General features: G+C 35.0%; 3 protein-coding genes across 4 annotated transcripts; 1 reads left to right on the plus strand and 2 right to left on the minus strand.

The window, feature by feature from the left end:
- The first annotated feature begins 14,881 nt into the window (after nt 1-14,881).
- On the plus strand, nt 14,882-18,693 carry LOC145012581 (putative methyltransferase PMT11). The gene is made up of 9 exons (XM_078971379.1): nt 14,882-15,865; nt 16,012-16,161; nt 16,264-16,534; nt 16,629-16,739; nt 16,827-16,986; nt 17,071-17,328; nt 17,410-17,532; nt 18,133-18,210; nt 18,293-18,693. The coding sequence occupies exons 1-9, from the start codon at nt 15,167-15,169 to the stop codon at nt 18,492-18,494; spliced, it is 2,052 nt and encodes a 683-aa protein (XP_078827505.1). The 5' UTR covers nt 14,882-15,166; the 3' UTR covers nt 18,495-18,693.
- A 260-nt stretch (nt 18,694-18,953) lies between these two features.
- Nucleotides 18,954-22,813, minus strand: HESO1 (Nucleotidyltransferase family protein). Its single transcript, XM_078971380.1, has 8 exons — nt 22,366-22,813; nt 20,936-21,277; nt 20,614-20,792; nt 20,435-20,530; nt 20,281-20,350; nt 19,952-20,082; nt 19,779-19,889; nt 18,954-19,701 (listed from the first exon to the last, which is right to left on the minus strand). Exons 2-8 carry the CDS (start codon nt 21,237-21,239, stop codon nt 19,153-19,155), a joined length of 1,440 nt encoding a protein of 479 aa, XP_078827506.1. The 5' UTR covers nt 21,240-21,277; nt 22,366-22,813; the 3' UTR covers nt 18,954-19,152.
- Nucleotides 22,814-57,828: 35,015 nt separating this feature from the next.
- LOC145013289 (Tetratricopeptide repeat (TPR)-like superfamily protein) lies at nt 57,829-59,700 on the minus strand. 2 transcript variants are annotated; one of them, XM_078972093.1, is made up of 9 exons: nt 59,540-59,700; nt 59,326-59,454; nt 59,153-59,248; nt 58,877-58,949; nt 58,724-58,785; nt 58,558-58,639; nt 58,407-58,467; nt 58,251-58,322; nt 57,829-58,059 (listed from the first exon to the last, which is right to left on the minus strand). In XM_078972093.1, the coding sequence occupies exons 1-8, from the start codon at nt 59,636-59,638 to the stop codon at nt 58,271-58,273; spliced, it is 654 nt and encodes a 217-aa protein (XP_078828219.1). In that variant the 5' UTR covers nt 59,639-59,700; the 3' UTR covers nt 57,829-58,059; nt 58,251-58,270. The 2 variants fall into 2 exon arrangements, with proteins under 2 accessions (XP_078828219.1, XP_078828218.1); XM_078972092.1 differs by lacking the exon at nt 57,829-58,059 and having other exon boundaries at nt 58,087-58,322.
- Nucleotides 59,701-72,089: the final 12,389 nt, after the last annotated feature.

Here is a 72,089-nt window from a genome sequence, read left to right on the forward strand (position 1 = left end):
TATATATATATATATATATATATATATATATATATATATCATAATTTAGAGTAAATTATATGAATCGCCCCTATGATTTTGGGTAATTTACACGTTTGATCCTTAATTTTTTTTATAACCCAAACCGGCCTTATGGTTTAATTTTATTGCATTGTTGGTCCCTGATGGACTTAACATGACCAATATACCTTTATTTATTATTTTAATTATTTTATTTATTTTTAACTAATTAAAAGAAATTGTTTAATATGTATGGGTCCCACCCAAATCCCTTCGTCCTTATCTTGAATCTATAGGCATATGCATATACCTTATTCTTCGCTCAAATCTTACGTGATAACACCAAACCAGATTCCCTCAACTCCAAAGAAGTCAAAACACCATCACCCTCAACTCCGAAGAAGTCAAACAACTATCACCTACCAAATACCTAACAACATCGTCGTTGCTGTTATGTCGAGTGATTTGATTTGGGGGCGGAGGTGAAAGCGAAAGGTGGTAGAGCAACTGACTCATTATCTAAAATTAGAGCGACTCTCCATCTCCGATCTGATGTCCTCATCTTCGCCTCTCACCTCCGATGTAGCCATCTCAGATATGGAGACAATATAGGAAAACTCGTCGGATATCGGTCCTCCGATCTGGAACATGATGAGTTTTGGTCATAAGATATCCTATGTGCTCATACAAACCCTAGTGCTTGGATCTAGGTTTCTCTATTGTACATGCTTTGAATCCAAGACTATAGACCCTAATTCTAGTATTCAAGTAATCATATTAATATGTAATTAGGTTTAAGATCATACCTTGATTGTTATGTAGCAATAACAATCCCAATTCCTCCTTGAATTGACTTTGGAATGCTTAGAGTCACAAGTGTCACTCCTCTAATAGCTTACAAACACCAAGAGCAAATGAAGAAGGTATAAAGAGAGAGGAGAGAGGTTAGAATTCGTCCTTAGGATTCCTTGGCAAGGGATACACGAATTCATGTGCCAAGGAGTGTTTATATAGGTGTTTAGATAGGGTTTCAGTCATTATCCTTATCTAGTTGCTTATCCACAAAGCAACACATAAGATAAGTCTTAGAAATCCCTTATCCTTTATCCTTTGGACGATTTCAAGGATATCTTATCCCTTGAATTCGTCCAACATATATCTAGGATAACCATTACCATATTTTGTAACTATCACATAATTACAATTTAACCCCTCTAGTTTAATTAATTACACTTGATCACAAAATTAATTCTTAATTAATTATTGACCAATATTAATTAAACAAATATGATTTCTCCTTTAATATATTATTCTTATAAGATATTAATAAATCATAATAACCTCTCTCTCTATATTTATTTCTCCAATCAAGTTGCTTTGGTGAAGGCAACCCAAAAGGACCATGCACCATCAGGTCAAGTACATACCAAAATAGTTATGGACTTAGACACTAATCCAACCGTCTCCCACTTGGATAAGTCTAATAACTATTCTGGGTATGACTTCAGATCCTGATCTGCAATCGTAGCTTTCCAAAGCCGCTGTCAACTCTGATCCTATTAGATACGCGTGTCCTTAGATAAGGGATCATATATTCCTCCATTCTAGATATCATATGAGATATGATTTCTAATCATTCTCTTTGTACTACTTCTCGATTTCTATTTTATGATGGCAGACTAATTGAACAAATCAAATTAGCCCTAGCCTGGCCGAGCATTTACGTTTGTCATCACTAAACCATCGAGGGGCCCAAAGATATCGCTTTTATCCTACTTTGGATAAAAGGAACAGATAAACTTTGATACAATGCTCGTTTGCACTTACTAACCAAATCACACACAACAATATGTTTTATAACACCAAGTTACAAGTGCGTTTACATATTATCAATGTGTAACCGATTAGCAAGATACAACTCACACATATCGGTTTCAAGAATATAAGATGTTATCGTCTCACTAATCACTCGTGATACAATTCATGGAGTGATCCAAGTGAGCGTGGGTTTAATCCAATGCTCAAATCATATTCATAAGCACTCATGAACGTTGCAGCAAACATTTTCTTATGTCTAATACTCTTCTAGACAATCCACACCAATTCACAACAGTCTTCATTCATATCTACTTCCAACATATGAATGACTGTGACCCGTTCGAATAATTCGATTATTCTTAATAAACTCAATTATTCTGGAAGTCAAAACATGCAAATGTGAAACACAAGAATAATACTAATCTCATATGGCCTCAACCCTTTGAGCATAAATAAAACACGTTTTATTTATCACCATATCGATTACTCATTATTTGTCGTTTCGGGTAATCAACTTCTTACTTGAATTATTACACTTGTCCCATGCTCCTAGCATGCACACAATGTTTACCTATGGTTCTTACTTTGTGAAATAGATCACATTGGACACATTTCCAATCATTCTCATTTCACAACTCCGAATCCTTTTTCATAAGTGAAAGAATATCAAAATTCTTGCTACTTATAGAATATGCTAGATTCTAACATTTTATGCAATGATTCTTTCATAATGTCACTGCACCAAAGTCACAAAGACTATTGCCAATGATATTGCAAAACCTTCTATCGAAAATTGTTACAAGACAATTCCTTAGATATGATGTCTCTCACTCAAAGTACATTCCTTTGAACATCCTTTTGCATAAAAGTTTCTAATCTAGTCATAATTTTCAATATTTACTTCCTAATATGAACACGCTTCCATATTTTCCTCATGACAACTCATTTTTAATAGAATATTTTCTATTTGTAATGATGTCGATATGGTCCATCCAATATGGAAACATTTCCATATTTTCCAATACTATACTTCCAACTACTCACAAGCGACCAATCCTCGTCGAACTTTGGATTGTCCTTTGATAGTTGTTTAATTATTTTAGTCAAAACCAATTCTAGTCCCTTTTCCTTCTAAATGCGCTAGACATTTGGAAAATTTTAGAATGGTCAAACATTAAAGCATTTGCAATCGATCCTATACTCGAAGCGTATGGGACACGATGCACAATGTTTTATTTGCTATGTTCTCAAAATTCGAATTGTGAAGAGGAATGCCGTAATCATAATCGAAATTTTAAGAACACACTATGTACCCTTGACTAAGTTTATTAACATTTCTCAACCTAATCCTTTAGATTTGAAATGAAGCATAATATTCTCTCCCTTAATTATAGCAAAACAACTATACAACCCTTACAACTTTGCAAGGTATAACTCTTGTTTTTCTATAATTAATATTGTCAACTTTCAAAACTTTCCATAATAATCATACAATCATAACTTTTATGCTCCCACTATCATGATGATTACTATAAAAACATAACACTTATGCTCCCACTAGCTTCGACATGTATTCAAAACATCTTAACTTCCAGAAAAACAATACCTATTGAATTTCTTAAGTCCATGTTTCTAAGACTTAGTGCTTTGAGAATCTTTTATCAAGGCCTCTTAAGCTTATACACTTTTGCCTTAGATAGTGCATATGTGTGTCTTAACAATTAAGACTAATTGCCAAACCTCACAATTCAAATTATGGAAAGGGATACCGTAACCATGATTGAGTTCGAGAATTCAACTTTACAATCACTATCATCTTAAAATCTTTCTTAGTGAAAGCATTTCCTCACAATCATTTTCATGAAGGAGGAAATCTTATGACACTTAGATTTTAATGGTGTATATGTTCCTATCCATGTGAATTTGTTAAAACCAAAATTTACGACAAATTCAGACTCATATGGACTGAACTTTCTTAATCTTGATTTCTTGCCTTATGGTAGCACAGCTGCCCACCACGTCTTCCAAGTAGTTAAGCATCTCACTTTTTTTCCTATCAATGTACCTTTCATTGATTAATGTGCCTTGCCTTTTATGCGTTCAAAATGAGAACTCATAGGACTCACATGCATAATTAACTCAACTTGAACAGCACAAAATCAAAATATTCTCAACACGATAGGTTGTAAAACTCAACTCATGTGCTAGTGATGATCGATAAGGTTTATTTGATTTGTTCTTGAAACTTTTCAAGACCATTAAGACTCCCATTGACTCCTTGACATATAAGATTCTCTTATCAATAAACATTTGTTGACAACCAAATATTCAAGAGTTAGTGTAGTTTTATCAAAACACTTCATAAATTGGTCCAAGTTGGTCTTTGTCTTATTCAAGACATCACAACTTTCCACATTTTATGAATGTTATAAACGTTTAATACTTTTCACTCATTGCCACAATCTTAACTTTAAGACTTGTTATTGGAATGAAGTATGATAGACTTCTTGATTTAACCATTTCTTCAATCCTTGATTCCTCTTCTTAAACATACAATTGTACTAAGACTTACTTAGAGGATCAATTGAGACATGGTTCTTAATCATTAAGACCCATTATAAAGCATAAAAGCTACTCTCCCTTCTTCTTAGAATGGAGAAACTTTTATCTTTCTGCCTACTTGATTCTTCTTGTTCGTTCTACTATTGATCTAAACCCTTTAATCAATTCAGAATTACACTTAATCTTGTAAGTGTAATCATATTTACTAAGCCTTTAGTAAATCATGACAAATATCTTTGTTACTCTTATGGTGAACTTGATCAACACACAACTTTGTGTACTCGATCTCCTAGTCCTTCACTTGACACTTTGTCAACAAATTTGTCTAATTTCCAAATATGAAATTTCTCATTCACCATGCAAGCAAGTTGCATGATTCCAAGTTTCCGTCCAATTGAAACTTGGGCGATGAGAAACTCTCCCTATTTGGTAAATTCTCGACATTTCCATAAACAACATAACTAAGAATAATATCCATTTGTTGTAGAAATATGCAAACATCAATTTTCATAACGATTTCATTGCAAGGAAGTAAGCAAATAAATAAATAAGGCAAACAAAATTTATTTTATTTATAAAAGCAGCATAAAAATTTGTCCTTAGAATGCAAAATCTATTGAAAACTATGTAAAAAGAAAATTTCTAACAACTCTATCATAACTATCTAAGCTCAAAATCCAATCTTCAAGTCCATGCGATCGAGATCCATCTCTTGTGATTAGATTCATCTTACTCTCTTATCAAGCTTCCTTTCTTTTCACCGATCCTGCAAAACATTCAAATGCAATCTTATCACATCATGTATTTGAATCAATGAATAGGAACTTAACGAAGTTAGATAGTGGATTTTACCTGAAGCGCAGTCATACTCTTTGACTCTCCCATCTTTGGAATTTTCAGGCTCTTGGGGCAGACTTCTATCCAATGCCCTTTCTCTTGGCAGCAAACGCAGGTTGGTTCTCCTAGAACGTCCTCGGAAGCATGGTCGGTTGACTCTCCCAACAAATACGCTCCATTGCTTCGCCAAATCATTTCTAATTCAGCAGCAATGAGCATGTAGATTAGGTCAATCAGGTTGTCGTCATGATCCATCATATAATACTTTCTTTTGAACTCATTATATGATTCAGGAAGTGACTGCAAAACCCAATTTACAGCCAACTCATTCGGGAATGACACACCCAATATAATCAACCTATCGATGTGTGATTTCATTCCTAGAATGTGTGCACACACGGATTTACCATCTTCATGTTTTATTTCCAATAGGGCCTTAGTGATATTGAACCTTTCAATTCTTTGATCTCTTGGGTTAGGGAGAACAACTGGAGGAGGAGGAGGAGGAAGTGAAGCATGATTTCCTGTTCCTCGATCGAATCGTGGAATATCATCTTCATGTGGAATACTTGTTCCACGGGATTTGGGAAGACCATAGTTGTCGAACTTTGACATCTACAAAACGGGAGATAAACAAATTCAAGTTAGTTGATAGATTGAGTCCTTAGTAAATCACCCAAATGAGATACTAAGGCTAGGACCCAACACAATACGCTACAACCTAGAAAAGGGATGTCGTAATCTAGTAGCAGAATATTTGAAGGTAAGTGAATGACGATTCACTAATTTCCACCATGAAAAACGAAAAAGAAATTTAAGTTTTAAATCTATGAAAACTCCTAGATCCTTTGAGATTAATTGAACTTTCAAATGGCATGTTTAAATCTCGATATGCCCCTCTTTTTTGTGATCGGGATGCCGAGGATCACAAAGCGGGTGTGAATAATCATGCAAACTTACATGGTGCCCTCACATATTACAATCACCCATTCGATGTGCCGGTAAACCACACACGCTCCACCGAACTATGACAAACATTAAGTCACCCTTTGCAACCTTTGCTTAGAACCATTTAGTGTGCCGGTAAACCACCCACGCTCCACTAACATCTTCGCAAGGGCACAAAGTGTAATTTCATGGAATTGCATCAATTCACTTTTGCCTAAGTAACTAAGATTGGGAATTAGAAAAACATTTAGTTACTTTGTATTTCATTATACTTATAATGGATGGTTTCGTCCTATCCTACCCGTTCGGCTAACGACCCTCCACTAGTCAAGAGTGCGGTGGGTAAGAGTGGATACCCATTCAATCGCCATTTTATAGGCAATTTCCTTAAACACCCCTTATAGACCAGCTTCGTGAATAAGGCCTACTAACGGTAAGACTGACTTTTACTCATACATATATAATGTTAGACTTTTAATGTTATATATATAGTATAGGGTGCGTTTCATACTTTTAAAATATTAGGTGATCAAATTTAACAATTATACTTTTAATTCAATTAAATTGTAAACCTAAACTTTTATGGATTTATTAAACTTCTTTTAATTATACACCTTAATTGATTAATAAAACCATAAGGGTGTGATTTCAACTTTTCAAAACATTACTTGAGTTTTAGAATTTAACATTCCTAATTAAACTTTTAATCAACTTTTAAATTCCAAAACTTGAGGGCAAGTTTTGAAACATTTCAAAACAATTTAGTTTTAATCTATCTTAAAATTTCGAATTTATAACATTTAAATTAAAAATTTTAAATATTAAAACTCTTGATTTAATAATTATCTTGAATTAGACTATTAATTTAATTATTAAGTCATAAGGGATTATCTAAATAATGAGGATAATTACCATTTAGACATTTAAGTTATTCTAATCCCTTAAATATCTATATAGATTTCGAAAATATGGATGGATAATGCAAGATCTTGAATTACCATATATAACAATTAGAGGATAATTACAAGATATGGGATAATCCAAATCCCTAAAAATTAGGATCTTATCTTGGGGAGGAAGCAAATTTCGAAAATCAAGGGATTATAACAAACCCTAGATTTCGAAATTTAAGGGTTTAAGGAAAGGATTTGAAGATCTTATTCAAACTCTTTCAAATTAAGGTTTGCAAACCCTAATCTCGAAAAACCCTAGCCTCTTAGGGTTTATTGGAAATAAACCCTAATATATCAAGTTCATACAATTGAAACCAAACCAATGGCTCTGATACCACTGATGGGTTTTGGTCATAAGACATCCTATGTGCTCATACAAACCCTAATGCTTGGATCTAGGTTTCTCTACTGTACATGCTTTGAATCCAAGACTATAAACCCTAATTATAGTATTCAAGTAATCATATTAATATGTAATTAGGTTTAAGATCATACCTTGATTGTTATGTAGCAATAACAATCCCAATTCCTCCTTGAATTGACTTTGGAATGCTTAGAGTCACAAGTATCACTCCTCTAATGGCTTACAAACACCAAGAGCAAATGGAGAAGGTATAAAGAGAGAGGAGAGAGGTTAGAATTCGTCCTTAGGACTCCTTGGCAAGGGATACACGAATTCATGTGTCAAGGAGTGTTTATATAGGTGTTTAGATAGGGTTTCAGTCATTATCCTTATCTAGTTGCTTATCCACAAAGCAACACATAAGATAAGTCTTAGAAATCCCTTATCCTTTATCCTTTGGATGATTTCAAGGATATCTTATCCCTTGAATTCGTCCAACCTATATCTAGGATAACCATTACCATATTTTGTAACTATCACATAATTACAATTCAACCCCTCTAGTTTAATTAATTACACTTGATCACAAAATTAATTCTTAATTAATTATTGACCAATATTAATTAAACAAATATGATTTCTCCTTTAATATATTATTCTTATAAGATATTAATAAATCATAATAACCTCTCTCTCTATATTTATTTCTCCAATCAAGTTGCTTTGGTGAAGGCAACCCAAAAGGACCATGCACCATCGGGTCAAGTACATACCAAAATAGTTATGGACTTAGACACTAATCCAACAGAACACTCATCTCCACCTCTAATCACCTTTCACATGAATGATTGGGTTTAGTGAAAAACTTGTTTTTGTTATTGTTGATGATATTGATTGTTAAATGATTTTCGCCGATGATTCTTGAAGAACAACTGATGGAGAACGAGATGATTTTGGTTTGTTGATTATCATGATTTTTTTAAACGAAGTGGTAAAGAAAAGATGAAGAACTGATGAAGATGAGGTCGGTTTTGGGTAATTTGTGTAATATCCAAAAAATTCCAGAAATTTTAAAACTTTTCAAAACAACCCATTTATTTACACAAGCATGATCCCCAAAACATGATTTAAAATCGGAATCCCCTAGGATCTAATCTGTTGTAAAACCAAGGATGTGTACGGTCACGCCTTCGCCTTGCCACGGATCATCTGAAGAACCTGAAACCATAAATGAAATTGTAAGCACAAAGCTTAGTGAGTTCCCCCAAAATACCGATACATAACAAATAACACAAAAACAATAACATCATGCAATGGGTCCACAATTAACATACTAGATTACCCCTGAACCCACAGTATAAGTTTGGCTTGCCTAACGGGCCCACAGCTCGTATATGGCTTTCTCTTGAGCCCACAACATAAGTTTGGCTTGCCCCTGGGGCTCACAACTTATGTCTGGCTTGCTCCCAACCAAGCAGTCATCAGACTGGAATATCATTGTTCTACCCTTAGTACGAGTCTAGCATACCAACCAGTCCCCAACTCGTATCTGAAATGCTATTGAGCCCCCAGTATGAGTCTAGCATGCCATACCCGCCCCCAACTCATATCTAGATTGGTCCAATACCCTCAAGCCCTCAGTACGAGTCTGGCGTACCACCGGGTTCTCTGTTCATATCTGGAATGCTATTGAGCCCTCAATATGATTCTGGCATACCCTACCCGACCCTCAGCTCACATCTGGAATGCTCCAAGGTTTGTTGGCTACAGAAGGAAGTAGTACAACCTCAACCCAACATAATATGCCAATAGATAACAAACATATACTGATAATCATGCATACATAATCCCAGGTAGTCCTACTGATCTACCAGACTAGCATATCAAGGATATCATGCATATAGATTCCATATTCAACATATCAACAATATCAGGTTTTCCAACCAATGGGTCGGCCTTGGTGCCTTAGACCCGTAAGTACAGTGATGAAGGGTCACCTCACACTGCCAAATCATACAGACGATCATTGGCTACTGACTGACAGATTCCCGAACCGCCAACATCAAGACAACACCCCACCAGCAGTTGATCCCACGAATAATCTATGACTGTAGATCCGCAAAATATATGCACTATTAGATACCAAGATAACAACCCATCAACATCTAGACCTGAACTCACAATAGGAGTCCAAATTAGGGTAAAAGACCTTTTTACCCTTCCTCAAGATTAGCCCAAAGCCAAGGCCCAAACTAGATGACCAAAGGCCTAAAATCCAAAAATAAACATCTAAGGCCCAAATTAGGGCCAATTCCTTTCGTGGCCTTCACCCAAGAAAGTCCAACAAGACAAAAAGCCCAAACCATAAAATCCAAATGGCCCAACATGGTCCAAGACAAACCGAGCTCAAAACGAAGAGGCCTAATATTGTCGCGTACGCGGGGCGTACTTCGGAGGTACGCTCAGCGTACACAAGGCTGTGTAGAATCCACCATCATGGTGGCTGATTGGTTACGTGGGGTATACACCTCCTTATGCGGTGCGTATCCTCGTAAAGACCAAAACATCAATAAGTGCTTAATGACTTAAGCGCTTAAGCCCAAACTTCAGATCCATGGTCCAAATGAACCCTACAGTCATAAAGTCTCTAACTTTATGACTTTAAATGTCCAAAAGTCCTTAACACATGATCTTAATCCATTAAGACCTTCTATAAGAAGAATGGAACCAAACTAGCTAAAAGAACCTCATTTTTATGGCTTAGAACCCTTCTTAGGGTTCCAAAACCAAACATGCATAACAATGAGACTTCTGGGACAAGAAGAACATCATAAAGCTACCAACTTAAGATCCAAGCAAACAAGGCATAAAGGTAGCAACTTTTTACCTTCTAGAGCTTCCCAAGAAGGTGATGATCCAAGATCCACAAGCTTGCTTCAACTTCTAATCTCCTTAATGCAACTCCTTCTTCCTTAAGCACACAAAGAACACACTTTATGCTCAAAACACTCTTTTATAGGGTCAGGGTTTGCCAAAAATGACTCAAGGACTTGGAGGCTGAAAGGATGAGGCTAAATGATCCATAAATGTGCTTAAATACCCCCATAAACCCTAAAATTTAGGGTTTCCCTCGGACATAAGTACGCCCAACATACTAGGATGTGCCCTGGTACGCTTAGATACTCACATGTACGCTCAACATACAACTCCTATTCCTAAAATTACCATTTTTCCACTAGGGCTTCTTAGGGCTACATCCTCACAATCCAAGGACCAAAATGACATACTTTAAACCAAGAGATCAATTTGAAATTACTTGAAAACCGGGGTTACAATATGGGTGTTTTGATCCGAAAAATTAGTTGGATTCAATGGATTGATGTTTATTGAATTCGATGATAGTGATGAACAAGATTTAGGTTCCGATTGATTCAATTGTCCATAAAATTCTTTGGGTAAATTATGTTGTGTTAAATTTTGATTCCTGGTTAAAGTTTTGTTGAATGATTTTGGTAATTTTACTCATTTGTAACTAAATAACTAATGCATATTTGTTTAATGGAAATTGTTTCTGGATTTGATTTAGTTAAGAAATAGAGGGAGTTTGGTTTGGGATTTTGCAAATTTGTTTTTTCTGGATTCGATTTTTTGGTAGGCTTTATTTTTTTAATTTGGTTTTGTTTTAATCTTTTAACATGAAGGGGATGAACAGGTTGAAGGTTTAAAACAGAGGGATAGATACCAGAAATGGTGGCCGAAGATATTTGTCGGAGATGGTAGTCGAAGATTTGTGTCGGGGAAGGTGGTTAGGTATTGGGGAAGGAAGATTGATGAAAAGGACGACGGGATTTAGATGAGACCCGTACATATTAAAAATTTTCTTTTAATCAATTAAAAATAAACTAAATAATTAAAATAATAAATAAGGTTGTATGGGTCATGTTAAGTCCATCAGAGACCAACGATGCAATAAAATTAAACCATAGGGACGATCCGAGTTAGAAAAAAAAGTTAGGGACCAAACACACAAATTAACCAAACCGTAGGAACCATTTGTGTAATTTACTCCGTATTTTACTTGTATTAATTCCAATGTGGGCATGTGATATATCTTCATGAAACTCTTTTCATAAAGGTCACAACACAATCAAATATTATATAAAAGGAATTGATTCGTATATAACAAATATTCTCCGTACACGATAATTTATGCTTTAAAATGTTGTTTTGTACAACTCTATAATGCATAAATTATTGTCTATGACAAAAAACTTTTGTGTATAATAAAATTAGGTTATAACCTATGTAATACACAGGATAACATAAAACAAGTTTGAAAGTTAATAGACCTGAAAAGTAATAATACATTTGCGTACATTTATTTTTTTACAAACATGGATGTTTTCCTCGTAATTATGTAATTGTTAATTTAGTTTAATTTTACGATGTGTTGACTCATAAAATATATTTTATTATCAAAACAATCTAACATCTAAATTTTTAGGTTAATATCTTCTTTCAAATTTTGGTTTACTGTTTGAGCTGATGAATATAAATCAAAGAACATTTTAGTCACGAGTCACGACCTAAAAAAATCAAGAACCAATATTTAAATACATGGTTATCAAAACAGTTTCAAATATACACTAACAATTCCCAATAAAACCAATTATAAAGAAAATCCTACAAATAAATATTGTTTCTCTTTTGATAAGTCTTTAAGCCAATATTGCCAGCTCAAACAATAAATTCCAAGATACCATTTTTATAATACTCACGTTGGTTAAAATCTGGTTCATCCATGTTATCCTTCCATAGCGGAATAAGTGAGAGAGAGGTTTGGAATCCTGTTTAAGAACATACAGTTAAAGAGCATTAATGTATGATAAAATATTTTATTAGTTGGTGATTGTTTCCTTTTAGCTTAGTGAATTTAATGTAGACATGTATAAATGACAAAATGCTTGTAAACAGGCACATATAACAAGTTCCAACTTGAAAGGTTTTGTAGTTTGTAAGCTTACAAGCTCCATATGATAGTTTCAGGGTTGTTCCAAACATATTTTGGGTTCAGGGGCGAATAAAAAAATGGGCCTTTAAAATACACAAATGTCATCAAATTCTTTTATAATAACTTAATAATTAAAAGAAAATTATATGTATTATCTTCTAAATATAATAATTTCTATAAAAAAAATAGGTATTTTTAAAAGATAGATCCTAGACGGTCGCTCCTATAGTATAACTACACAGGCACCCACCGGCAATATACAAAATGTAATGTGGCAATAGCGAAAATAAAATGAAACCATTAGACTTTTCTTGAAAGTTGTTGAGGAGCAAGTAGTTCAAGAAAGCCTGATCCAATAAAAGATAGAATGATTTTGTTTTATTTAAAGAATTAAAACAATTAACAGATCTCTTCACCATGATATAAAGATTAAAAATGAAGGTCTTGCATTAACACAAAATATAAATGAACACAAATAAGAAAAAATCAAAGTGATTACGATCAACAAACAAAAAGTGGTTTTAAAATCACTATTCATTTACACCTAATACAAAAAAATAAATAAATAAATAAATAATAAACTTAATGGCTTCAAGGTTAAACATTTTATCTTTACACCAAGTATTCAAAATTGTAAATACCCATTAATTTGGGATGAAAGGGAAATTTTTAGGTGCTTATAGATAATCGAAATATAACTTTAATGCCTTATTGTATTCGGATACTCCAATCTTACCATGGAGAAGCCATCAAAGCCCATCGGCTTGATGTATTAGAATTGTAGACTCTTTATTCGAACGGTTTGAGTTTGAGGTCCACCATGAAATGAGATTGCATAAGGTTGAAGAACCCGAGTATATTATATGTTTTGAAGGGGCGATGGATTTTACAATAGGTAAAGCATCCAGAATAGTCTCATTGTAATCGATTTCTTCGGATTACTCTGTCCAAATGATAGTTAATTATTTGAAAAATTAAACAAAGTCCATGTCCCCTTAACCAAAATTGCCCATACCTATCTCCAAATCAAGAACTCTTATCCTATAATGAGGTCATAGATAGGTCAATAAAACATCAACACTCTAATACTCTAAAATGAAACTTAAAATGCTTATCCACAACTATAACGGGGGATATCAGTTTGTTAGTATCACTAATACTATAAGAGATCGATAAACTGATGTGAATCTAACTTGCTCTATCATCTCAGGTTGTTAGTATCACTAATACTATAAGAGATCAATAAACTGATGTGAATCTAACTTGCTCTATCATATCAATATATTGTTTTCCTTCCCTCTTCAAATCATATCTATTCATTCGGTTAAGATAGATTTACCTACAATATCACAAACAATAGAAAATATCAATAATAACCCAAGTTAACCATAAAAAGAAAAATCCCTAAATTCTACATTTAACCCCCATTTTTGGAATTAAAAACATTATAATCATTCCCCAAACCTTTTCTATGCAAGTTAAAACAACAAATAAATGCTTGTTGCGGATAATTTAACCAATAACATGTGAAGTAGAGTGTACTTACAATCGTGGTTTGACTAGAAAAATCCTCGGTAAAATTAGATAGATTTAGTAGGTTCCATAGTTACATCCATATGTGTAAAAAGTGAAACCTTGTAACACAAAACATTGATATGGAAAATATAATAAATCTAGAAAACGATCAACAGATGACCAACACAAACACAAAAGAAGAAGAAGAGAAACTCATCCGACCCATAATCAACTAATTGATAAAAGAATCTCTTGATGACTTTGAACATTCTTTGAAAGACCAAAAATCTTGAAGCCATAGTCACAAAAGCGAACTAATTACAAAAAGGACATACTTTTACCTAATCAATCCAAAGAGCAAATAGGTTAGACGTTGGTTAGCAATGGAGTAGGATGGAGATGCGAGAAATCGATGGTCTTGAACTTCAAAAATCAATAAAATCTACGCTTAATAAAAGTAGCAATCGATATTACTTGTTGGAGCTTGTATCCCAAAAAATCAGGGATTAAGTTATTGATTAGTAACGGAAATTATTCAAATTTGATATGATCGTTAATTAGATTTCTAAGTTACACATCGTCGGGAAAATCATTTGGTGAGGGTCTAGAAAATTACCACGTGGCAAAGAGAATATATAAAAAAAGACATGTGGCATGTTAATAATTTTTCTATTAGAAGAGAAGATGTTGATATACAAATTGCTTACAATAACTCATATTTTTCAATAAAGAAAATTCATGTTTTTCCCACAGGAAGTTGTAACTTTTAGGGTCTAAAACGGTTTTGAGAGAAAGTGTTGGGCCTAAAACAGTTTTGAGAGAAAGTTCAGGGTCATATACATATATATCTCATCGACAACTGAAAATCATTTCTTTCCTCTTCTTTTTGGATTCATAATTACACATAGGAACTTACCTATTACAAACACTCACAGACACAGACACAGACACACACATTTATACATAGATTAATAGGCGTCGTGTATCCTACGCACAGTGTGTATGAATTCAGTGTATTGCTGGCACAGTTAAAGCGCTGATTCAGATTCTCTTCGCTAACGCCGGCGAAAAAACGCAAGGAGCTTGTTGAATTGAATTGTAGGTGTATGTGTATCAGTGTATGCACATAAGGTCAGGGGAAAGGGAAGAAGGATTGGATCAGGTAATGTGGTAGCAAAGATGAAGGGATTCGATCTGTTAAAATCTTCAAGTCTGGTAAAATCCGCCGGATTCGTTTTTGTAGCTCTAGCTTTCTTCTATTTCGGTAAACAATGGTCCGAAGATCATTATCAACGAGCTATCTTCTTCAATTCTTACTCAAACGCAAGTGACAAAACCCCTTGGATCTCAATTTCCCCAAATCACAATAAAACCTTCGATGTTATTTCTCTAATCAACAACACCGAGGAATCAGAAATTCTTGCTGATCATGCCTTAGCTCCAATTCCCCAATCAACTTTGCTTTCTCAGTCACCACCACCGCCACCGCCTCCGCCTCCTCCACCCCCACCGCCACCGCCAGCAGTACAGAGATTAGGGTTAGTGGATGAGAATGGGGTAATGAGTAATGATTTTGAGGTGGGGGAGTTTGATCCGGATGGGATAGAAAATTGGAACAATGAGACGGAAGTTGCAGAAGGTGATAATGACGGAGTTAAGGTCACCATTAAGGTCCGGAAGTTTGGGATGTGTCCGGCGAGTATGAGGGAGTATATACCTTGTTTGGACAATGTTCAAGCCATCAATAGATTAAAATCAACAGAGAAAGGGGAAAAGTTCGAGCGCCATTGCCCTGAGAAAGACAAGGGATTAAACTGCTTGGTACCAGCTCCCAGGGGTTACAAACCTCCAATTCCATGGCCAAGAAGTCGTGATGAGGTAATCGTCTTCTTAATCTCTCCGATTCACATTCATTATGAAATTAAATACAGCTTCACACAGGGCAAAACTGATACAGCATCAAGCAAACTTGCTCTGTCTCTGTATTCATTTTGATTTGAATGAAATCATCTTAACACTGACAGGTATGGTATAGCAATGTTCCACATGCACAGCTAGCTGAATATAAAGGTGGTCAGAATTGGATTGTTGTAAACAAGGACAAATTTAGGTTTCCTGGAGGTGGCACACAGTTCATACATGGTGCAGATCAGTACCTGGATCAGATTTCAAAGGTATGAATACGATCTTAAAGGGAACTTTCATATCAGTTTGCTTCTTCTAGCTTCCAGATTTACAAGAAAACCTCTGAAGTAATGTTTGATGTGTGATGGTAGATGATTCCAGCCATTGGTTTTGGAAGCCAAACTCGTGTTGTATTAGATGTTGGATGTGGTGTGGCAAGTTTTGGTGCCTATTTAACCTCAAGAAATGTAGTAACTTTATCAGTAGCTCCAAAAGATGTACATGAAAACCAGATTCAGTTTGCACTTGAACGTGGTGTCCCTGCCATGGTGGCAGCTTTTGCAACAAGGCGGTTGCTTTATCCAAGCCAGGCTTTTGATTTAATCCACTGCTCAAGATGTAGAGTTAATTGGACTCGTGATGGTAACTAACTACTAACTACTAACTAACCCTTCATCATCAATCATCAATAAATAAAAAAAATTCTCACTTTTTTTACGTGTTTTTATAAATGTAGATGGGATTTTGCTGCTTGAGGTCAACAGGTTGCTTCGGGCAGGTGGATATTTTGTCTGGGCAGCACAACCAGTTTACAAACATGAACCTCTTCTTGAAGAACAATGGGAAGGTAGTAATACTATCATATATATATTATCAATGCCTCTTAAAAAATATATGTTTTTTTTTTTTTAATATTTTTATATAAATCTCTCAGTGATGATCAATCTTACAAGTCGAATTTGTTGGAATCTTGTGAAGAAAGAAGGGTATATTGCAATATGGCAGAAGCCTCTTGATAATACTTGCTATTTAAATCGTGATTTGGGTACTCAACCCCCGTTGTGTGAAAAAGAAGATAATCCAGATGATGTTTGGTGAGCTTTTTTTGTTTTCACTTTTCTTGATCGATTTTTATTAAAATAAAAATCTAATTATTGTAATATGTTGTTGTTTTATAGGTATGTGGATTTGAAGCCATGTATTGCCCGGCTGCCCGAGGATCAATCGGGAGCAAATATTACGAAATGGCCCTCGAGACTACATAATCCTCCGGAACGCCTCCACACCATAAAGCTTGATGCATTTGTGTCAAGAAAGGATTTATTCAAAGCAGAATCAAAATACTGGAAAGAAATCATAGATGGCTATTTGCGTGGTTTAAACTGGAAAAAATTCAAACTCAGAAATGTTATGGACATGAGAGCTGGCTTTGGAGGGTATGTTTGTCTTTTTAAAAATGTATTCATTTACTTAATAAAAGATTAATCATTTTTTTTTATTTTTTATTATTTTGGCAGATTTGCATCAGCCTTGATTGATAATCAAATGGATTGTTGGGTTATGAATGTTGTTCCTGTTAGTGGTCCAAATACATTGCCAGTTATTTATGATCGTGGACTAGTGGGAGTCATGCATGACTGGTAATAAAACCATTATTGTTCATTTTTATTAGAGTAATTTACATTTTTGGTCCCTGAGTATAGCTTATTTTTGCAATCTTGGTCCCCAAACGTTTTCTCTTGCAAAGTTGGTCCTTGTTCGAACTAAAGTAGTAATTTTTAGTCTCTTGAGTAAAAGCTAATTTTGCAATTTTGTTACGGAAATATTGTCATTTACCGAGTAAATTACATTTTTTGGTCCCTGTGTATAACTGATTTTTTCAATTTTGGTTTCAAAAAGTTTTATTTTGGTCCTTATTTGATGGTTTGGTAACATTTTTTGGTTCTTGTTCCAAATAAAATGAGTACATTATATGCTTGGCATCAAAATTGCAAAAAATAGCGTTACTCAGGGACCCAAGTTAGTCATTTTATTTGGAACAGGGACAAAAAGCGTTACTAGAACCTCAAATATGGACCAAAGTTGCAAGAATCAGCTATACTCTAGGACAAAAAATGTAACTTGTTCCATTTTCTTGGAAACCAAGATTGGGAGAGGAAACTCTTTGGGACGAAAGTTGAGAAAGTTAACTATACAGAGGGACCAAAAATGTAATTTACTCTTTTTATATTTGTCGACAGGTGTGAAGCATTTGATACGTATCCTAGGACGTATGATCTCCTGCATGCAGCGGGTCTTTTTTCAGTCGAACAAAAAAGGTAATACATTTTTTTTAAATGATTTTTTCTTTGTTTTTTTTTTTTTAAACATGATTTAATTGTGTTTTAAATTATTTATCAGATGCAATATGTCTAGTATTATGATCGAGATGAATAGAATACTGAGACCTGGAGGACACGTGTACATTCGTGATTCAATTTTGGTGATGGATGAGCTTCAAGAGATTGCAAAGGCAATTGGTTGGCATGTAAAGTTAAGAGATACAGCTGAGGGACCCCATGCAAGTTATAGAATCCTGATTTGTGATAAACGCCTCCGTTAATTAACATAAACTTAATTAATCTCTTACAAAAACAAAACAGGATTTATTTTTATTATACTTCTTTCCTTTCAGTTTTTAGTTTTTACAGTTGTACAGGTACACATAGGTCGCTAGTTTATTTTGTAAAGACTAACTATGTTGGAGATATTTTATATTTAAAACTAACAAGAAGAGAGTTTAGGGTGTCTTAAAACTTAAATTGGTAAATCAACTAGTAATTCAAGCTACAACCAATTATACAATAAGATTGAATGATAATTCATACTTTTTTTTTTGCTAACCACAAGGACCAAATTTTGCAGTTTAGTCTTTATAGTAAATAAGTTTCTTTCTATTCTCACATGTATTGTCTGTTAGGCTCTTTTTATGACAATCGGGTAGATACAGATGTTGCTTAAGAATTGTGCATTGATGCTAAATTGCCAACCCATACCCAATCAATGTTGCCTTTTGAAAACATAAACAATGTCCCAAAACCATCATATAAGATCAAAAAAATCTTTCAGAGTATTGACAAAGTTAGACCTCTCATCTCATCTGGACCAAAATTCATACAGTTGCAATATAGGAATTGAGAAAAAGATCAAAATCAATCCACCAACTCAAACAAACCAAACCAAACCAAACAATCTCAAAATCTCTTTTCCCAAAAACACAACTATTTCTCAGATCTTGGCCTCCATATCTGATGAACTTGTTGAGTTTGAGAAGACTGCCCTGTTGTTGGTCTCTGGTTCGCGTTCCTTTGAACTTGACTTTGACTTCCCATCAAAGGTCTCGGATTCATCATGTTCTGATACATAAAAGGTTGTTGCTGTAATACTTGTCCGGGTGCACATGCACCACGAGGATATACACCTCCTCCTCTGTTCACCTGCAAACCACCATTGTTGTTGCCGGTGTTCCTATATGGCAACTGCAAATGGGCCCCACCACCCCTAACATTACTGCTACCAACAGGGTTTCTTTGAACATGTGGGCCCCGATTCATGCCATTGACACCAATACCACCACCAACAAAGCTTGGAACTTGAGATCTTGACATAATACTCAAAACTTCAGGCCTCACAAGAACAGCAAGTGGATGGGTCAGATTAGGAGAAGTCAGCTTCTCATAGCTGCTTTGAAACACCTGTGCAATTTTCATCAAGTTTCTGTGCCCAACAGCCCTTGCACAATTCATCGGTTGCTCAAACGGGTCCTCGATCTATATCACCATTTTCACAAAATCACTCTCCACTTATTTTTTAATATAAAACAAAGAGAGAGGGGTAGAAAACGTACAAATAGCGCGTAAGTTTTGGGCTGCCATATCATATTTGTATCAATATCTTCCCATTGTCCATTATACGGACTAATCCCTTGTGTTGATGCCCTCACATTAATGTCACAAAACTGAAAAAAAATATGTTTTATTTAGAATCTTCAACAGAATAATAAATAAAAGCCAAACTTACCTTCTCAAGAAATGAAATAAAAAGATCTGCTAAAGAGCTTCTGTTAACCCTTCTTGACTTGTCTGATTTAATCCTGTTTATGCTCAAACTACATGCGTCTTCAATGTTCTTTTCAGCAACAGCTCTCACACCTTATTGTTATTCAAAATTTAGTGTTAAGCCACATCAAAATGAAGGAAAATATAAGAAAATTGTGGAGAATAGCAATGTACTTCAGTCTCCTATATATCTAGGCAATGTACTTTATTTTTTTATTAATAAAAATATTGAAGTACGTTGCTATTTGCTTCATTTTGCCCTTCAAATATATGTTAAAAGTTAAAATATACCAAAAAGATCAGCAGCCATATTCCCTTGGTAAATTTCACTTAAAGGAGGTAGAATAGCAGGTTCGCAAGTCTGCAAACAGAAACAACTTTTTTTTAAAAAAAAAAATGAAATGAACACTACAAAAATAAATATAAAAAGGTAAAAAAAAATCACCTGAAAGTGAAATATGATGAGTAAGCTAAGGGAATAAGAATTTAAAGTCCCGGTTTTGGGATCATTAATACCATGTGCTTTTGCCCATTCTTTGACCTAAAAATAACAACAATACCGATTTAGCTTATCATAAGTTCTTGTTAACAATTGTAAAATAAAAAAAGAAAAAAAAAACATACAATTAAAACCAAATCACGAAAACGCCCATCAATTTCGTTTATCCAAAACAACATTTTAGACTTCATTTGACCAGTCAAATTGTTGATGGAAATATCACAAGAGATATTGTCCTTGTTGCTATCACATTTCAAGATTGGGACTCTTGCATGTGATATGTATTTTATCCCATGAAATCCACCTGTAAAATAAAAATCCACATCATCAATACAATCAAAATACAAACATTTATCAAAAGAGTAAACTAGGTTGCTATTTCTTTCAATTTGGCTAAAACTTAACAATTAAAAACCAAAAAAAAAAAAAAAAAAAAAAAAAACATACCTTTTCTTTTTAGAGCTTTTAGCACATCCAATAGCAAAGTTTGCTTGTACTTTTTTCCAGCAGAAGAAATGTAAGAACCATTTGGTAATTCAATGGAAACATCTAAATCACCCCATCTTGTAAAAAGATTAGACACAAAAGAACCAAAAGGCTCCACTGTAGCACCTCTAAGAATTTCCAAAGTTTCAATGACAGATCGAAGATCATTAATGATTTGAAATCGTTTTGACCAATCATCTTGTGTAGGGTTGACCACATAAAGAATGTCTGTGAGAGTAACTGCCAATGTATAATTGGAGTTCATCTTCGAGCTCCAAATGAATCAGAATCTTGTAGATATGACTGAAAACATATATATATATATATATATATATATATATATATATATATATATATATATATATATATAAAAAAAAGATTTTAGGAATCCAAACCGGATAAAAGAGTCAGCATCGCTTGGAGAAAGATACATTGTGATTCGATAATTATGAACATGCTAGAAAAGCATCAAACATTAATCTCCAAATCCAATCAACAAACACAAATTAACAACAAATAATTCATAAGAGATAACATGCATTTGGTAGATTTGCATAAGAATCAAACACGGGTAACAAAGTTAACAAGGTTATACCTGAGAACCTCAAAAGATCGGCTTCCTAGGTGAATTTGAGCTTGAAAAGAGTAGGCAAATGAATGAGAGGGGTAATTTAGGTAGAGAATAGGTAACCCTAAATTTGTCTATTGAAATAGGTATACGCATTCGGCCCAACAGAAGAGGCCCATCCCAAATAGGAAACCCAAAAAAGATTTAATTCACGCGATCCGAATATTAGATGGTTTAAATTTGGCAAATGCTGGATTTTGAATCACAATGCACATTAGTTTAATTGTAGAACATGCATTGAAAGCAATAAGCACAATAATGTACTTTGTGTAATCCATTAAGTTTGAGTTTGAGGGTTGTTTCACAAATTCTGTAACCATTTACACTATGCAATCTTGTTCTTAATCTCATTGTTTATATGAAATGCAACAAATCATTTAACCATTTTGATTGCTTTTCAAGTACATACATACACTGGGATTCAGTTTCTGAACCCTAAAAGCAAGCTATGTGTCAGATGAACACTCAGAATCAATAAACTACTTCAATATGAGAACTAATATAGCAAAACAGTGTGTTATACTAAATAGTAAATACCCATCCATTTCAGAAGAAAAGGTGAACAAAAAGTCATTTCCAGCTTCAAAATAGATCAAGAACAGAACCAATATCAATTTCACATTCATGAAACTAACAGATGTGGCAATCAATTTGAAGTTTGTCTGTTAAAAACAGATGGACTATTCGATCAACTAGGCAATTGCCAATTCGAAAATTACTATCATGTATAAATAAAACCATCAATGACAAATGAATTTCATACCATTATATATGATGAACGGAGAATTCAAGGTTTAACGCCGAACAGGATACAAGAGGTTTGAATCTTGAAAGGGTAAACATCATCTGGGATTGCTTTGAAACATGCTAACAATAGAATAACGAAGTAGAAGGTAAATCATATGGGGTTTTACTTTTACAGAGGGTGTTTAGATCAATAAAATTGAAGGGGAAAAGTGTGAGAATATGCATTTGGAAGAAAGAAGGGTTTTGTTGCGGCGGTGAAGAAAAGTTTGTGGCGAGTGTTGGGGGCATTAATGGAACGCGGGAAAGGATGGGGAAAGCGGTCAAATGGCCTGCCTGCCTGCCTCTCTCACATCTGGTTATGCCTGTGCTGATGTAACAAAGATTCCAAATCTTGAATTAGGGTTTTTCCATTGAAATTATGAAGGATGTGATGACTAGCTTTTTGCAAGTAATGAAACATGCTCTGTTAAAGTTTTGAATTTAATATTTTCAAAAAGGTTATTATCCTAAAAGCAATAAGATTTAGGTGTCGGTTTGAATATATATATATATATATATATATATATATATATATATATATATATATATATATATATATATATATATATATATATATATATAGGGAAATGATCAAATGAGAACACCTAAAAGATTGAGAACGCGAAAACAAGTATATTCATTCGTGATTTCATGTATTCATTTGTGGAGAAATGATAATTTTTACGCACAAACAACATGAATATGTTTTTTCTCTTTCAATTGAAATTAAAGACGTAAAAATTTATCATTTCTCCACAAATGAATACATAGAATCGCAAATGAATATACTTTGTTCTCGCGTTTTCAACCTTTTTAGTATTCTCATTTGATCGTACTCCTATATATATATATATATATTATTTTGTCGTTATACATTAAAACTTGTCCGGCTTATGAACAATACGGTTCATAAACCGGCTTCAAGTCTTTCGTTACAAGTCTTTATACTCATCAGCTTTTTTTCGCACTGTCTTTTTTAGAGTATGCCAAATAATATACAAAATATAAATGAGTGGCAAAATTCTTCAAACGATAGCAAAATATAACTATATATGCATTACCAATTAAATTGTTAATTTTAAGTTGCACACGATATTGTTTTACATCATTAAAATAATCTAAAATTGAGTATAATCGACAAAGACAATAATATATTATCTTATACTAATTTCAAGTTTTGAATGGAATAAGCCATATCACAGCCTTAATTTCGTTTATTTAACAGAAATATATATATATATATATATATATATATATATATATATATATATAGAGAGGGAGAGAGAGAGAGAGAGAAAGAGAGAGAGGTTATTTTGTTTTTACTAACTGTTTGTATGTCAGAATGCACAGATCTGAACCACCGGATGAATAGATACAACAGTCATGATATGAGGGTCTATTATATTATAATAGGGTAACATGTATCATATAATCACATAAATTTTAGTCAAAGGGTATTTTGGTCAATTAACCTACTTTAAAAAATGAAAATTTCGGATTTTAAAGGATTATTAATTCCTTTATTTTTTAAAAATCTGAATTTCATAAATTAATTCTAATTAAATTTTAATATTATTTTTAATAATAACCGACTTTATTCTCTCAGAATGACAAAAAATCAACAACAAACTAGTAAATAAATTTGCAATTTTATTCTAGCAGAATATTGTTTCATTCAAGATTCTTTTTATATTAAATATGTTTAAAGAATTATACAACATATTATTAAGAACAACATTTTCTAAAGAATACGGATTTTATTCTTTAAAAATTACTATTTACATTAATCCGTAAAGAAAAAAAAACAATTATTACATTCATTCTAAAAAAATTATGACTAATAATGATTTAAGGATTGTATTTATTCTTAAATATTAAAATTAAAAATGGTTTAAAAAGAAAAAAACTGCAAAATCTAACAAAAACGCTAATACATTCCGAAAGAATATTATTGTTAATAAACAATTATAAATTCTGACATAATACATTCTGCTAGAATACAATATCGTTCTTTATGTTTTCTTCATTTTCCACATTAATAGCAACATCTTCAAAACCTAAATTCACAAAGAAAAGATAATCAACTTTCAAATATTAAAAATTTTAGTGCAATAAATAAAATAAAACAATAAATTTCGATAGAATGTGATATACACTCAAATAGAATATAATTATAATTTTTACAAACCAACATTAACAATCATCCCTAAACTTGCAATGTATATTTTTCTGAAAGAATGTAATGTTTATTATTTAGGATGTCATTCTATAAAGATCGATACCAATAACAAGAATGGAAACCAATTCCATTCTAGCAGAATGATCAACATTAAAATGCATTAAAAAAAACCTAACAATCTAAAGAGAAAAAAGAACTACGAAATTGAAATAGCAGGAACTTCTTTAACCATCTTCGACTTGATCAATCAAGTATCAAGAACAAATGAAAAATCAAGAAAAATCAAGTATCAAGAACAAATGGAAAATCAAGAAGAATTAAGTACCAACAACACATGGAAAATCAAGAACATTCTACCTTACAAAAAAATTGAAATCCTCCATGAAACGTGATAGGAGAAGGTTCAAATCGAGGGGAGCCGATGTACTATCTGAACTACAACTATTCGGTACTTGCATAGTTTCTTGAAGCCTTTTGGTTCCTTGAAGAATGAAGAACTTGGTGGTGGTGTGTATGTGCGAGTGGTGATCGGCGATAGAGATGATAGTGAAACTATGAAGTCGAGATCTGTGATTTCTTTTTCTTTTGTAGGTGAAGAAGACGTGAAATAATAGAGAGAGATTAGGTCAAACCTAACTATTATGTTTCCTTAATTGAAGGGGTTTAATTAAATGATCTCATTAACTGAATGCGTCAAAAACCCAGAAATACCCTTTTGATTTAAATAATTATTTAATTATTTGCTAAATTGTGATCGGTGCATTTAGGAACATAATAGTTGCTAGAAATATTTAAACATAACTCTCTATCTCTCTCTCTCTCTCTTTGTGTGTATGTGTGTGTGTGTGTGTATATATATATATATATATATATATATATATATATATATATATATATATATAACCTTAGTTTTATGTGAGTGGGCCAAGGCCCACTCTTGCTCTATATCAGCTACGCCCATGTCTCTCAGCAATATCCGTCTTCCACGATGGACGACATCCTTCTAAGTGTTGCTTCCTGTTTCTTATTGGTTTAATTCTAGAAAAAAATGGTGCAAGGGTATTTTTGGAAAATTGCATTTTATTAAGTTTATTTTCTAGTTTTAGAGTATGAGTCAAATACTTTGTTTAGCATAAATATAGGACGTATGTAATCTTGTAATTCATTCAAAAACAAGTTACATTTAGCACCTTTTAATTTGACAACAAGAAATCGAGCAATAACCATGTTTTAACAATTTTATTTTTTCATTCCCATGTTCGTACCTTTCTTCTACACTGCCTATCTCTTGTTTTTCCTTGGTGAACAATGTGCATATTTAGAGCTTAAACCAGGTAAGTCGATCACACCATGGATGGGTACAAGAAAGATGGAACATCATTGCTTCATTACACGATGTTGGCATGCAACAATTACGACGTATGGTCCATAAAGATGGGGGTATTTATGCGGGCACAAGATGTTTGGGAGGTTGTGGAACCGAAGAACCCTCAAAACGACGTACATATGTCAAGAATGACAAGATGGTGTTGGCAGCCATCTACCTAGGATTCCCAAAGGAAGCTTTGTTGTCGATTACGCAGAAGCAACCAACAAAATAAGCACATGATACTCTTAAAGTCATGTATCTTGGAGGGGATATTGTAAAGGCTGTGAAAGTACAAACCCTAAAGGCAGAACTTGAAGTTCTAGCCTTGAAGGAAACAAATTTGATCGATTACTGCGCTCTCAATATAAATAACATAGTAAGTAACATCCGAGTTTTAGGGTGCACAATGGAAGAGCAATATGTGGCAAAGAAGTTTTTTAGGGCAGCCTAACAAGGTTCGTGAAAATTGTATCAACCATTAAACAATTTGCGGTACTTAAAACCATGACGATTGAAGAAGTGATCAACCATTTGAAGGATTATGGAGAAAGAGTTTGGGGATCTAGTGAAGTGGATGAAAATACGTTACTCCTAACTCATCAAGAGTGTGTAGAAAAGATGAAGAAAAAGGGCTATAGCTTCAAAAACTAGAATAAGTCATATTGTTGTAACAATGATGTAATGTCCGCAATTTCGGGCTATATGTTTAGAGTATATTCGTAATCATTATACATTTTATCGAACAATTAAAATCGTTGATTAGAATAATTGTTCTTCATATGTGTTGCGATCTAATAAATATTTATCGTATGGACATTAAGGTGACGAATATTATGATTGTTATAATATTTGTAGAAAACCATAAAATAAAATTCATCGTTGAAGCGATAAAATAAATATTAAAAATAAAAGATTATTTATGATAAATAATCTTAATGAAAGTTGTAATATACATAATGACAACTTTGTGGATATAAAGAACGCTCAAATATGACTGCGTACGGGAAATTTATGATTTATCTAAGTTTTGCGTTCAAAACAAATACGATAATGTGTGTCATAAAAAGTGAATTGGAGATAAGTTTTTTTATTACCCTAAGTGAAGTGATATAAACTAAAGTCGTAGTACTTGTAATTAGAAAATAGTGCATATAAAGAAAACCTAAATCTGACTTCGTATGAGGAAGTTATGATTTTTCAAAGTTTTGAGTGCGACAAATAGTGCGCAACACATAAATCGAAATTGAAATCGGCTGATTGTTAGCCAAAACGATGTAAACGATATATGAATATCTCATAAATACAAATTCATTGATATAAAGACAGTCGAGAACGGAGCTCCTATGTGAAGGATTTAAGCGAAACTTAGTATCTAAGTTTCGAAATGCTGCGAAATCTGTTCAGATTTGTAAAATTGGAATACAATGAGAATTAGCCAATGGAGTCTAAATGAAAATTGTAGTAATCATCGATACAAAGTCATAGATATAAAGAATGTAGAAAACAAAGTTTGTATGAAAAAGTTATGAAATTCGCAACATTATTTATAGCGCAAACCCTTTTGAACCGTAACATCATAAATAAATTGAAAATTAGCCAATGAAGTCTAAATAAAAGTTGTAGTACTTGTCGATAGCTACGCGTGGATATAAAATCCATCAAAAACAAAGTTTCTATGCACAAGTTATGATTTTTAGAAAATTAGTAAATTCAGATAGATAGGATCTAGTCACGTGTCACATTGGATCACAACCACTTGTCGCATGCAGAATAAACCCTTCATCCCTAAATTCATGCGATGTGGATAAATGAGGAGTTGCCACAAAGGCAGGGCACAACATGCCTTTCTATTTTCTCTATATATACTTCCGATTTTTCACTCGGTTCCCACCACCTCCTCTCCTAAACTCTCTCAAATTTTTTGGAGGCCCGAATTTAGTAGTTCTTAGGTGTTTAAAGTGGATTTTCCAAATGATATAATGAATTTATATTTTCTCTATATATACCCTGCTTTAAGTATAACTTATAATTTACTTCGCAAATGCTATTATGAATTTATATTTTCTCTATTTTCTCTCTCTCTCTCTCTCTCTATATATATATATATATATATATATATATATATATATATATATATATCGTGCTTTAAGTATAACTTATAATTTACTTCACAAATGCTATTATGAATTGATAAGTAAGATTTATCAGTATTACCAATCACTATATTGACCGATCTAATTATGGGAATGATGTCAAGACACTATCAATGAGGTGTTTAAAGTGGATTTTCCAAACAATATATCTTTATATGGTAAACGGATCCTACATCCAATACGATCTTACATGGTTGTTTCTTTTTTTTTTTTTTGGAAAGGGATCTTCCCTAACGAGGGTTTCCGGGCCAGCTTTCGCGCACCGACTAATCCCCCGATGCAAACATAAAGCTTTGCTTCATGCCCTGGAGTCACTACAGGCGAACCTCCATGGCCACAAGGGCTGAGTGGTGCCAGGATTTGAACATGGGTCAATAGGTTATCCATCATATCTTCCACATGTCTTACCAAGTCACCACAACCCAAGTGGTTTCATGGTTGTTTCTTATCAGCTACAAGTCGGTGTTCTTTTGAAATTATTGATAAATCTGATAAAAAAAACTTTATAATGATTAAACTTTATAAATACGAACGGATACTAAGGCTTAGTAATATCCGTGCTTAGGTCACTTTAAAAGGAAATCTGAAGTGTCAATCAAAAGCTGACTTTCCCGTGAGTCTTCCACCTACATCAAGTTAGGGCATAGTTACTTTCATGAACATGATTCTACTATAAGTATTTATTAAAACTATTAAATATGTGTTGAGAGTTTATACACGAAATAATTGTTTATTATCTGGAATATGTGTTAAACGAATATTTGATAAAATGCATTGTTTGAACCAGATAGGGTTATATACGTGTTAAGTAAATATATGGTATTATTCTATGATAATCCTAAGAAAAGTATTATTACTTAAAAAGACTAATGTGTATTAAATAGTTGATATTTTGTGTTAGATATATACACTAAATTATAATAGTGTTGTTCTTATAGGATTGGTATTGAAAGTTTGATTTCTAGGATTATAGTCTCGTCTAGTTTTAATCTAAAACGTATAAAGGATTTTTAGATCCCATTAAGTTGGATAAAAGTATAATTCTATATTGTATTGTGATAGTACGGTATAAACAGAAAAACAGTTTTGAAAGATATTTATAAGCAGTATAGTCTTGCCAAGTAATGAAATAAGACTTTTAAGGAATGTTTAGTTCGAGTTAAGTTGAAAGGATGTTAAGTTATACCTTGTATTGTAAAAATATTACATAGGCAGGAAATTTGTGTTGGAGGTTAATTACAGATATTGTAATATTGTTTAGTTATACCCTAATACCTAAAGAGGATGCTTAGTTCAATAAAGTTTGGATATTAGATAACATTATGTTAAGGGTGTGTGAGAGATAGGAACAAAGAGTAGAACTCTGTTCGATGAAACTAATGATTTGGTAGGGTAGGGGTGCGTATAGGAGTACTATATTAGTATTCCCCCTCCTCTTTTTAGGCCCCTACTCTGCTGATAATGAGATATGGAACCCCGTCCACTCTCATCTAGTGGTGAGATACGGGATCTTGCCCACACTCACCTCCCTACCAGGAACATACAAGTATCACAAAGACAACAAGTATAACTAACCGTAGTTCGGAAACATACGTATAACCTTCCTCACGCCCCGCCCGACATCAGACTTTAGTTCGAAACATACTGATACCATAATCTACTCATTCATAACATACTCGAATAATACTAAGATACGGGCCCATCCCACACTTAGCTATTAATCATAAACAAGTATAAGATATGTGGCCAGCCCACACTTAGCTACTCTACACGGGCCGAATTGGTGCCTTCGACCCGTTCCTACAGGAGAAAACTCATCTCACAAGCTGATTGTAGAATCCCGCGAACAGAACTCTCGCTACTAGTTGGTAGATCCCCGAACTGCTGATCTCTTGACTCCCTGAGCTACTGAACATTATACAAATTAGATAAGTCTGGGATACTTATAACTTAACCATAGGACCTCACTGGGGTAGAAGACCATTCTACCCTCACATACTGTTGTCCAAGTATGGACTCTACTCAACCCTCTTGAACCCTTTCCATACTTCATAACCACCCCATGGTCAGCCTTGGTCAAAGTCAACGTCCAGTCAAAGTTAAAGTCAACACTCCGAGTTGACTCAAATCGTCGAGTCATCCCCCTGACTCGTCAAGTTCCCATTGTTACTCATAGTTGTAATAAAATGATTCAACTCGTCGAGCCCCTCCTCAGACTCATCGAGTTCCACCCTTTTCATAATCGGGGCAAATCGTTCTAATTCGTCGAGTGTAATGCCCGTAGATCAGGGCTAGTCAATTTAGAGACAATGAGCGTCAAAAATGACTTTTTGATAGAATATTATTTAGAAGGAGTAATCTTAACTAAGTCGTAGTGTATGTCACAAGGTTTCCGTGCATATAAAGAATGCCAAAATCCGAGTTATAACGAAGAAGTTATGACTTGTTGACGTTTTGCGACAGACACACAACGCGACGTAAATAGTGAATTTACGATAGAGCTATATTTGGATTTAGCGATCTAAACAAAAGTCGTAGAATATGTTAAACCGAGAGTGTGCATGAAATAAACATCCAGATCTGACTTCGTATGAGGAAGTTATGATTTTTCGAAGTTTCAGCATTAGTAGTATGCAACCCGAAGTTCGAATTTGAGATTGAGTGATTTCTAGCCGATAACAATCTAAATGATAATCAAAGATCTCGTTGATAGTAGTTCAACGGTAAAAAGACAGACGAAAACGGACGTCAGATGAAGAAGTTATGAGTTTATAACGGAGTTTTCCTGTCTCTGCCCACTAAAAATAATATATAAATAATATAATAAAAATAAATTCAAAATTAGCCGAAGAATTCTAAATGAAAGTTGTAGATCTTGTTTTTACCTACGCTTCGATATAAATAATGTCGAAAACCGAGTTCGTATGCGAAAGTTATGAATTTATGAAGTTCGGGGCGCGAAATACCAAAAATGTCAGAGTTCACGATGTGAATACAGTGTTCACGATGTGAACTCAGTACTTATGACTTCTGGAGCTTGACAGACGCAACTTGCGATGACGCATGCAGTGACGACTGAACTCACAGCGTAAATATTTGAGATTCACGACGTGAATCCATAAAATCAGCCCTATAAATAGAAATCGAAGGGCAGCCGATTTAGGTTGCTAGTTTATCACTCTCCCACTCCCGATACCCTCTCTAAGCCCTATTTTAATCCCCCAAAGCCCTGGTATCATCCCGAGACCCAAAGCAAGTCCTGAAGCCCGAAGATCCCGAGAAGAAAAGAGTTTCAGAGCCGAAGCTCTGCCCGCAAGAAGCCCGGTTTTTGTGAAGATCTCCCAGTTTCACCGAAGAATACCACTTCTACAAGTCGTAGCGTTGTCCGATCATTTTCTGATCAAGTGAGTGTATAGTCCCTTTCATAAACACGATTTTAATACAAGTATTGTGAAAGACCCCAACTTTCGTATTTATGAAAGACCTAAACTTTCATACTATTCCAACATTATTCTTAAGTTACTTCCTCAAAACATGATACATGCATATTTATAAAACAATATTTTATATTAATAAAGTGATTACAAAAGATTGGATACAAACCGACTAAGTTTTATTACATTTCATGTCTACCCAGGAATCTACTATTCATATACATACATGAACATTAAAATACAGAGAAATAGTATTAACTATTCTAAATCTTTCAGCAGTATAAAACTATATTGGATACTCATCACCTGCAATTGTTAAATATTAAGAGGGATAAGCGATAATGCTTAGTGAATTCAATAAATAGATACAATATAATCTTATGCATTATATATACCAATATGACAGAAGCAAAAGGGAACAAGAACAACAATAGCATATGCGTATCATATGTCAGCTTTCAATAACAACTCAAGATTTGATTCAAAGATTTACGATCAATGAGACATAACGATTTCAATACTTGATATGCATCAATAAAGCTTTGGCCCAAATGGCACATAAGACATATAATTTCATATTAACATTTTGGTAGATTTCAGGCTTATAGCCCTGTCTAACCATTTGCCAATACCATAGAATAGAGTTCATTCTCTTACGGAGTCATGCTCTACATGGTCAGAGGCTACATACCATTCCTATCTAACCTTCTGCCAATGCCATAGAATATAAGTCATTCTCTTACGAGACGTGTTCTACATGGCCAGAGGCTACATACCAGTACCACCATGAATCTAAGTCCTTTCGCTGATCACATGGTCAAAGGTATGACTTTTGCTATAAAAATAGCGAATAAAATAACATGGGAAAATAACCCGGAATAATAACACTGAAAAACACATAGCACATATAACACATAACATACAATTGTTCCTATATATTGAACTCACCTTAAAATAATCGGGGGTTAAAATAGTAATTTGAGCAGCACTTCGGCTCTAAATATGACTTTCTAGGGCAAAACCGAGGTTTTTAGTTGAAAACCGGACTTTACTCGGGCAGAGTTTCAACTTGAAAATAAGATTTTCTCGGGAACTTCGGGGCGTCGGGGCTTCCTTCAGATGTCGGGGATGATACCGGGACTTCGAGGGGTTGAAAGTGGGTTAAATGGGTGAAAGAGGGTGTAAAAGAGTGAAAATAAGCAAACATTTCCGGAGACCTTCGCATCCCTCATATAGGGTGCGAAGCACCTTACTACGCGGGGCGTACATCATTGGTACGCTGGATACGCTAGGTGTCACCAGCTCGGACTTTGGGCCTCGGACGTGGCTTCTATGTGGCGACCAAGCGAAGACGGTAGACGTGGCTGACTCCGGACCGGATACGTGTGAGGTACGCTGGGCGTAACTCTCGCGTACGCGGGAAGTACGGCTCCGGATAATACTTCGATTTTTCATTTATTTTTATTTAATAACTTCAAAAATTCATATCTTTCACATATGAACTCCGTTTTTGACGATCTTTATATGCACGCGTAGGTGAGAATATACTCTACAACTTTTGTTTAGACTTTGTCAGCAAATTTTGAGTTTATTTTTATTATTATATTTTTAACAGACTGGGACAGGAAAATCCGTTAAAAATTCATAACCTCTTCATCCAACGTCCGTTTTCGTCAGACTTTTTACCGTTGTACTACAAATGACGAGATCTTTAATTCTCGTTTAGGTTGTATCGACTGAATATCGCTCGATCTAAAATTCGAGTTTTTAGCTGTCTACTGCTAATCCGAAACTTAGAAAAATCATAACTTCCTCATACGAAGTCAGATTTTGGCGTTCTTTTTATCGAACTTCTCGGTTTAACGAATACTATGACTTTCATTTAGATCACTAAGGCTAAAAATTAGTTCATCAAAAACTCACTTTTTACGTCATTGTTTTGTCGCGGATCTTCGATTGGTCATAACTTCTTCGTTATAACTCGGATTTCGATGAGGGTTTCACCTAAACATTTCTAACGGGGTTATTTACAAGTTTCAATAATAAAATTTTACTTATTCAAATTTTATATTTTCGCTAAATTTCGTTATTTGACTTTTAATTGGAATCTCATAAGACTTCAAATATTTTCTGAGTGATTCTAAACACAGTTTTACTTCATTATTAGTAAAAACTATCTGTTAGAACTCAACACTCAATTTCACATAATATTATTCTCTTTTATAATTTACAATACACGTTAACTAAACGTGTATGTTACATATTGTTTGAATGTATTAAGTATATGTTTGGTGTGAGTGTATAGTTACTTTCTTCTAACACATAGATATGAAGTATTTGCTATGAAATATGTGTTATGTGTTTATATATTTTTTTTATTTGATATGGATGTTGGATGAGTGTCTTATATAGGTTTGTATATGATTTAAACTATATATGTAATTTATATCTACAAATATGTTGGGTAGAACATGGGTAGATAGAATAGTTGGTGTGTGATGAGAGATGGTATAAGTAAACCCTGGTGGCTATGGAGTTAGCGCCTGTTAAAGTAAACCTTGGTAACTATGGAGTTAGCGCATGTTGAGTAAACCTTGGCGACTATGGAGTTAGCGCTTGTTAAGTGAACCTTGGTGACTATGGAGTTAGCGCCTGTTAAAGTACACATTGGCGACTATGGAGTTAGCGCATGTTGAGTAAACCTTGGCGACTATTGATTTAACGCTTGTTAAGTGAACCTTGGTGACTATGAAGTTAGCGCCTGATAGCTATGGATTTAGTACCTGATAGATAAACTTTGGCAGCAATGGACTTCATGCCAATTCCTTAGGTAAATCCTTAGGAACCTTGGCGACTATGGAGTTAGCGCTTGTTAAGTGAACCTTGGTGACTATGAAGTTAGCGCCTGATAGCTATGGACTTAGTACCTGATAGATAAACTTTGGCAGCAATGGACTTCATGACAATTCCTTAGTTAAATCCTTAGGAACGAATGAATAAAGGATAGTTGATTCTTAGGATAAAACCTTAAGAAATATAGAAGATAATGAGGATGAGTAATTAGGTTGATTGTTTGATGATTAAATATAATAATTATATTATTGTGGGTTGAAAACCCTATATGCTCACCAGGCTCCTAAGCCCGACCCACTCAGTTTTCTTTGCATTACAGGTAATTGCACAAGAGTATAAGTTGGTGGACTTGACGAGAAATTTTGGATTATAGATCAGTAGTTATAAATAACTGTTGTAAGGTCTATTTTATACTGTTTATGCTTTTGTTCTGTATCGAAACATGACATCCCGAGATTTTGTTATTTAATGAAAATACATTTCTTTAAAGAAATGCTTTGATAAATTCTTATCATATTTTGTTTGGGAACAAATTCTGCAACAGTTTTCTTTAAAAGATTACTCTGATTTTAAAATAGAGCATAAAAAAATCGGTCTTTTCTGGTCGTGGAATTGGGGATGTCACATCGAGTACCTCCATGGAATCGTCGAGTTCTTTGGTCTGTTGCTCGATCTCGATGGGTTAATCCCCTAATCTTCAGATCTCGTCTTCCTACTTCACATATACTATGGAAATGTCCTTTTTGTTGGATTAGTGTCTAAGTCCATAACTATTTTGGTATGTACTTGACCCGATGGTGCATGGTCCTTTTGGGTTGCCTTCACCAAAGCAACTTGATTGGAGAAATATATATAGAGAGAGAGAGGATAATATGATTTATTAATATGTTATGAGAATAATATATTAAAGGAGAAATCGTATTTGTTTAATTAATATTGGTCAATAATTAATTAGGAATTAATTTTGTGATCAAGTGTAATTAATTAAACTAGAGGGGCTGATTTGTAATTATGTGATAGTTACAAAATAAGGTAAGGATTATCTTATTATTAGGGTGAACGAATTTGAGGTGATAAGGCCTTAGAATTCGACTATGATAAGGATTCAAGGATTATCTTATGGGTTGCTTTGTGGATAAGCAACTAGATAAGGATAATGACTGAAACCCTATCTCTACACCTATATAAACACCCCTTGGCTCATGAATTCGTGTATCCCTTCCCAAGGAGTCCTAAGGACGAATTCTAACCTCTCTCCTCTCTCTTTATACCTTCTCCATTTGCTCTTGGTGTTTGTAAGCCATTAGAGGAGTGACACTTGTGACTCTAAGCATTCCAAAGTCATTACAAGGAGATTTGGGATTGTTATTGCTACATAACAATCAAGGTATGATCTTAAACCTAATTACATATTAATATGATTACTTGAATGCTAGAATTAGGGTTTATAGTCTTGGATTCAAAGCATGTACAATAGAGAAACCTAGATCCGAGCATTAGGGTTTGTATGAGCACATAGGATGTCTTATGACCAAAACCCATCAGTGGTATTAGAGCCTAGGATGGTTTCAATTGTATTGATGCATTATATATCTAAAAAATTCGATTTTTTGGTGTTCTAGAGGCTGGACTCGACGAGTCCAGGCTTGACTCGACGAGTCAACTCGTCAGATAATGCTTATCTCGGGATTTCTTGTTGTTTTTGCATATGGATAGTTACCTTATCATGTTAGATCAATATTAATCCGATTATATGATATATTTGACTATATTTTTGATCTAAATGAAGATATTTATCAATTAATAAGATAATTGTTTCCTTATAAGATAATTGATTAACTATTTTGAGTAAATTGATAAATTATTTTGCAAGAAATCATTGAATATGGATAATTATGTGATTAAATGTTAATTTAAAATTATTTGTTATTTGATCCTTGTTGTTATGAAAAGTTTCATATTTTCCCCTTTAGGTTTTATAGTTTAAATTTGAACCTAAAAGTTTTGTTGTTTTGAAATTTAAATAGTTGAAACCCTAATGTTTTGAAAAAGGTTTCAAAACTTGCCCTCAAGTTTTGGAATTTAAATTTTGATTAAATAGTTTAATTTTGATGTATATTTAAATTCTAAACCCAAATATTTTGAAATGTTTCAAAACTTGCCCTCAAGTTTTGGAATTTAAAAGTTGATTGAAAGTTAATTAGGAATGTTAAATTCTAAAACCCTAGTAATGTTTTGAAAAGTTCAAATACACCCTTATGGTTTTATTAATTAATTAAGGTGTATAGTTAAAAGAGATTTAATAAATCCATAAAAGCTTAGGTTAACAAATTAATTGAATTAAAAGTGTAATTGTTAAAGTTAACCACATAGTATTTTAAAGGTTATAAAATACACCCTATACTATATATAACATTAAAAGTCTAACATTATATATGTATAACTAAAAGTCAGTCTTACCGTTAGTAGGCCTCATTCACGAAGCTGGTCTATAAGGGGTATTTAAGGAAATTGCCTATAAAATGGCGATTGAATGGGTATCCACTCTTACCCACCGCACTCTTGACCAGTGGAGGGTTGTTAGCCGAACGGGTAGGATAGGACGAAACCTTCCATTATAAGTATAATGAAATACAAAGTAACTAAATGTTTTTCTAATTCCCAATCTTAGTTACTTAGGCAAAAGTGAATTGATGCAATTCCATGAAATTACACTTTGTGCCCTTGCAAAGATGTTAGTGGAGCGTGTGTGGTTTACCAGCACACTAAATGGTTCTAAGCAAAGGTAGCAAAGGGTGACTCAATGTTTGTCATAGTTCGATGGAGCGTGTGTGGTTTACCGGCACATCGAGTAGGTGACTGTAACATGTGAGGGCACTGTGTAAGTTTGCATGGTTATTCACACCCGCTTTGTGATCCTCGGCATCCCAGTCACAAACAAGAGGGGTATATCGAGATTTAAACATACCATTGAAAGTTCAATGAATCTCAAAGGATCTAGGAGTTTTCAAAGATTTAAAACTTAAATTTCTTTTTTGTTTTTCATGGTGGAAATTAGTGAATCGTCATTCACTTACCTTCAAGTATTCTGCAACTAGATTACGACATCCCTTTTCTAGGTTGTAGCGTATTGTGTTGGGTCCTAGCCTTAGTATCTCATTTGGGTGATTTACTAAGGACTCAATCTATCAAATAAATTGAATTTGTTTTCTCCCGTTTTGTAGATGTCAAAGTTTGACAACTATGGTCTTCCCAAATCACGTGGAACAAGCATTCCACATGATGATGATATTCCACGATTCGATCGAGGAACAAGAAATCATGCTTCACTTCCTCCTCCTCCTCCAATTATTCTCCCTAACCCACAAGATTGTAAAATTGAAAGGTTCAATATCACTAAGGCCCTATTGGAAATGAAACATGAAGATGGTAAATCTGTGTGCCCACGTTCTAGGAATGAAATCACACATCGATAGGTTGATTATGTTGGGTGTGTCATTTCCCGATGAGTTGGCTGTGAACTGGGTTCTGCAATCACTCCCTAAATCATATAATGAGTTCAAAAGAAAGTATTATATGATGGATCATGACGACAACCTCATTGACCTAACTGACATACTCATTGTTGCTGAATCAGAAATGATTTGGCGAAGCAATGGAGCATATTTGTTGGGAAAGTCAACCGACCATGCTTTCGAGGACGTTCTAGGAGAACCGACCTACGTTTGCTGCCAAAAGAAAGGGCGTTGGATACAAGTCTGCCCAAAGAGCCTGAAGAGTCCAGAAGATGGGAGAGTCAAAGTGTATGGCTGCGCTTCAGGTAAAATCCACTATCTAACTCCGTTAAGTTCCTATTCATTGATCCTTAATACATGATGTGATAAGATTGCATTTGAATGTTTTGTAGGATCAGTGAAAAGAAAGGAAGCTTGATAAGAGAGCAAGATGAATCTAATCACAAGAGATGGATCTTGATCGCATGGACTTGAAGATTGGATTTTGAGCTTAGATAGTTAGGATAGAGTTGTTAGAAATTTTCCTTTTACATAGTTTTCAATAGATTTTGCATTGTAAGGACAAATGTTTTTCTGCTGCTTTTATAAATAAAATAAATTTTGTTTGACTTATTTATTTATTTGCTTACTTCCTTGCAATGAAATCGTTATGAAAATTGATGTTTGCATATTTCTACAATGAATGTATATGATTCTTAGTTATGTTATTTATGGAAATTTTGAGAATTTACCAAATAGGGAGAGTTTGTCATTGCCCAAGTTTCAATTGGACAGAAACTTGGAATCATGCAACTTGGTTGCACGATGAATGAGAAATTTCATATTTGGAAATTAGACAAATTCGTTGACAAAGTGTCAAGTGAAGGACTAGGAGATCGAGTACACAAAGTTGTGTGTTGATCAAGTTCACCATAAGAGTAACAAAGATATTCGTCATGATTTACTAAAGGTTTGGTAAATATGATTATACTTACAAGATTAAGTGTAATTCTGAATTGATTAAAGGGTTTAGATCAATAGTAGAATGAATAAGAAGAATCAAGTAGGCAGAAAGATAAAAGTTTCTCTATTCTAAGAAGAAGGGAGAGTAGCTTTTATAATTTGTAATGGGTCTTAATGATTAAGAACCATATCTCAATTGATCCCCTAAGTAAGCCTTAGTACAATTGTATGTTTAAGAAGAGGAATCAAGGATTGAAGAAATGGTTAAATCAAGAAGTCTATCATACTCCGTTCCAATAACAAGTCTTAAAGTTAAGATTGTGACAATGAGTGAAAAGTATTAAAGGTTTATAACATTCATCAAATGTGGAAAGTTGTGATGTCTTGGATAAGACAAAGGCCAACTAGGACCAATTTATGAAGTGTTTTGATAAAAGCTACACTAATTATTGAATAATTGTTTGTCAAGAAATGGTTATTGACAAAAGAATCTTATATGTCAAAGAGTCAGTGGGAGTCTTAATGATCTTGAAAGGTTTCAAGAGCAAATCAAATAAACCTTAATGATCATCACTAGCGCACAAGTTGAGTTTTACAACCTATCGTGTTGACGATATTTTCATTCTGTGCTGTTCCAATTGAGTTAATTATGCATGTGGGTCCTATGAGTACTCATTTTGAATGCATAAAAGGCAAGGCACCTTGATCAATGAAAGGTACATTGATAGGAAAAAGGTGAGATGCTTAACTACTTGGAATACGTGGTGGGCAGCTGTGCTACCATAAGGCAAGAAATCAAGATTAAGAAAGTTCGGTCCATATGAATTTGAATTTGTCGTAAACTTTGGTTTTAACAAATTCACATGGATAGAAACACATACACCATTAAAATCTAAGTGTCATAAGATTTCCTCCTTCATGAAAATGATTGTGAGGAAATGCTTTCACTAAGAAAGGTTTTAAGAAGATAGTGATTGTAAAGTTGCATTCTCGAATTCAATTATGGTTACGGTATCCCTTTCCATGATTTGAATTGTGAGGTTTGGCAATTAGTCTTAATAGTTTAGACACACATATGAACTATCTAAGGCAAAGGTGTATAAGTTCAAGAAGCCTTGATAAAAGATTATCAAAGCACTAAGTATTAGAAACATGGACTTAAGAAATTCAATAGGTATTGTCTTTCTGAAAGTTAAGATGTTTATGAATACATGTCGAAGCTAGTGGGAGCATAAGTGTTATGTTTTATAGTAATCATCATGATATTGGGAGCATAAAAGTTATGATTGTATGATTATTATGGAAAGTATTGCAATTTGGCAATATTAATTATAGAAAAACAAGAGTTATACCTTGCAAAGTCGTAAGAGTTGTAAAGTTGTTTTGCTATAATTAAGGGAGAGAATATTATGCTTCATTTCAAATCTAAAGGATTAGGTTGTGGAATGTTAATAAATTTAGTCAAAGGTACATTGTGTGTTCTTAAGATTTTGATTATTATTACGGCATTCCTCTTCACAATTCGAATTTTGAGAACATAGCAAATTAAACATTATGCGTCGTGTCCCATACGATTCGGGTATAGGATCGATTGCAAATGCTTTAATGTTTGACCATTCTAAAATTTTCCAAATGTCTAGCGCATTTAGATGGAAAAGGGACTAGAATTGGTTTTGACTAAAATAATTAAACAACTATCAAAGGACAATCCAAAGTTCGACGAGGATTAGTCGTTTGTGAGTAGTTGGAAGTAGAGTATTGGAAAATATGGAAATGTTTCCATATTTGATGGACCATATCGACATCATTACAAATAGAAAAGATTCTATTAAGAATGAGTTGTCATGAGGAAAATATGGAAGCGTGTTCATATTAGGAAGTAAATATTGAAAATCTATGTCTAGATTAGAAACTTTTATGCAAAAGGATGTTCAAAGGAATGTACTTTGAGAGAGAGAGACATCATGTCTAAGGAATTGTCTTATAACAATCTCCGATAGAGGACTTTGTAATATCATTGGCAATAGTCTTTGTGACTTTGGTGCAATGACATTACGAAAGGATCGTTGCATAAAGTGTTGGAATCTAGCATATTCTATAAGTAGCAAGAATTTGATATTCTTACACTTATGAAAAAGGATTTGGAGTTGTAAAATGAGAATGATTGGAAATGTGTTCAATTTGTCTATTTCACAAAAGTAAGAACCATAGGTAAACATTGTGTGCATGCTAGGAGCATGGGACAAGTGTTGGAATTCAAGTAAGAAGTTGATTACCCTAAACGAAAAATAATGAGTAATCAATATGGTGATAAATAAAAGGAGTTTTATTTATACTCAAAGGTTTGAGGCCATATAGGATTAGTATTAATCTTGTGTTTCACCTTGCATGTTTTGACTTCCAGAATAATTGAGTTTATTAAGAATAATCGAATTATTCAAACGGACCACAGTCGTTCATATGTTGGAAGTAGATATGAATGAAGACTGTCGTGAATTGGTGTGTGGATTGTATGAGCACATAGGATGTCTTATGACCAAAACCCATCACTTTTATGGATAAAGTTTCCAACTTTACCCGTTATTAGTCCTTCTTAATGGGCTTAGCTAAAACCCTAGTTCTCTTGGACATAGATATTGGTCCAAAAGCAACAATACTCCAAACTACAACATACTAACATAGATCTAGGCCTTAGACAACATTTGAACACGTAAATCTCCTAACTTTACTTCCATACATGGCCTTTTGGGGCTTAAAAGGCCATAATAACACCTTAAAGCTTGCATGGGGCTTCCATGGTCATAAAGTTTGCATATTTATGCCATGAAACCCCTTCTAGACCCCAGATCTGAAAGGTAGATCACTTGGGACATCCCAAGGACTAAGCTTCTTGGACCAAAAACCCCATTAAATGATATTAAGGAGATCTAACAAGCTACTAGGCAAGTTTAAGACTTGATTACCAGAAAGTGATGATGATGAAATGAAGTTGTTGGATCTATAACCTCCTTCTTGAGTCGTTGAGAGTCTCAGTCTTCCACAAGTTTCAAAACCCAAAATTTCTCTTAAAAAAGGCTCACAAGCATTAGGGTTTCGAGATCTAGGGTTTTAACAATGGAAGTTGGAAATGGGGCCAAACCCTAAGTCGTAAAGTGTTTAAATAGGGTGCAAAATCTTGGATTTAGGGTTTCCCAATCCCAATCCAACTCATCGAGTTGTTCCCCTCCGGCTCGTTGAGTTAGTCTTCCAAAAACACGCATGACAATCATTCCTACTCGTCGAGTTCTCACCCTTGAACTAGACGAGTTGCCTTCTAGTTTGGAGATTTTAGTTCCTCATTTGGCCTTCTGGTTTCCGGGTGTTACAGGTATGTTCCGGAACAAGGCATCTCGTTGCAAACTTCAGGATACCAGAGAAGTATTTCGGAGAATTGTTCCAGAGCAATCAACAATTTTTTTATGTGTTGTGTGTTAATTTTTTTTGTTTAGTTATGTTTTTATATAAAATGTATATATATTACAAAAAAGAACAATGCTTTCAAATTTTAAATCTACCAAAACTAATAATTACATAAACTTAAATATGTTTTAAATTATAATACATCGTTCAAATGGATCCCTATTTTATCTTGGTTCCCCAAAAAAATTTCGCCAATCGCTTGTGATATGATATGGCCTAGGGTTCAGTTGGATCCTCTATATGATTTTCCCATGGGCAACATCTCAAAGAACCAACATAAAAATACCTCACACCATGTACCATCAAACTATTGTGGTACATCCGTGCCATTTTCTAGGGTGATTTTGAAACTCTCAAAGGTCCGTATATCAGTGGGTTTGGTACCACAATAGTTGATACCTACTAGAAATTTGAGGATACATGCTCGCATAGGTGTAAACCATGATGCATTTTTTTTCAAAATAACCATCCACCAAGTGACCATCGTATATAGTCATTTTGAATGTCTTGAAATCCAAAACACCCAAAAAAACCTGTGAGCATTCAGTCGTTGATGATTACTGCTTGCACTGGTCAACATGCATCTTTTTTAGTTTCGACCATGCAACAACTCGAACGATCACATTCGTTTGTCCAATACCAAATAAACTGGTCACATGAGAACTCTTAAGAAGTCATATTTGAAAGAATCATGTATTAGAATATTATCAAACAAAAAAATATTAAATTGTTAATCATGTATATTACTTTAAAAGCATTTGAAATCTATTTAGGTTGTACATCATTTTTGAGGGTTTTTTTTTGGGTTTTGGTTTTAGTACCATGGGATGTATAAGATTCTTAACCTTATTGAATATAGTGAGTAGCAGAGAGTACAATTGATCCCAAATTATCCTTCCCCATGGATATTTGAACCATAAAAAATTTCACAATTAAATCCAATAAATATAGGGATTTGTAATAATACCTATAAATTAACGACATGTTACATGTTGAATTCATCAAGGTTGGATAGCAAAACGAAATACTCCTCTATCACAAGCTGACGGGGCAACCGCGTATTGAAACCCTTATCTAACATATATAAAAGACATATACATATCACATCCTCGTCCAATAACTCATTAAGTGAATTGCCAGACACATCAACCACTTGTTCCAATTTCACAATGACATTTCTCTCAATGATAGGAAATACACGGGGTCGGAGGTGGTGTCGGAAACAAAGGTAGGAAAATAGTCACAAAAGTGAAAGCTGGTAAGAAGACAAAATTCTTTCTTTCCGAAAGACAACTCATAACCCTCAATCTCAAAAACCATATCCTCTACTTCGCTTTGAGGGTCTGTGATAATTTTCTGGAAAAACACATAATGTAGAAATAAAAGATCCCCATCTACGGCAAGAATATCTTACCACCTCCCAAAACATGAATTTCAGAATATAGTCTCGCATCCCTGTGTTTGAGTGTCGCAAGAATATCCATATTGCGGGTTTGCAAGTCAGTGTAATTAATGCATGAAAAATCTTGTCATGTTGAAAATATAAAAGTTATCATAAGTTTAAATCTCGTTCCAAAACAAAACATGATGAACATTCCGGATATCTTCTTCGCATTCCATAATGTTCTTTGTGTTCCAGACTAGTTCCTCACATTCCGAAATTGTTTTGTTTGTTCCTGAATGCACATTTTAAATGCCTAATACCCTGATAATTAAACTAGTTTTGGGTTGGTCATATATGTAATGTTACAGTCTGGAACGTGTTCTGTGCGTTTTGGACACATCTTTCATATTCAGGATAAAATTACTAAGAACAAAAATTTTAAAATTAAACTACTAAAAAAGTAAGATAAAATGACTTACCTGTAACACAACTAGTTCAACATGATTGTGTTCTATATCTTAACTCCGAAACGTGTAGTAGTGCACAAAATGTGTTGGAATGTGCTTGTAAATCGAGATTTGAAATGTGTCAGAATAAAATCGGAAAAATAGTTTTGTAAATCGAAATCCGGAACAAGTCGGATTAGTCCGCAATAGGCATCCGGAAGGTGTTTGATGGGCTGGTGCAGATAGATGGTCCATTTCAAAAAGATTGTTTTTTGTAAAAAATAATTTATAGTAGTTCTTTTGTTAAAAATACACCAAAAATGATTAGATTACTCAATTTCTCAATAAAGAAACTTGGGAAATGATTTTTTCCTATTAATGATGCTTAGGGGAGTGATTCTCATGGTAAACGATTATTTTTTGTAAAAAATAATTTATAGTAGTTCTTTTTGTTAAAAATACACCAAAAAAATATGGTTAGATTACTGAATTTCTCAATAAAGAAACTTGGGAAATGATTTTTTCCTATTAACGATGCTTATTGGATTCTCATGGTTCGGGTTTATAATGTTAACCAAACACCATTTATTGTTGACATTGCTATATAGGTGTAGGTCGGGTGTTTTGTCTTTTTGCTAGTCATAATTTAACATATAAAAAGGATTATTCATTTTATAGTAACAAATACTTTGAGTTATGATTATGTTTATAAATTACATGTGATATGTCAAATATAGCTTTGAAGTTAGATATTATTCTATTAGCCATATCACTGCTGTATCGAAATAAACCGACCTAAACATTTAATTTTGGATAAAAAAAAAAAAACAAAAGATACGTGTACTCTGGTTTAAATGGGTACACTCCTTAAAATGCAAATGAATAACTGTAATTCACATCGAGCAAATTGTATACAAAATAAACATGTTTCCAAATCCACGATTATAAACATATATACATTTATAAACAATTATAAAAGCTGGTTAATAAATAGAAATCCAAATGAATAACGTAACTTGATTAGGGCGTAATGCAATCATTGATGATGCCAAAGGTAATTAATCAATTTTTTTTTTTTTTTTTTGCAGTTTTTAATTCACCTCTTTTACATGGATTATCAATTTGTTGCTCCTGCTTCTATGTTTTATTAAATTCAGACTCTGTATTTTTGTATTCCATTTCGTGACCTGGTTGAAAATCCACCAAGTATTCGATGAATGCCCGAGTCTCTTTTTCTCTCTTGTTATCATCGTTTTACCTTTACTTTATATTAGTTTATTTGATAGATTCATTGGTATGCAATTCCAAATTGTGTTACTGCGATTCAAAGCAGGAAGCATCGACTTTCTTCACTATCTTCTTCTTTCACCGACATAAAATGATTTTATGGATACCTTGGTTCAATTTATGTTTAAAACACCACCATATTAGCTGCTTGACCCAAAATTGATAAAAAAAAATAATCAGTAAGGACATTTTCGTCCAATGTACTTTCTTCACCTCTTTTCCTTTTTTCAACTTACTTCCCTTCTAACATTTTTTGCCTTCTAACATTTTTTTCCTGTAAGTTTTTATCCATGTTTGTTATATTTCATGTTCATAAATGGTTTTTTGTATCCATATGCTATTTGACTTTTACTATGTTTACTGTATACTTTATGATTGAAATCCTTTTTATAGATCTCATCTTTTAGGGTAAATTTCAGAAAGCTTAGGAATTAAAAAATTGTTACTACAGCCTCTTATCAAAATAACATCAAAATATGTCTTAATTACAAGAGACAACCTAATTTTCTTTGTTTATTATAGCACTCTACGATCAAAGTGCAATGTTGTAATATACATAAATGAAAATACAATGCTCTAACAAACAAATAAATAAAAATAGGTTGTTCTTGCATTTATTCGTTTTCGTCATAAAATAAACCTTTGCAATGCTTTTTTCGCTTACTTTTCGTTATAAACTTTAATTTACTTATTGAATACTTTACTTTTTTTTTTTTTTTTTTTTAAATTGTATTATTTTCTTACAGGTTACGTTTCTGAATGAAAAGCCTCTCCGAATAGTTGCGTTAATTCTTGGATTTAATTTATCGTTGTTCTTCAAAATTTCCAAAATTGTATTTTGATTTGTTTGATTGACAAAAATAAAAGTAGAATGTTATAGTCAACAAATAAACTAAAGTAGTTTGTTATTTCTTGGCACTAGATTGTACTTGCTGATTTCATTCCATAGTTGAAGCATGATATGTTATAATAGGAAGAATTTGAAGGAGGTGAATCATGGACACATTTTAGCATGATACAAAAAACAAACTCACACACACACACAAATACCGTCGTGGGCGAAGCCCGGGGTACCCTGCTAGTTATAATGAGTGAAATCGTCTTCCTCTCCCCAAATAGACCAAGATTATGCATTTCCGACCACCATCTTAGGTCAGATTTCTTCTCTTTTAGTATGTGTTTCGATGAAATCCAACAAATATTTTATGGCATCTTATCCCTAAACACAATCATTCTGAAAAAGAATTTCATCCGCTATAAAAAAAATTTATGTTATCCCATGGATGAAAAAAAAGTTGTGAATTTGGCTACCAAACCTTAGCCACCCCATGTGTGCTTGCTTCTTTTTATTCTTCTCTACAACCTCCTACGAATATAACAAAAAACATGGGTTTTAGTTTTTTCAAATTTTCGTTGAACAAAATCATGTTTGGGAACCATGCATGGGGATAAATGCAACGATAATGGTGAGAAAAAGTTCCAACAGCCACTAAGACTTGTACTTGTCGCTAATTCTGCACATAGCATCGTTGATGAATAACTCATCAAAGGGGTTGCCTGCGTTTCTTCGAGTGCATGCTGACGAGGGGTCAAGAAGAGCAATGGCGTCAAGGCCGGTCCTAAGGATTCAAATGCCTAGGACGAGACGAACTGAAATAAAGGCCCTTAGGCCCTAACACGTAACAAATTAAATTAAATAAAGTAAATGTTTTTTTAAACGAAGATAAACTTTATAATAATAAACATAGTAAAATCACAGTACTTTAATAAGTAATTACATATCGTAACAACTAACCGAAGACCCGTGAAACTCTCATATCATTCTTGATACCAAATTGGTTGATAACTCGTCGTAGTCTATACTCTTTAAGACTTTGTTCTCGATAGATATCATCGTCAAACCGCTAAGTCTTTCTTGGGTCATTGTGGAGCGTAAGTAAGATTTCAAAAACTTCAATTTCGAGAAACTTCGTGCTGAAGATGCCACAGTTACTAGAATAGTCAACGATATTCTATATGCAATGTTTGCATTTGGGAAATAATCAAGTTCCTTCAAATACTTTAAAATATCTATATGGTTGCTAAATTCACTAGTTTAAAATGTTGCAAACAATTTCAACTCCAAATAAAGTTCTTCGGCATCAATGTTAATATCTGATCTTTCTTCAAACTTGAGTGCTTTTTCAAGAAGATGACAAGACAACTTAAGATCTTTGTCTGCAATTCCCCTCAAATTTTGTGGAAACAAGAAACCAAATAATTTGTCATACTTACTTTTTGAATTGTTCAAATATTGTCTTAAGAGAAGCACTTCGCTACTTGAACTCTAATAAAAACTTTTTTTCCCTGTGAATCAAATGTTTTTGTGGAAATATGTGATCAAACCCACTTCGATAGCAATCTCTTTAGCTTCAGCAATTGCTTTTGAATAATCAGTTTCTATATAATCTTTGAAGTTCTCAATCAATATGTTTATTTCTATAATAGCATTATCAAGATGTATATGATTTGATTGTAACTTTTTACTTATAATATTTACCTGGTTTAATACTTGATACCAGATTATAGTTGATACCAAAAATTCAAAGTCATCAAGTTCTTTTTCTGCTAGTGAACTTATTTCACTTGCAGTTGCAGCATCATTATCCTTTTCTCTAACTTGAAGTAAAGCTTCCCGACAAGTTGTAGTTTAATTGCCTTTACACTCTTAACCACCCTTTCCTAATTAGTTTGACACAATGACTTAAGACTCCAAGCTTTAACATTATCTTTCATCATTTCCCACCTCTTAGTAGAATTTGCAAAGATAGTATAAATGCGTTGGATGAGTCCAAAAAAGCTCTTTCCTTTAACGCACATGTTATCCATATCACATAATGTTAGATTAAGAGAATGAGAACCACAAGGAGTGTAAAATACTCTAGGATTTAGATCTAAAAATCTTCTTTTACACTCCTTGATGTTTTCCTTTCATACTTGCTCCATTATCATGATCTTGACCCCGCATATCATCAACTTCAAGACCAAGAGACTTTAACTCAAGTGTAATATCAAATAGTCATTTTTCCGACGGTATCATCAACATTCAAAAACCTTAAAAAAGGACTCATCGACAATAACATAATTAGATGAGAACTTTAAATACCTCACTATTATACTCATATGTTCTTGGTGAACTGAATCGGGAGTACAATCAAGTATGATTGAGTAGTACTTTTTTCCTTTATCTTCTTGATAAACTTGTTTTTTTAATTTCTTGAGCTATCAAAAGTATTAGTTCATTTTGGATTGTGTGCCTAAGATAATTCACAAGAAGTGAGTCACTTGTGATCCGTCGGCCATGCTCTTTGATAACCGGGTTTGTCACAACTAGCATTTTAGGGATAGGATTTCCTATCCATGTACAAGATAGTTCTTTGTGTAACTATGTAGCACTATGTTTAAATGAGAACCAAAATTCAATGCTATATCAGTTTATACATCCAAAACTTGAATCGAGTCGAAACTTCCTCATGAAAGCTCTAAACCTAATCCAATAAGCTATATTCACTCAACTTTGGGGTTTGGCATTAATTTCTCAGTTCAAACCTCTTAATGGACCAAAACTTCCCTATTGGGCCAATAACCTCTCAACTTGGTTCCTTTGGGCTGAGAATCCACATTTGGGCCCTAGTTTGGGCCGAAATTAATTATGTAATAGTATTTTGGGCCATAAGACTCTTTTTGGGCCTTATTGGGCCGTAAACATCTTCCTTAGACTAAAGTGGGCCGAATACGTCCATGGGTATTATTTTGGGTCGAAAACTCTTTTAATGGGCCTTCCAAGGCCGAAAACCCTTAATGGACCCCTATTTAGGCCAAGAACTCTTTCATTTAACCTTTTGGGCCGGAAACCTTACCATTTAGCATCATTGGGCCGCAAACCCGTAAACAGGCCTTCATGGGCTGAAAACCCCTATTGGGCCAATTAGTTTCTTTTTGCTTTGTCTCGTCCCATAGGACGAGTTGGAACTTCATAAGGACAATCACTGTTGTTGAGGTCAATCCCCCCGATATGTGCATCAGAAGATTGACTGTGGGTGGACTCCGAAGTTTTGCTTCGTTTGGATAACCCCGCGTAATCGTCTGGACTTTTTAGATTTAGCCATTTTTAATTGCCCTTCACAACTTCCTAAAACGATTCATTGACAAAAGGTTTTCTGACTTTGGCCTTGTAAATCTTTCGCACCTTAGCCATGACATCCACCTCAGTTGCACCGCTTTGGGGATTTTTTATCGCGTTCATGTATATACCGTTGAACTCCATTGTGGCTGGGTTTGTGTTCCTCCACTTCGAGTAAAGTGCATCGGGTTTGCGGTCCCTGTTATTCATGAGGTTGCAAAAGTTATTCCAAACTTTTTTTTTGAAGGTTGTGGAGTCTTGGTCATTCCCGTGGATCGGGTCTTCCGATACATCTAGCCATGATTGAGCTAGTGCCCTTTCTTCATCATCCGTCCACCCTTTACTTTTAGCCCTCCCTTTTCCTTTTTTTATGCGTGTTGTTCCATTTCGAGCTCTTGAAAAAATGCTTGAACTGGATCTGCAACGGGGGCTTCATCAGAAGAATCGGATGACTCGTCGAGTAGGCGGCGTGGTTGAGTTTGAAAGTCAGTTTGTTGTTGGGGTTGAGAAAAGAATTGAGTTTCTTGAACCATTTCAAACGGATCAAGATCCATATCCGGACAAGGTGTTGGTTGAGATTGATTATGGTAAAATCCCATTGGTTGAGAAGAGAAATGATTAATGGAAACATTTGCGGAGCCATTGTAGGAAAGTAGAAGTTAGAAGGAAACTGAATTGGTTGATCAAATGATGGTTGATAACATGGTGGTGATGGAAGGTTTGTTGATTGAGTGTTTAAAGTTGGAAGGTGTAGTGATGGAAGGCTTGAAGATTTTTTTTGTTGGTTCGTAGGTTTTTCTTTGTTTGAGATGAAGACATGATTCTTTGGTGAATTGAGAGAGAATGTTTGTGAGAGATATGATTTTTTGTGTGTAAATTGGTGAGAGTGTGTTTGATTTATATTATTTGAGTGTATATATATATATATATATATATATATATATATATATATAGAGAGAGAGAGAGAGATAGATAGATAAAATGTTTTGTATTTTATTCTCATGCATGTAAACTGAAACATGCAAACTGAAAAGTGAAAAGTAAAGTTGTATGCATGCAACCAATAGTAACCAAGGAATCTTTTTTCTTTAAACTCGCTAAGCACTTGACGACTCGAACATGGCGAGCCCCCTAGCGAGATCTAGGGGGCGGTGTTTCAATGTAGTTGGCGAGCTTGGCACTTGGCTTGGCACTCTCGACTCTGCATAGCCTAATAATAATAATAATAATAATAATAATAATAATAATAATAATAATAATAATAATAATAATATGTCTTTATTAAAAATATTAGAACAGAAAAAAAAAAAAAAAAAAAAGACAATATAAAGACAAAACCTCATTTCAGGGGTAAAGAAGCAATGAGAAAAAAAGGGGGGGGGGGGGGGGTTGGGGTTTATGAGAAGAAAAGGATAACTATATACATACTCCCAATTGTAATGTGTACCCCCAATGTGAGTGTAATAGTACTTGTGTGTCTCCACATGATGTGGTGATTTATATGAGTGAGGGGATATATATAGTAGTAGGGGTGAGCATTTGGATCGGACTGAACCAGACCGAACCGACTCTTGGATCGGAAAAGTTTCAAAGAATATTGTGGACCGTGGATTGGACCGGATGAGACTTACCGAGTCCAGGTCCATGTCCTTTTTTCCAGTTCTTGGACCCATTTGGACCGGTACAATTTTATATGCATACAATAAACTTGTTAAAACGTGTTTTTGGGTCTAATAGAACTCGTTAAAATGAATATGTTGCTGGGTTTTATACATTAAAACTCATTAAAATGAATTTTTTTTGGGTTTGATACAACACAACTCGTAAAAATGAATATGTTTATGTTTCTTGTGCCATTTGGACCGGCCAAAGTTTGATTGTTTATACTTTGTACCATTTGTTTAAATGATTGTAACTCATTGAATATAACACAAAAAACAATAAAATTATACTCTAAACACATCTACAAACTCTAAATTAAACGTTGGAAAAAGCCGAATGTCAATTCGACTTAAAAAAAAATATGTTTGTTTAAAGAATTTATCAAAATAAAAAATTTAAATTTCTTGCTAAAACGCTGAAATGTTTCAGATTTGATATCTCATCTTTGAATGATTATAATTCATCGAATATAACATTAAAAATAACAAAGTCATAGTCTAAAATCATCTACAAACTCTAAATTACATGTTGGAAAAAATCGTGTAACATCCCAAATTTCCAATAATTTTTTTCCCATTTTTATATAACAAAAACCATTCTTAAGACATAATATTTCAACAACATTGTTTTTCAAAAATCCATAATATCAAATAAATTATCCAAAAACATCAGAGTGTCCCAACAAAACACCAAAGAGTGCATGCCGCGTCATCACGCCGAGCCTTTGCCCGTAGGCTCTAAAGTACCTGAAACAACCAACAAACAATAAACTAATGCATAGTGAGTTCCCCAGAGCATACCCTACCCAATCCACATAATCATATAATCAATATTAGCTATATCAGCTACACAAACCACATAAGCCATGCATATAAACATATAAGGATGCCCTAGAAACCCTCCAGGGTCTTACTCCGGGTGCCATGGGATCCTCCACATGCTCTTAGTCCAATGCCTCGGGAACCCCCCTCCCCCCTGAGGTCTTGACTAAGGATGCCCTAGAAACCCTCTAGGGTCTTATACTCTAATGTCGTAAGAATCCCCCAAGGTCTTTACCTAGGATGTCGTGGAAACCCTCCAAGGTCTTACACCTAAATGCCTCGGGGACCCCCCAAGGTCTTCACCTAGGATGCCATGGAAACCCTCTAAGGTCTTACACCTATGTGCCCCGAGAATCCCTGAGGTCTTCTGTGCAAGTATCATAATGATACCTATCATATCACATATCACCCAATCAACTAACATTCCATATTACATATAATGAGCTGACCTTGTTGCCTTCGACCCATTGGTATGGTGAGGAGACTCACACCTCAAGAAATGTTGAACCGATAAGATCAATCCTAGTCCACAACTCCAACTCATCCGCCTACAATCACCAAGTAACTTATTTGTCAAAATCCCGAAATATCAAAAATACTCTTAGAGGGTGTTTGGCATTGCTTTTAGAATAGCTTTTTAACTTTTAACTTTTTTAAAAAATCAAAAAAAGCAAAAGTTGTTTGGATAATAAAAAAGTTCTTCTGAAATGACTTTTTGCAATGAGGAAAAAGAAGGGTTTCAAAAAGTCACATTTTGTGACTTTTTATGACTTTACATATAAAAGTTAGACCAAAAGTTATTTTATTAATCCAAACATATTTTAAATATCATCTTTTGCATAAAGTCCTTCTATAAAAAAAACCCTTCTACCAAAAGAACTTTTGATGTTCAAAAGCAATCCCAAACACCCCCTTAAATTCAAACTTGGTTAACCATGGTCAAAATCCAGGTCAACAACCCATGTTGACCTGAACTCATCGAGTGCATCTAGCAACTCGTCGAGTTTCTTCAATGTTCAGAAAATCGGGGAAAACCCTAACTAACTCGTCGGGTTTATCTAGGATTCAAAATGCGGGAAAACCTAACTCGACTCGTCGAGTTAGCTAAGCAACTCGTCTAGTTCCTTCACCTTTTTCATATTAAGTCCTTTCCAGTCGAATTAAAAGCTCTAAACTACAGATCCAGTCCCCTAGGGTGTAGTTACCACATAAAGTTGTCAACTTTACATGCATGCAAGGCCTCAAGAGGCTAAAACACTCAAAACTAAGATTAGGAAGAGGTTTAGGCATGGAGAAGGGCCAAGACTAGATAAAGTCGACAACTTTATGTCCATGGGGCCTAAAGGAGTCTAGATCTAAGACCATGTCTTCATTATAAGCTCAAACCCGAGAGTGACACCACACTGCACTATAAATGACCATATTCTTGCATAAGGGAAGATCTAAGAAATGGAAAACCAAGATAAATACTTTTTATCTCCAAATGGCTGCTAACACAGAGTAGATGTCGGATCTACAACCTCTCCCTTTGCTTCAACCTCTTCAAGCTCCAAATTCCTTCACCATCGCACCAAAATCACTCTCTTAGGCTCTCACACACACTTAAGAAGGTACAAGGCTCGAATTAGAGTTTTTTTGGGCTATAAAGACGATGAGGGAGGCCACAAATGAGCCATAAGTTCTTTATATAGGGTGAAAATCCAGAAAAATTAGGGTTTTCCTTTCCAGCGTCTATTCGTCGAGTTAGGGCCTTCCAATTCGTCAAGCAGACCATTCATCATGCGTCCAAAATGATCCCTACTCGACGAGTTGAAGCTTCCTAACTCATCGAGTCCCAGTCCAAAACCCTAAAATGCTAGAGAAATACATGATACCTGAATAAAGTGTTACAAAACGCATGTCAAGCCGACTTAAAACGAATGACATATTCTTGTTTAAAGAATTTTCCAGAATACAAAAGTTTAAATTTCTTGCTAAAAAGCTAAAATATTTCAGCTTTAATATCTCATCTTTGAAGGATTGTAACTCATCGAATATGACACCAAAAAAAATACATATATATATAGTCTAAAATCATCTACAAACTCTAAGTTACACATTGGAAAAAACCGCATGTCAATCCGATTTAAAACAAATGAGATATGATTGTTTAAATAATATCATAAAATACAAAAGTTTAAAATTTTGTTGAAAAGTTGAAATATTTCAGCTTTGATATTTCATCTTTGAAGGATTGTAACTAATTGAATATATCACTAAAATCAACAAAATTATAGTCTAAAATCATCTACAAACTCTAAATTACACGTTGAAAAAAAAAACGCATGTGAATCCGACTTAAAACGAATGAGATATGTTTGTTTAAAGAATTTTACAGAATATAACTTTTTTTTAAAATAAATCAGTCCAAAACCGGTTTTTACCGGAATTGGCCAAACCGGACCAGTAAAAAGACCGGACCGGTTTTGCTCAAATCCAAGAACCGAGAACCGACCCGAGGATCCAAAAAAACAGTCTGATCCGATCCGGACCATAGGTCCAAATGTTCACCCCTATATAGTAGCACCAGAAGAACCCTTATGTTTATTTATTTTCTAAAATGAGTGAAATCATCTCCACCGCTAGACAAAGACTACCAATTTTAGACCATCAATCTTCGACGATGGTCCTTTCTTCTAATATGTCATGAAATCAAACAAGTATTTTGTCTCATCCCATCCTTGAACTTGATTATTCTAAAAAGCAAAAAAAAAAAAAAAAAAAAAAAAAAAAAAAAAAAAAAAAAAAAAATCGTCACATGGATGAAATCCAACAAGATTTTTTCGGTATCCCGTACATGAAAAAACAATTTGCAGATTTGTCTAGTAAATCTTAGGCACTTTTTTTTTCTTAGTTTATCCCGTCTCTCTTCACTCGTCAGAAATCACTTTCTAGATCTGATCACTGAATCCTAGCTGTGCAATGGCGAGTCTAGAATAGAAAATATAGTTCGCTAACCGAATTTAACCGTAACGGTTTAAGTGAAAACCGGGTCAGTTCAACTAAAAAAATAACTAGTTCCGCATGAATAAAAATTGGTGAAGAAAGGACTTAGCCAAAATTGGTTTTTCCTTTTTATTTTATAACAAAAACCAGGTTAGACATCGACAAGCTTATGATGTAAAAATATGAAAATGTAAGCATTTAATAGAAAACCCTTAGCAATTTTCTTACTGCCGTGAATGTAGTTATGTGGGACTCTTTAATGCCAAAAATATAATGTCTTCTTTATATAGAAGCAATTTTCTTACTTCAACTCAAATTGTAACATTCTAGAAACTAAAACTTCAAATCAATTTGTAATTAAGAACCAAATAGTTGACAAAATGAAAAAAACCAAAATTACATTAACTAATCCCATAAGTAATTAACATACACTACACGAATCTAACAAGTAATTACTAACTAGCAAGTAATGTAGGGTTTCTCAACATTCATTAGAGTTAAAAGCTAGTTAAATTAACCATAGGCTTATATCAGGTTTAGTTTTATTAATAAGAAAAAATGGAAAATTTGTATTAGTGTTGACTAATTACTCAAAGTTGAAGCTAAATTTGTGCAACTTGACATAAATATAGCTTTATGATCAAATTCAAGAACGTGGGGGTAATATGTGTTCTTGGTACAAGATAGATATTAAATTATATGTGCCTTCTTTACATGCTATTTTTAATATATTTTGTACCTTTTAAGTATTGGTTTTAAGTTTAAACAGAACTTTAAATTTCGGTAGGTCTAACTGCAAGCCTACATACTTCATTCGTATTCTGTTTACTGTCGATACATACTATTCATTCATCCTTTTAAAGACACTAAATAAATTCACATTATATTTTACACATACGACGCCTAAAACCTAATTATCATAGAATACGATGAACAAAATTTCTGAAGAAATCAGATAATCTATCAATCTGGTCTATGGAAGTGTGGAACAAATATAAAACTAGAAATTGATTACTTGATTAGCACGACTGCAGGAGTGGGCGATCGAATGATCAAGTGATTTTCGTAATCGATTAATCTAAGTGATCGATCCTGCTGAATGATCGCTTTGCTGCCTTCGTGTGTGGACTACGAGTCTACGACTGATCTCGATTAGAGGAGTGGTCTGGAAAAGCTTTGCATTTGGGCCTAAAAACTTACTATAATATAAAAATAAAAAAATTGGGCCCTTTAAAATGGTGGGCCCTGTGCATATGCTCACCTTGCCCATGGTCATAACCGGGCTTGACTACTTATGTTCATGTTTAGGCTTCACGAAGTGGGTTCGGCGAGGAACTCGGTGAGTCCTACGTGTGCTCGGTGAACATCGGGCCGTCCACCCGACTAGCTGAGCTCGAAAGGGCAACTCGGCGGTGGCATGCCGAGTTTGTTTCTTCTTCCTCCCTTCTTCTCTCCTTTCTCTCCCATTCGGCAGCCATACCCTCCTCTCTCTTCTTCGATTATTTTTTCTTAGCCGGAGCTGAGGTGGAGCTCAGTGCACTCAGCACCACTCCCCTCAGCCTTATTTTCATCTACGACCTTCTATGAATAACAACAAACTATGCCTTTAAGTTTCCCTAAAAAAATTGTATTTCGTAAATGAGAACAATGCACCACGTTGGGATTGTCGCCAACAACGATGGAGAGGAAGTGCTCCAACGCCCACCTAATTCCACACATGACATGAGTTTTTATTTTGTGATTTTCTATTGAGTTTCACAAATAACTCGCATTCAATATAGTAAAAACAAAATAACTGCATTTATTAGCTATACATGTATGGTTATTTTTGTGATTATTCTTTTTCATTTCAAATGTAAGCTCTAGTTATTAGCCTTCCTAACCTCTATTTTTTTTACCCATATCATGTTTGGTTATTTTTGTGATTATTCTTTTTCATATCAAACGTAACCTTCCAAACCTCTCATTTTGCCATTTTTGGTTTAAGTTTTGCCAATTTTGCCATATTTGGTTTAAGTTTTGCCATATTTTCTTTTTAATGTTTAGGTGTGTATAATATTTCACTGTAAATTCACATTCATATGCAGTTTGTTTTAGTTTTATTCTTACCAACCTTCTATTATACTTTGTAATTCCATAAAAGAACTATTTAATTACAGAACTTCTTAAAACAGGTCTCGACGGCCCACTACAACTCTCCGCTTTGGGAGGATATGGGGATAGGGCTGGTGCTCGGCCATGATATTAAGCAACTTCTTTTAGAACGGCTTCGCATACCCTATCCCGTGATCCACCAAGGCACGGGTTAATTTATAGAACTTATTAATAACACTAATGAATAAATATCAAAATAAATTAATGCCTAACTTACAAAAATTGTCAATGCACTTGCACACAAGTTATGAATATTAGTTTATAGTTCAAAGCGTTTGGACAATTCGCCCCTAAATGACTTTTCCATAAGACTTTTATTCTCTCGGGTGTTTGAACGAATCCATTGATGAAATCAAAATTCTTTAATAGGAAGGATGTTTCTAGGAGTGATATTCATGTCATGTTCGGGTTGACGGATCAAAATGTATCAACCCATATAATTATTCGCGTCACGGGTTGACAGGTTGAAAACATTAACTCGGACACGACCCATCTAACCCGTTTAATTATATGTGTTCGTAGGTCAGATTCAGTTACTGGTTGGCAGGTTGATCCGTTAAATATTTTTAAATCTAATATATTATAGTTAAATCTAAAACAGACGTATCATAATGGACAAAACAAACATATCATAATAAGACATAAGTATATAAACATTAAACATAATTTTTAAATCAAATATACTATACGGGTTGGCGGGTTAACCCGAGAACCCAAATACTAACCAGAACACAACCCATTTATTTGACTGGTCAACCCAAACCCCTTTATTTACATATCATGTTCGCTCCTAGATTTTCCTTCCACTAGATAGAGAGTAGGGCATGTTTGTCAAAACTAATTGCTAGTTGTTTCATAGCCGAAAACTGGAACATGGAACATGGATAACATCATAACAAAACAAAGTAACAATTAATCTAATGATATCAACGTATCTCTATAGCATTTATGTTAAGAATTCAACAAACACCAACATAAAATGATCCTCAATCAAAATGAGGGAACTTTTCCAAAAAAAATAAAATTAAAAGAATGATAAAGTTTTTACTCAACGTACAGAATTAACAAGAAGCCATGCTACTTGCAAAACAATGTCTCTCGTGTATCATTGCCTGTTACAGAATTCACCCTGAAAATACAGAAACAGTGAATCATTTTTAGAACTCCATACAAAAACATACTCAAACAAATGATGACAATTTAAATAGATTACCCATCTGCAATTTTACAAAGATATTCCTTTTGATCTTCTCTTAGAGGAACATCAGTGAAATCTGTCCAGAATAACAAAGTTTTTATAAAACTGAAAAAAAAAAAAAAAAAAAAAAAACAATCTTTTTTACAGAATGTAATTGTAATTTAACCTGCGCCTGTTATGATTGATCCTTTGAATGATGTGTTCCCTGTAACCAGTGCTCCTTCCAAGTTAGCATTTGTCAAATTCGCCTGTAAAAATGGAGAAAAAGGGCGTGAATTGAATTCGTTTTTATTAATCATGTAGTGAATGATAATTTGAAGGATTTTTCTCACCTTTGCTACGTTTGCTAATGAGAAATCTGCGCCTCTAAGATCTGCATCTGAAAGATCAGCTCCTGAAATCATGCAATAAATCATCGCTTTCAAAATCCCAAATTGACATGGTGTTTGTTAATGATTTGAAGATTAATGAAAAGGTTGAAACACCTGTTAAATCCGAATCAAAGAAGCTAGCTCCAAGTAACTTTGCACCCTTGAAATTAGCTTGTCTCAAAATCGACTGGATCAAAAGGGGGAGGGGGAGAGAAAAATTAGAACAAAAAACTTTTTGAACAGATTCTGGATAATCTAATTAACAATTTGTGTCTGTGAACACCCGAATCTAATGAACTGGAATTATAATTGTAGCTTGTTAATTTCGAGTTTTGCACGGAATTTGATGCGATTTCAGTTGCGAAACTCGAATTTGTCATATCATTATACCGTTTTGAAATCCTGCTTGATCAAAGTCCTGCCACTAAAGTCCTTTCCTGTAAGATCCTGGCCTCTCGTCACTTCAGAACCATACGGTCCTCCACCCTGGATAATTACATCACAAAACTCAATTTCATGATTTCACAAAATTATGTCCCAATTATTTGAAGAGATGAACTAACCTTGAATGCAAGAGCAGGATCAGCAGCGAAGAAGAGGGAAGCAGAGACTAAAGCTGTTATGCATACTTTGGACATGGATTGCGCAAAACTGATGGGGGAATCATCAGTGATTTTGTATTGAGTTCGTACCTGTTCATGTAATTACTCGTTTCATGGATGCTGGGAAGATTAAACATGAAACGAATGATAAAAATGAAAGGGAATGAAACGATACCTGCGGAGAAGAAGGGATTTGAAGAATTAGAGAAGAGGGTTTGGAAGGAGGGAGACAGTGAAGTTTGGAGCAACAGAAGGTGAAGTTGAGAACCGCCATTGTCAAGTTTGTGGGGGAGAAATCATATGAATGGATAATCCGTACATGACTAGGCACTAGGCAGCGTTACTTTTTATTTATTTATTTCTTTACTAATGTGAAGCTTCCTCCATTTTCTTTAAAAAAACGATTATTATAATGAAAAAACAATTAGGGTAATAGGGTATAAGAGTTACAACTTAAATTGAGTCCACATGATCACATCACCTTCATCCCATTTATTTTTATTTTAATTGCTGATTTATATCCATGTATATTAATTCATCAAATCTTGTTCATATTTATTTAATTTGACGATGACGAAGATTGTCTCCAATTTTAACTCTATAATCAATAAGCAGGTGCATTTTAATTTTGTATTACATATTTTATTTTCTGTAACTTGTAATTAAAAGTTAATTATGAGTGATTATTTGGTTTATTATAATCATAGCATAAAAAAACCATCGATATTTTTCAAACAAATAAAAGACGTATTTGATCTATAATTGCACCCGGTTGATGATAATAACGACGATGTTCACAATATACTTCGACAAGCCAAAAGTAATTATACTACTAAAGAGTCGGTTAATATGAAACCTAAAAAGAATTATGTGCCAAATTTTGGAGAAGTAACCGTAGCTTCTTTGATTCGAGATCCCAGACACAAAATGACTTTTAATTTTAAGATATTCAAGTCATCAACGTGATGATATTAGATAATTATATATTAAACTTGGATCATACCAACTTTAAAATCGAAGTATCGCTCCAGTCTTAGTGGTCCAAACAGTTATTATGTGATTTTCAACAAGCTTGCTTTAAAAACTTTCGATAGATGGAAGCCCCTCTATACTAAAATTTTGGCTCCGCCCCCTGATTATGAACGTATTTGGCAAAATTATCTGATAGCTGGTAACTGAAAGCTGATAACTATTGTTTTTATTTGTGTAGAAATCTTCGATAATCTGGCTGTGTAACTTTTAGAAAATGTAAACATACATTAAAACTAAAAGTTAAAAGTTCAGAAAAGCTAATGTAACGCCATGTTCCGAATTGTTACTCATTTGGAGGTGGATGATGTAATTTAGATGATTCAGGTGTTCGGTTTGTGTTTTGGAGCCAATTGGATTATTATTCGGGAGATTATAAGGCAAGTATGAGTTGATTAAAGCGTAGAGTTTCTTGTTACCTCTTCGTGGATATAAGGATCGTTGAGATCAGGATTAAAATGAAGAAGTTATGGCCTTCAGAAGGAATTAGGGTTTAAGGAAGAGGGGCTTACATATGTAGTATGCGGGGTGTACTAGTGTAAGAGTCATTACCTGAGACGTAATCTGGTGTACGCTTAGCATACTGCGAAGGGTTGAACGGGAATGCGAGTCCTTGTACGCTAGGCATACGAGGAGTACATGGGGCATACAAAGGGATTTAAGAAACCCTAATTTTAGATGTTCGATATTGTATAAGCACAATTATGGCTCATGAAACCCTCATTTATCATCCTCCATCGACCTTTTAGCCTCATATTTAGAACCCTAAGCCTCTCCTATGTGCTTTGAGCTCATTGTGTCCATTTTGGTGTGTTTTGATCCATAATGAAGAGGTGGAATCTTGGTGCAAGATTGTTGATCAAGGAAGAACTTGTGTATCTTGATTTTCTACTCCATTTCCAGCTTGTTTGAGGTATAAAGTTTTGACCTTGTTCATTGGTTGTTTAGATATAACATATATGAGTTTTGGTGAAAGTATAATGCTATATCTTGAAGTTGGGTTCTTTTAGGACATGCACAGTCACCAAGTCAGTGACTTTATGGTTTTAGACACTTATTAGGACTCATATTTGTGGTTTGGACTTCTGGACTTAAGCATTAAGCTCTTCATGAAGAGTTTGGATTAATGGATGATTATGTTGTGCGTACAAGTTTGTATGCGCAGGGTACACGCTAAATAGCGTGTACACTTAACGTATAGCTGAGTACGCCCCGCATACTTAGTCAGGTGGGATTTTGCATATTGGGCTTTCTTTTGGGCTTGGGTGTTTGAGTTCTTATTGGGCCATCTAAGTGCAAGTGTTTTAGACTAGGAGAAATGGTTAGGCTTTAGAGTAAGGCCCATGTAAGGGATTTAGGACCAATTTAGAAAATTAGGTCATATTTGGGCCTTGGTTGAACAATTGGCTTTTGGGCCTTTTAGATTGTAAGTTTGGGCCTTAGTCTTAGACCAAATTAGGTTAGGGGTAAAATGGTCTTTTTACCCCAAATGTGGATTTATGGTTATGGATTGGAACCCAAATGTTAATTGGGTGTTGTTTTGGTATTGATTAGCTCGGGGATTCATTAAACCAATAGCCAGGGATTTTCAGTGAGGTTCAGTAGTCGAGGTGAGTTTCCTCACTGTGTTTTAGCGGTCGAAGGCACCAATGCCGACCCATGGTTAATATGTTAGTATGCAAAATGTCTACATGACACTTGCATGTGTTATGTATGGTATGCTTATCGCGGAAAGGCCAGGTGCCAGGTGGGGTCTGATGGTATGCTAGTTATCAGTAAGTGTTTTTATGCTTACCGGATGAGGCCCGATGCCAGGCGAGGCTCGATGACTGTATGGTATGTTATGGTCTTTTTGACTATTGCATGTGCTAGTAAGATTAAAAGTTTATATGATTAGGTGTGTATCGGGCGGGGCCCAATATCAGGCGAGGCCTGGTGATTGATAGATTTGTAATCCGAGTGGGGCTCGATGTCGGGCGGGACCCGAGGCTGAGTGGGACTCGATACCGGGCGAGGCCCAATGGAGGGCGGGGGCCCAATATGTGATTTATGTATGTATGGTATGTGGTATCTCGGGGAACTCACTAAGCTTTTTGCCTACAGTTTTCGCTTTATGTTTTAGGTGTTTTCGGTTTCAAAAGTAGGAGCTCAGGATGAGCGCAAGGCACATGTAACGCCTGTATTTCTAGACTATGAATTAGTCTAATGGTGTAATAGTTAGGGTCAACAATTATGACCTACTTTAAAGAAATAAAGAAGAATTATTTAAATATTATGTGATTTTATGTGTATTAAACTTATTTATAAGATATAATAAGTTAAGAATAAAAATAAGCGTAAAAAATAAAATAATAGATAGACCCACTATCTATGAAGAAAGTTGTAGTGGTCAGGACAAGGATTCCGAAGATATAAAGAACGCCAAAATCGAAGTTATAACAAAGAAGTTATGACCTGTCGAAGTTTCATGACAAAACCGGCACGACACCGGGAATCGTAAAGAGTAAGTTTACGATAAAGTACTTTTTAGCCTTAGTCATATAAGAGAAATTTGTAGAGTACGTCTCCACCTACATGTGGATATAAAAAAAAGTCAAAAACTGAGCTCGTATGCAAAAGTTATGACCTTCCGAAGATGTAGTAGTCTAAGAGCATGGCACGTGACAAAAACCCTAAATCAGTCATGCTCCACGACGTGAACATAAGATTCACGATGTGAAACTAGTCAAATACACTTCTCAAGGCTATAATGTAGATGGAAAGTCTATGGGAGCGATGTGTTAAGACTCCACAACGTGGACACAAGATTTACGACGTGAAATCAGTATCGTGACACCTTTCGAAGCTAGGACCCAAATGGCAAGTCTACGAGGTGATGCAGTTATGCTTCACGACGTGAACATATAATCCCACGACGTGGACATAAGATTTACGACGTGAAATCAATCCCCATTTATTTAATTAGTCTCTTTTGATCACAAAATTAGTTTCAAACCAATTCTTGATCAATACTAATTAAATAATATGATTTCATATTAATATATTAGAACTTATAATATATTAATAAATCATAAATATCCTCTTCTCAAAAGTCCATCCTCCAAATTGTTCCGATGCCATGCCACCCAAATGGACCATGCTACTCTCGGGTTAAGTACATACCAATTATAGTTATGGACTTAAACACTAAATCCAACAGTCTCCCACTTGGATAAGTCTAATAACTATAACTGCAAGTACGACTTAAAACACTGACTAGCAATCGTAGCTCTTAAAAGCCTCTGTCAAAACGAGATGCTTCATTTTAGATAAGTGATCATATAATCCTCTATTCAAGTATCAGCCAGAAAAATACATGGAACAACGTCATACTTATTGTCCAACAGTTTGTTTCTGAATTTCCGATTTGTTTGACATAGAACTTAATCGAACACATCAATTTAGTTATGACTGGGCCTGTTACATAGGTCAAAACAAAATCATCGAGGGGCCTAAGATAATGCTTTTAATCCTCCAAAAACTAAAAGGAATAGATAAACTTAAATATAATATGCTTGTACTAAATATTCATTGAGTCATACACAACAACGCGTTTTATAACATCGAGTTACCGATGCGTTTTCGTACTATCAATGTACAACAAACTCATACTCAACAACTCATATATCTAGGTTTGAAGACTTATATGATATTACCGTCTGACGATCACTCGAGATAAATCCATGAAGTGATGCAAGTGAGCGCGGGTTGAATCCGATAATCAGACCTTATGAGCACTCATGAATGTTGCAGCAAACTTGCTATGTCTAATACCATTCAGACAAACCTACAAACCAAATTCATGATAGTCTTGATTTAATACCTACTTCCAACGTATGATCGACTATGGATAGTTTGAATAATATGATATACCATAACATAATTATTCTGGAAGTCAAAACATGTGTAACATCCATAAAATTCACACAAAATTTAAATTTTTTCAATCATAATTAAAACCACATAGCATTGTTTACAAAATGGTTTCAAATAATTTTCCATCAGTGTCCTAAAAATCATAACATAAGGATAAGGAGCGATACGGTCACACATTCGCCTTTCCAAGATCTCCTGAAGTACCTGAAACAGTAAACTAAAAACTGTAAGCTTGAGGGCTTAGTGAGCTACCCCCAAAATACCAACACCACACTGACAATACCATAACAATAATAATCAATCAATCAAGCAACATGCATATTGGGCTATCGGCCTGACTGGACCGCCCTACCGGGCCTACAATCGGTTTGGATCTATCCCGAGCCTTCGGCATGACTGGTCCACCACGTGGGCCTACAGTCTCCCCGGACTGCGCATAGGGTATGATGGCCTTCAGCACAAAGTAGGACCGCCTCAACCCAACCAACAAGCAAATAACCATGTGCGCATAACAATCATATACTGACATATTCAAACATCAAACATATCTATCTCATTGATCATAATCATAGAATTCTCCTGTAACTAGAGTACCGACCTAGCAGGTTACTATCACACCAACCCCTACGGATCATAAAAGCATAACATACTGTTTGCCTCGATTCCAAACTAACAATTCATGACCACATGCAACATACCATAACAATCACAATTAAAGGGCCGACCTTGGTGCCGTAGACCCTATCGATATAGTGAGGGTAACTCACCTCGCAGATGTCGACTCGGAAGGTAAACTCCAACTCTCGGATCACTCGACACCGACCCCACCACCTATAACCATAGTTCAATATACACATGAGTCTTTAACCTTATAAGGTACTCCATAACCCAATAGTCAACCCCTGGTCAAAGTCAAAGTCCTTAGCCAAGGTCAACTGTGACATCCCCAATTTCACGGCCAGAAAAGACCGATTTGTTTATGCTTTGTTTTATAAAATCAGAGTAAATCCTTTTGATTAAAAGAGTTGCGGAATTTGTTCCCAAAATAAAATATGATAAAATTCATCAAAACATTTCTCAAAGAGAATGTATTTTCATTAAATAATAAAACCTTGGGATGTCATGTTCGATGCAGACCAAAAGCATAAACAATATAAAATAGACCTTACAATAGTTATTCAACTACTGATCTATAATCCAAAATCTCTCGTCAAGTCCACCAACTTATACCCTTGTGCCATTACCTATAATGAAAAGAAAACTAAGTGGGTCAGGCTTGGGAGCCTGGTGAGCATATAGGGTTTTCAACCCATAATAATATAATTATTATATGTAATCAGCAAACAATCAACCCAATTACCCATCCCCATTATCTCCTTAAGGTTTTACCCTAAGAACCAACTATCCTTCATTCATTTATTCGTAAGGAATTTGGCATGAATTCCATTGCTTCCAAAGCTTATTTATCAAGTACTAAATCCATAGTTATCTGGTGCTAACTCCATAGTCACCAAGGTTCACTTAACAAGCGCTAACTCCATAGTCGCCAAGGTTTACTCAACAAGCGCTAACTCCATAGTCGCCAAGGTTTAATCAACGTGCGCTAACTCCATAGTCGCCAAGGTTTACTCAACGTGCGCTAACTCCATAGTCGCCAAGGTTTATACAATAGGCGCTAACTCCATAGTCACCAACTATTCCATCTACCTATGTTCTACCCAACAATTTTGTAGATATAAATACTTACACAGTTTAAATCATTTAACACCTGTATAAAACTCCAATTTCCATGCCCATCTCAAATATACAAATAACATATAAACACATAGCACGTATCTCATAGCAAATACGTCATATTTATGTGTTAGAAGAAAGTAACTACACACTTACACATATAAACAACAATAAACTTAATACGCTCAAACCATACTTGTATTATTATCGTGTTTATGAAAGGTAGTATACACTCACTTGATCAGAAGATGATCGGACAGCACTACGACTTGCAGAAGTAGTATTCTTCGGTAGATATGGAAGATCTCCGCAAAAATCAAACTTCTCGCGGGCAGAGCTTCGGCTCAGAAACCACACTTCTCGGGATCTTCGGGATCTCGGGACTTGCTTCGGGACTCGGGGATATTACCGGGGCTTAGGGGTACTTCTGGCACGCAAATCGAGGTAAAACGGGAGAGAGAAGAGAGAAAATAGCAACCCTAAACGGTTGGCCCTTCAAATCTATTTATAGGGCAAATTTGGCCCTTGCCACGTCGTGGCAACCTTTTTCCACGTCGTGGGCTTGGTCGTCACTGCATGCGTCATCCCAAGTTGCATCTGGAGCCTCCCGGAGGTATTAGGACACTTGCCACATCTTGGCACTGCTTGCCACGTCGTGGTCTCTAACAGTTTTGGGGTTTCGCGCCCCGAACTTCAGAAATTCATAACTTTCGCATACGAACTCCGTTTTCGACGTTCTTTATATCGCCGCGAAGGTGAGATTATGCTCTACAACTATCGTTTAGACTCCATTGGCTAATTTTGACTTTATTTTTAATATATTATAAGTATATTACTTATATATTATCTATAGTAGGCCGGGACAGGAAAAATCCGTTCGAAATTCATAACTCCTTCATCTGAACTCTGTTTTCGTCTGTCTTTTTATCGTTGGACTACTATTGAAGAAATCTTCAACTCTCGTTTAGATCACTAAGGCTAGATATCTATCTACCTTAAATTCACTATTTACGTCGCGTTGGGTCACGCTAGGTCGTGTCGGTTTTGTCGCGAAACTTCGACAGGTCATAACTTCTTCGTTATAACTCGGATTTTGGCGTTCTTTATATGCACGAAAACCTTGTGACATATACTACAACTTGGTTAAGATTAATACTTCTAAATAATCTTCCATCAAAAAGTCATTTTTGATGCTTATCGTCTCTAAATTGACTAGCCCGGATCTACGGGCGTTACATCAACAGTCCATGTTGACCTCAACTCGCCGAGTACACCCAACTACTCGCCGAGTCCTTTGAAGCACAATCCAAATCGTCAAGTCATCGAGGTGACTCATCGAGTTCCTTCGAATCCCGATCAGACCTTAAGATCACCCGTCGAGTTCCCTCCCTACGACTCGATGGATATACTCGCAAACATTATTCTTGGTTAAAACTCATCTAACTCGCCGAGTTGTTCTTCAACTCGTCGAGTCTCATGACAATCTTCATCGGACCCTCCTAGTTGTTCAACCAACTCGTCGAGTTCAATGGCCATCTTCATGCGACTCATCGAGTCGACCCTGCGAATCGTCGAGTCCATTGAGTCCTCTTTCCATACATATCCATTTTGAGCCATGCAGCGGCTCCAAATCACAGACCCAAGCTTCTAGGGCATGCTTATCACGTAAAGTTGCAAACTTTACGTGCATGCATGGCTTTAAAGGCTCAAAATGGCAAATCTAAGCTATTGATGGGTCTTTATGCACAAAGGGGACCTCAATCACGATTAAAGCTGCAACTTTATGCTTCTAGAATCCAAAGAGAGTCCAGATCTGAAGTTATAACTTCAGATCTGGCCCATAGCTCATCATACTAGCTTGATATTTCATGAAAACCCTAAACTCACCCAATAAAGGATATTTATAAGGAGAATGACGGTTTGGGTACCTTTTGAAGTTGATATCTGATATGAGTGTTGATTCCCACACTCCAATTGCTTTAATCTTCTTTTCTTCCAAGTCTACTCCCTCCAAGGACTCTCTTTCAAGCTTCAAACACACACACACAAGACACACACACACGAATAAGGCTCACAAGGGTTCTTTAGAACTGTAAGGAGGACCAAGGGAGGCTAAGGTCCCTTTAAATAGGGGTGCAAACCCCAGGAATTAGGGTTTCACTTGCCAGCTCCTACTCGTCGAGTCCCATTATGGACTCGTCAAGTAGGTCACTTAACCCGCGATCCTTCTCACTGCTACTCGATGAGTAGGTAAACCAACTCGTCGAGTAGGGCCTAGTCCAAAAACTTATATTTTAACAATACCTGAGAATCGGGGCGTTACAACTTGAAAAATGAAACAATAGTAAACGATTGACACATGACAATACCATACTAGTAAATAAAAAAAACATCTTTTATTTAAGCATCAAATGTCAATTATATTTCAACTATTACAAGTTTCAAAATCTATCTAATCATTAAAACTAATATCATCCTTCAGCCTGATGTGCCTCGCATGCTGTAAATGTTTAACCCTACTCAGTCCCTTCGTGAGAGGATCTGTCGAGTTCTCATCTGATGATACCCTCTTTGCCACGAGGATTACTTCTTCTATTCGATGTATATCGAAGTGGTATTTTTGTTGATGTGCCTGGATCTACCGTAATCCCTTGGTTCCTTGGCTAAGGCAACTGCACTCTCGCTGTCAAAGAAAATATCCATAGGCTCCTTTATAGTTGGTACAACTCCAAGGTCTCTAATGAAGTTCTTCAGCCATATTTCCTCCTTTGCCGCCTCGCTTGCTGCTATATACTCTAATTCATAAGTTGAATCAGCTACTGTATCCTGCTTGGAACTTTTCCAAGTTATTGCTCCTCTATTTAGGGTAAAGACCTATCGCGACTGAGAGCGGAAATTATCCCTGTCAACCTGAAAGCTAGCGTCACTATACCCTACTATTCTCAAGTCATCACTCCCACCGAGGGTAAGGACCCAGTCTTTAGTTTTCCGTAGGTACTTGAGAATATTCTTTACCGCGGTCCAGTGAGCCTTGTCCGGGTTCCCTTGATATCTGCTGACCATGCTCAATGCAAAGGCCACATCAGGGCGAGTACAAGTCATAGCATGCATGATCGAGCCAACAGCGGAAGCATATGGTATTCGACTGATCTCATCTATCTCTTTACTCAGTTTGGCGTTTCTCTGCATCGGTAAGTCACCTTTCTTGGAATCATGCATGCTGAATCTTTTCAACACCTTATCCAAGTAGGTACTTTGACTAACTCCAATTAGTCTTTTATTCCTGTCTCTCAATATCCTTATCCCAAGAATATAGGCAGCTTTTTCGAGGTTCTTCATAGCAAAACACTTCCCAAGTCAGGACTTAACCTCCTGTAATGTTGGGATATCATTTCCTATGAGTAGTATGTCATCCACATACAATACCAGAAATCTAACTATGCTTCCACTAGCCTTGACATATACATAGGACTCATCCTCGCTTATCAAAAAGCCAAACTCTTTAACTTTCTCATCGAAACAAAGATTCCATTTACGAGATGCTTGTTTCAATCCGTAAATAGATTTCTCAAGATTACACACTCTTTTAGGGTACTTTGCATTGACAAAACCCTCTGGCTGACTCATGTAAACATCCTCAGCCAACTTTCCATTAAGGAAAGCGGTTTTGACATCCATTTTCCATATTTCATAATCATGAAATGTAGAAATGGCTAGCATAACCCTAATAGACTTAATATTCGCTACTGGTGAGAAGGTTTCATCATAATCAACTCCTGGAATTTGAGTAAAACCCTTCACAACCAGTTGCACCTTATATGTGTGTACATTTTCATCTATGTCGGTCTTCTTCTTGAAGATCTATTTTCACCCGACTGTCTTACGACATGGTACATTGTCAACCAAGTTCCAAACTCGATTGTCATATATAGACTGAATCTCGCTGTCCATAGCCTCTTTTCATTTAATAGACTCAGGGCATGCCATGGCTTCCTTGTAGTTGTTTGGTTCATCCAAATTTATCAATGTGCTATCACTGATAAATGTGTCACCCTCAGATGTTATATGGAAACCATATAGCACAGGTGGAACACTAAATCTATTGGACCGCCTCAGAGGTACATACTCATCAATCAGCTCAATAGGAGTTTCCTCCTCAGGTTGATCGTTAGTGTTTGAGGTTCCTTCACCGCTTGACTCTTGAAGTTCCTTAAGGTCAATTTGCCTCCCACTATCTCCTTGGTCTATGAGCTCTCTCTCTCTCTCTCTTAAGACTCATCTCCTAGCAACGAAGATAACATTGTCACTCGGTTTGTAGAAGAGATAACCAAAGGATTTCTGTGGGTAGCCGATGAAAATACACCGCTCACTCCGAGGTTCAAGCTTGTCGTGAGTCTCGTGCTCCACGAAAGCCTCACAACCCTAAACCTTGATGTGGTCTAATGTAGGAACCTTCGCAGTCCACATCTCATGAGGTGTTTTGGAAACCTTTTTGGTAGGGACTAAATTAAGGATATATGTGGCAGTCTCTAAGGCATACCCCCAGAATGAGATTGGTAATGAAGCTCGACTCATCATGAATGAACCATGTCCAACAAGGTTCGACTGTGCCTCTCAGCCACACCATTAAGCTGTTGTGTCCTAGGTGGTGTAAACTGTGAACTAATTCGAAACTTGTTAAGATAGTCTAGGAAATCGATATTAAGATGCTCACCACCTCGATCGGATCAGAGCATCTTTATCTTCCTACCTAGCTGATTCTCAACTTCTTGTTTAATCTCTTTGAATTTCTCATAGGTTTCTGACTTATGCTTGATTAAGTAGACATAGACATATCTAGTGTAATCATCAGTAAAAGTCACATAGAAACGGTTGGCATCCCTTGTAGCGATTCTGAAGGGCTCACACACATCGGTGTGTATGAGATCCAACAAACCCTCACCCATCTCACAAGTATCAGTGAAGGGTGATTTTGGCATCTGTCTAAGCAAGCAAGATTCGCAAGTATCATCCGACCATAAGTCGAATGACTCCAAAACTCCAACCTTCTGGAGATGGCCTATGCGCTTCTTGCTGACATGTCCAAGACGACAGTGCCACAAGCATGCTTTATCAAATTCGTTGGAAGAATCGATATGCAACACATCATTTCCTAAGTTGTCTACAACATTCACAGTTTCATATACACCATTACAAGGTAATGCCTTAAAATAAAAAACATCATTATAATAAGCATTTATTACACCAATTTCATTATCAAACGAAAATGTGAAACCTTGTTTGTATAAAGCATGAAAGGAAATAATATTTCTCTCCATATCAAACGAGTGGTAACAATTATTCAAATCTATCCCTAACCCACTACTAAGCAATAAAGAGTAAACTCCAATCTTGGAGGCAGGTGAAACCATCCTATTCCCCATGATCAAGTTTATTTTCCCGTGCTCCACATCCTTACTTCTTTTTAGGTCCTACACATCAGAACAAATGTGAAATCCACAACCTGTGTCAAGCACCCAAGAGTTAGTATGTGATGAGTTTTTACATAGAATAGTATAAATACATGCATGGGTTGGTTTAACCTTCCCATCCTTAACATCCCGCAAGTATTTGGGACAACTTCACTTCCAGTGCCCTTTGTCATGATAGTAGAAACACTCTGCTTCCTTAGGAATGGAAATGGTAGCAACAGAACCAGCCTTGGTCCCACTTGAAGAGGATCCATCAAGAGACTTTCCCTTGCAGCTCTTTGAGGGAACCTTCCTCTTCTTCCCTTTCCCTTGTCCTACTGCCAGAACAGGGGTTGTTGCGGTAGGAGTAGAAACAACATTTTTACCTTTGTGACCATTCTCAGTGGTCCTCAAAAGCCCTTGAAGCTTGCTAAGTGTGACTTTCTCCTTGTTCATATGATAAGTCATGCGGTACTGATCATAACATGGAGGTAAGGAGTGTAAAATGAAATCTATCGCCAGCTCCTCAGGAAAGTTCACATTTAACTTTAGCAGACAGTGCACAAACATTTGCATTTTCTGCAAGTGGCCCGTGAT

Source organism: Lactuca saligna, chromosome 8 (genome assembly GCF_052625555.1).
Source record: "Lactuca saligna cultivar CGN05327 chromosome 8, ASM5262555v1, whole genome shotgun sequence".
NCBI lineage: Eukaryota > Viridiplantae > Streptophyta > Magnoliopsida > Asterales > Asteraceae > Lactuca > Lactuca saligna.

Coding starts and splice junctions, on each gene's coding strand:
- LOC145012581 (XM_078971379.1), top strand. CDS start 15,167: ATGAAGGGATTCGATCTGTTAAAATCTTCAAGTCTGGTAAAATCCGCC. Junction 16,162..16,263: donor ACCTGGATCAGATTTCAAAG/GTATGAATACGA, acceptor GTGTGATGGTAG/ATGATTCCAGCCATTGGTTT. Junction 16,987..17,070: donor GATAATCCAGATGATGTTTG/GTGAGCTTTTTT, acceptor GTTGTTTTATAG/GTATGTGGATTTGAAGCCAT.
- HESO1 (XM_078971380.1), bottom strand. CDS start 21,239: ATGAACTCCAATTATACATTGGCAGTTACTCTCACAGACATTCTTTAT. Junction 20,531..20,613: donor TTCGTGATTTGGTTTTAATT/GTATGTTTTTTT, acceptor TGTTATTTTTAG/GTCAAAGAATGGGCAAAAGC. Junction 19,702..19,778: donor CCAAAACTTACGCGCTATTT/GTACGTTTTCTA, acceptor ATGGTGATATAG/ATCGAGGACCCGTTTGAGCA.
- LOC145013289 (XM_078972093.1), bottom strand. CDS start 59,638: ATGGCGGTTCTCAACTTCACCTTCTGTTGCTCCAAACTTCACTGTCTC. Junction 58,640..58,723: donor CATTAGCAAACGTAGCAAAG/GTGAGAAAAATC, acceptor CCATTTTTACAG/GCGAATTTGACAAATGCTAA. Junction 58,323..58,406: donor CTTTGTAAAATTGCAGATGG/GTAATCTATTTA, acceptor CTGTATTTTCAG/GGTGAATTCTGTAACAGGCA.